The following is a 72,089-nucleotide window of genomic DNA, read 5'->3' on the forward strand; positions in this document are numbered from 1 at the left end:
TACGAAGTATCTGGTGACCGGGCACCACGGACTATTTTTGTACGTTCCCGGCCCAATCATAGGTAATATAAATAAAATGTACATTTTTTTAAAGTTTTTGTTTATTTTTGGTTTATCGGGTTTATTGATTACACCTTATTTACCTTTTTTCAAATGAAATGGCTTTAGCTGGTTGCCTTAATTGCTTATATAAGTTTTAATTCTTTTATTGCTAGCTATTTAAAGTTGCAGTAGTCGTTATGAGTTCAATTAGAGTCATAAAAGGGAAAGAAAGAATATGTACATAAGTTAGCATAGGTTACCTACATTTATACATACAAATATATTTTTTTTAATGGCCAGGTGAAATGTCAAAATTGGCCTGCCTAAAAGTTTGCACATTCAGAAAAAAAAAACTGAAATAAGTATTGAACACTTTTCGCTCACGATTTTTTCGGAACCATAAGGATTCTTCTACTAAGCTTGATATAGACTTTCGATCGTTTCGATCGTTTATCAAACGATTAAATTATAAGTTATACCTACTAGCAATTTTTTTTTTCATAATATTATGAATCATAATACGCGCATGTCGAAATATATATTAAATCGAATAAAATCATTTGCATAATTTATGACGTGTCTATTTTGTAAACATGGTGTGTAGTTAAACACTCTAGGAAAAAAAAATGTTTTAATATTATGCATCATAATAATATTATAGTTATTAATCGTCGTGTCAACGCATTCATTATATAAATGTGTGGTTTTCATATTTTTAATTTTTGATACACACACGACTGTTTGTATTGTCCGTCAATGAATGGTATGGGTGCGGGCATAAATTATTATTTATAATAATTAATAATGTATGACATTCGACAATTGGATTTATACCATAATAATATTATACTATTTACCTATGTGTATAATAATAGCTCTAAATCCCAAAACTTCCTATTTATTTATTATACACTAGGTATAGGTACATAATATTTTCGTGATGGCTATACACGCACGAAAACCATAAATATTCAGCTGCTACAAAATAATATTTAACATAAATTCATTAAATGTTGGTCTGAAAATTCCTCTCTTCGTTTCCAAATAGTTTACGAATCCGAATTACAGCCAGTGCGGTATTCGAATATTTTAATTAATTGTAACGCTTCTTTAGTCCTTTATAGTTTATTTTATCCATTCGCTTCAAGTCTAAGGACTTTATTTACACTCTACTCGCATTAAATCGACCCACCCCAAATGTATTATACTTGCATAGTTGCATCATACCGTCATCACTCGACATATTAAAATAAATACCCAATTCTATATATAATTTCCTCTATAGTCATCTGGCTATCGGTATTATGGGTATCCGAATCTGTTCTTCTGATTTTTAAACAACAATATTACCTTATACCAGGGATGAGAAACTCAAAGTTACTAGAGGGCCAATTTTTAGAAAATTAAAATCTAGAGGCCAGAGCATATAAAGCAAAAAAAAAGAGTCATTCAAAATATACATTTTAATTAGCATTTATTTTGTTTATAATGTAATTCGAAAATGTAGCTCGAGCCAGTTAAAAAAGGCTCGCGGGCCGCCAGTTGCCCACCCCTGCCTTTTATACCATTGATTATAATTTATATTCTTAATTATTGTTATTTTATACAAGGTTTGTATAAATATATTTGTATGGACAACAGCGGGGCGCGAGCCTTTTAATACTATAGAAAATCTAATAAAATAATCAACATCAAAAAAGCAAATGTTGTAAATGTATTCCTCGGTAAACCATTTTTAACCAGTATAATGTTCAATATTTTTACGTTATCTAGATGCAACTCATCCGTATCGAGAATCGAGATTCTCTTAATTTAAAATAAATGATGATGTGTATTGTGGATAGGTAGGTTTTAAAAATGTCAAATCCTCTGAGCTGTAAAATGTGAAATTCATCATGAAATCGTAAACCCATTTATTACATTTATAAGCATAATTAAATAGCGATGCGGGATGAGGGTAGGTATGTGCTTTAATGAATTCCATCGTGTGAACCATACGTGTTATTACAGTAATTCTGTCTCATTTTCACGTGTTTCACATCGATATCACTATGAGGTGAATGGTGATACAGTCATTTACATGCACAGTCTTCAGGCAATAATAATATGGGAACTAAGTGGTTGTCCTATAATTTTAACATGACGAACTTTATTTACATCGCCGTAGGTTAGGTACTTCTAACTACCAATAGTATCTACTCCCAGGTTTGAACAAAAGAAAGGGATCTAATATCATGTATGTTTCTCGGAGATTTGATTTTAGATATAAAGGTTGTAAACGCATAGGTTTATCATTTACTGATATAATATATTATATTAGATAGAACGTAGATACCTACTAATATTTTATACAAGTTGCAGGTGTATTAATTCATAGATAAAAGTATATTGTTCAGAGATAGAATACAAAAAGTGCGCTGACATCCTCTTAATAAATAATTTAAAACGTAGTATAGGTACTACCTATATACATATAAGTGTAGTATTGCTCGTTCAGAGCCTCCTCTGCAGCTAGTTAAACCGAAAAAAAAGGTATAATATTGTTTTATAACTATACTGAATATTACATAATCGAGTAGTACCTAAGTATAGTATAAATATAGTATATTATATTATAGTGACCATCAGACATCGTCGTAGTTTTAATAAATTTTGTTGGAACATGTATAGTTATATTATTAATTTCTAAATGTTATTCGTAAAAAGCAATATTCTGATATAACTATAAATATATTATAAGTATACGTTTTAAAAAAAAAAATCACATAATATCACTGAACACTGGACACAACAGCATATTGTAATATATATAAAAAAAACACAAATTTTGACTGCACCGAGCTACCGACGTAACAGCCAACAAGACAAGTTGGAAGACAACGTAGATGGGAAACATTATACCTACCGATATAAGTACAAATGTAGTTGTGTTGAACATTTCATCGAAGTTCTAATATAATTTCCAAAGAGCATAATGGTTATTAACATAATTACATGTTTACATTATATTATAATATTATAATACATAACAAATGGCACGCAGCGCATGTATAGGTATAATAAATATGCAATTATCGCGTGGCGTAAATTGGAAACCAGTTACAGGCTCGACATATAAATCGTCAATCGTCATACTACATACGTAGCTGGTAACTGTTATATACCATTTATAATACCTACCATACAAACCTATCTACTTACAAACGCGTAACCTACTCGTTATACATCGAATAGTACTTCTTTCAAGAATCAGACATTCATTTATTGCTGACTCCGTGTGTTTTTATGAATATTTTTTTTTTGTAACTTGATTTCTAACAAAGTTAATATTACCTAGGTATAACACAAAATGTTTCGAACCATTTTATGTTCACGGATATGGAATGGCTGACAGTAGTTGTTGATAAAAGAACCACTCTGTATATTAAATTATACCTACATTATTATAAATCGTGTCCCCACTGCGGTTCGGATCTTCTTCGTCGGCCGTACGAGTCCAAGGCCAAGGACGATACTATCCGGCGTTCAAATTACATATTGGTACCTACCGACGTGTGCGGTGTATAGGTAGCCACACATATACGTCACTTTATAGTGCGGCGTGCGTGAAGCAGGTCGCTCTCTCCTCTCTCGATCGTCCGATCGGAAACAGAAATAATCACATCAAACGTGCTCATCGCACGAGTTTAAGACGAATTATTATATATGTCAGCAGTGTGATATTCGCGTGATAACCGTTCACCGGGCCATACCACGAAAATCCGCTAAATCTTCCGGCGAGGACGCTGCAAGCACACGATTTATAGGTAGAACATATAGATACCATGGCGGAAATCAAGAAGGTTTTCGTCACAGGCGGCGCAGGATACATCGGCAGCCATTGCGTACTGTCGCTGCTGGAAGCCGGCTACGACGTGGTGGCCATCGACAACTTCGCAAACAGCGTCGGCAAGGAGCAGGCCGCCGCCAGCCTAGATCGAGTGCGGCGCATCACCGGCAAGGAGATCACTTTTTACAAGTGCGACCTGTTGGACATCAAGCAGCTGGACGGCATTTTCGACAAAGTACAATAATTCTACTACATTATACGTTATCATTATTATTTTGGGCGTTTAAAATATTATATAGGTAGGCAATACCTATAGGCGTGCCACTGACTTAATTTCATGTAGACGCCAACTTTGTTTAAATATCAATACAAAAATAGAAACTTAATGAGGACATCATAGGATTAACAAAATATAGTTAAGAAAAAAAATTAAACTGAAATTATGTGAGCTGTATTAAAATGTATAGAAATGTAGGTATGTTTGAAAACATTTAAAGCTTTAGATCAGTACTTACCCATAATTGCATTTGAACAACGATATTTTTGAACTGAGCGTGATTTACCATTTACACAAGAATGGTAAAGATTTTGTAAGAAAAGAGTGTTCACTATTGTATATATCTTGCTGTTTTTCTTGAAAATCAGGTAATTTGAAAAACGATTTAATTATAGTATCTTTTAGTTATTTAAAAAAAAAAGGTGGCATATATTATTCCTTATCACACAATAACTCATGACTTGAAATTCAAAAAAAAAAATGGTTTTAGTTTTGCTGGAACTATCGTTATTAAAATTTCATTAGAGCTTTTTTTTATTTCATTGGTATTCAAATCTCCAAAATTCTCAAATTAATATGTGAATTAGTATAGGTACCTATATCCTATGACCTATAGGATCATAGGGAATAATTTGTACCTATTTAAAACTAAAAACATTTTTAATTTAAATACCTAAGGTCTAAGGTTGGATAAAATATCACTTAGGATTAAACTTGCTTAGTGTGCAAATCTACAGATTTTAAAATTTTCTCAATACAAAAAAAAATTCTAAGGATCGAAGTTTTGCGAGGGCCTAAGGCAGTGCTTAATGCTTAATGTGCTTGTAGGTTAATCTGGAACTGTCAAAGTATATGAGGTACCTACTCTATGTCTATTAGCATTTAGTGCACAGAGTTCCAAGCCCTTCCGGATTTAATAACATTAAACGAAAACTGGCAAAATACCTACCTATATGATGTCATTGTTATTTCACATTTACACCATGGTTATAATGTGATTGTTATGAACTGATGTTATAGCATACGTTCGACTGTGTTATACACTTTGCTGCAGTGAAATCGGTCGGCGAATCGATGAAACAACCTCTCATGTATTACAAGAATAACATAATAGGCGCCATGAATCTTTTGGAAGTGATGGCCTCTCACGGATGTTACCAGTTAGTGTTCTCCAGCTCGTGTACCGTTTACGGGAACCCATCATCTTTGCCCATAACTGAAAGTCACCCAATCGGCAATGTCACCAATGTGTATGGCCGCACGAAATATTTTATCGAAGAGATACTCAGGGACGTCGTAAACTCCGAACAAGTAAATACATACAGACCAAATTATAACAATAGCTATTTTCTTATAAATTGTATTAACTACACCACTAGTCAGCGCTTTGTTCATTTTCCATTCTCGATGAAATGTAATTTTTTGTTTTGTAAAAAAAGAAGTGGAACATCGTGAGCCTGAGGTACTTCAATCCGGTAGGAGCTCATTCATCGGGATTGATCGGAGAAGACCCAACGACCAACTTTTCAAACTTAATGCCGTACATAGCGCAAGTGGCGTTGGGGAAAAAGCCTGAGTTGTCAATCTACGGTGGAGATTATGCAACCCCCGACGGCACCGGTATACATCATTTCAATAATTAACAGTGAACACAATTATTATTTTTTCAAAAATTTCTTTGTTCGCAGGCATAAGAGATTATGTTCATGTGATGGACTTGGCCGAAGGGCATGTGGCAGCTTTAAAAAAATTACAATCAAAGCATGCGCATTTACAGGTGACTATAACTATGGTATTTTTTATATAACATTCTCACTACCTAGTACCTATTTGATTTTATATTTGATATATACAAATCTCCATGGTACACCATAAGAAAGTGCCTTTATAAATGTCAATAAGTTAGATGTTTACGTAATATTATGAATTTTAAAATTATTTTATATTATCAAATTATTAGATAAAATAATTCATGTTTTATTTAAAAATTTGATATTTTAACACAAGGAAAAATAATTAGGTATAAGTTCATAATAATAGCATCATTATTGTAGATTAAAATAAAAATATATAATTTATTGAAATACATTTATCATAATTAAATGTTAATTTTAATAATGATCTTAGGTTTATAACTTAGGAAGTGGACAAGGAACTTCTGTATTGGATTTTGTAAAAACCTTTGAAAAAGTAACAGGTGTCAAAATACCATACAAAATTGAAGCACGCCGCTATGGTGACATAGAATCAATGTATGCCAATTGTGATTTTGCAAAAGTTGATCTCGGTTGGACAGCTAAATATACCTTAGAAGATATGTGTAAGTTAATATTGTAAATTATAAATAACATATTTACATAAATTATACATATTAAACATTTTAGGCAGAGACTTTTGGAAATGGCAAACCATGAATCCAAATGGTTACAAGTCAAATAATACAGCAAGTATGAATGGTACAACAGACGGACATTAAATTAATATTGAAATTACCTTTAGTCTTTAGAACGATGGTCAGTGTAATATGATTTTTTTTCTGTTCGTCCATACTAATAAACATTTGTCATTTTTAAATGCAGCTAAACAGCAGTAGAACAATTTAGAATATTTTTCTGGCAAAGATGAAATAGTTATCATAGTTTTAAGCCATTCAATAATCCTAGAAGACTATAAAATAATAATTTTAACAAAGAAAAACAAACTTAAAATAGCATTCTTACCTGTGATGTATTTTTAGAATATGTTGCTAAAGCTACAGGAAAAACTGAACAATTTAGTTTCCTGACATTTTTGAAACTTACGCTGTCATATCCTGATAATGTGCTTATGAGATTAATGAAAACTGAACATAATACATCTAATAAATCCTGAAATAAACATTTAAATAAGATATTTTGATTTAATTTAATATATACAAAATATATGTACTCCACAAAAATAATGATAAATAAAACATTTATAATAAATTAACAATACTAACATTTGCGAAGGTATTTGTTTTCTTTGTGAAACTGGTTAGATAAATCATGAAATTAGCTATAAACTCATGTTGGTATGGAATAAACATCTCGAGTTTAAAGACATCAATAACAGTATCATACAGAAATGAGTAATTCCTAAAAAAAAATGTAGAATCTTAAAGTAGGTCTATCTTGACTGCAATGAAACTACTTTACTTGAAAAATTGATTGCATGATTGAATACATTCATTCAGTGGATCAAAGGATATGTTACTAGAAATAAAATTCTGTGCACAGCAGAGAATTATAAACTTTGGTAGCATTGATTCTTGAACTGGATATGGTCTTAAGTTTTTCAGCATTTCAGTTGGCATGGTTAAGCAGCAGCCAAGGAATTTATAAAGTATTTCCTAGAATAAATCAAAATAAATATTTTGGATCTAATTTTGAGAATATACAGACAAACCTTATTTTCCAAATTGATTGTACACCATATATTTTGTAAAATATTGCAAATGAAGTGTACATTTTCCATATTTGTTTGGGGACTTTGTAATATTTGTTTAAATTCTGATAAAATATGACATAACAAGTCAACATCTAAAAAATATGTAAAATACTATAAACATGCATAAAAAGAGAAAACATTGATTATTTAATAATAAAATTGTAATAGAGCTATACCTAAATTGCTGTTAGAATATGTTTTATGTATGTTATTTAAAATTCCATTAACTACATTCGTCACAAATTGCTTTTGTAGATCATGGAAAATAATATTGGAAACTTTATACAATATTGTAATCAGTAATTTAATTTGATTAATCTAGAAAAAAAAATTTGATATGATTGATAAGAAAAAAAAACCAAAAAAAAATTCAAGAGCCTGAATTGTACATCAAAATTTGAGTGGTGATCATAGCATTTGTATAGAAGTCGAAATGCTGAAGTAGATTTGGTTGATTGCTTTGCAATTAATATAACTGACTCTTTCCAAAGTTTACTATTGGGCCCTTCAGTCACATATTTTTCTAAGAAACCCCAATCAAATGGATACATTGGTTTATCAGCGCCATTAATAACAGCTAAACAAGCCACTTTGGCATCTTCATCAACATCCAACATTTGTTTTCGTTTTGGCACAATAAATGACATTAATCCTCGGGCAATGCTATGGTCGGGAAGATGTTTTAAATGTTTTGGTTCATCTGAAAATAAACATTTAATAAGCAGCATACCAAATAACAATAGTCTATTAAAATACTAACGGTCTGATTGGACTCGTATTATGACATTTTTTTCCAACTCTCGTGCAAGCCAGACTGATAACATAATTTGGGCTTCATTGATAAATGTTTTGTTAATACTTTGAAGAAATTTCACCCAACACTCTCCTATAATAACAAAACATTTTATTCATGAAAAAAGAAAAAAAATTGATTGAATGACTGATGAAAAAGTAGTAAAACTGTCACCAGGTATAGGCCCATTAAATAAATCTAATCTTTCTGAATCCTCCAACTGTGTTCCAATTCTTGGATAGCTTTGAAATGTTTTAGGTAAAACATTGAGAGGCATGGTTTCTAAATCTGTGTTGGATAAAGCCCTATAACATTTAAATTAAGATTTTATAAAAGTTTAAGAGGACGTGGCACCTGCATGTGTTGTCTTTGTTTTACAAGTGCGTAACATAGCAAATTGTACACTCAACAGATCACTTTTAGCTCTGTTGGTTTAAAAATTAGAATGAATTGACTTCTTATAAAATTTAAAGTTAAAATTAATAGCAGGGCATCTTTTGGATTTTCATAATGTTTTAATTTAAAAAAGTTGAGTATTTTAAGATGTACAAACAACTTACAATTTTAAAACACTCATAACTTGCTTTGAAATTAAAATATAATAAAAAGCCTATAAGATGTCCTAGATAATAACCTTGCCTTCAAATGTTATAAGAGGTGAATTCACTCGAATTTTTAAACTAATAGAGCTAAACGTGATCTGCTGAGGTTACAATTTGCTATGTTACTCACTTGTAGAACGGAGACTTCACATGCGGGTGCCATGTCCTCTTGAGAGACTTAAACTTACTTGAGAGCGCATTTAACAGTATTATCATTGGAGTTTAATACCAAAGACCATAAATTTTGGTAAAATTCATTGCGTTTTTCATTTTCCGTTGTTTGGTTACATGACACCATTAATAAATTACAAAAGCTGTACAAAAAAAAAAAAAAATAAACATCATGTGTTTAAATAAAATTTTACTCAAATAAATAAAAATGCATACCTCGATATAACAGAAGGATGGTGAATGTCTAAAATAGTTTTATCAATCATTTTTAAAAGAGATTCTGGATTCATATACTCAGCAAGACACAAATCTACTAAAGATTCTAAAGTCAATTTCAGTGGCAAGTACATTGAGTTTTTTATGTAAAATCCAAGCATTTGTTTCAAAACAGATACCAAATCTGAATTAGGACTATAATGAATAAAATATAATTTTTACAGTAAATATCTTTGCTTATTTATAGTGTTTATTCTTTACTTTGATTTGACCATTTTTCTAATAGTATATGACTTAACAACATTCCACTGCCATCCTGGTTTATCTTTTGATAAACAATACAATAAAAATCTGTAACATCTAACTTCTGTTATCCATAAGTCATAATACATATCGATGCTTAGATTATTCAATGTTTCATCGTTGCTATTTTCAAAACGTTTTACAAAACTAATTACTAATGAAATGTTTTCCTACAAAAAACAAAAATAATAAAACTATAAGTGTAAGGTTAAAAAGACACTTTACACAATGTCAACAAAGAACACTTTTATAAAGAAAACATTTACATACAAATAAATAAATTTTTTAAATTTAAATTTAAATGAATATTTACTACAATAAAATAATTAATAGTTAAAAATGAAATAAAAATGTATATATGTAATAAAAAAAAACATTTTCAACCACTAAAATGAACAACTAATCAACATTGTTATACTTAATGCTTATTATATTCAAATTTTTTTTTAACCACTCATAAAATAACTAAAATTGTTAAAATGTTTAAAGTCAATTAAAATTAAGTTTTTAGGCAATGGTAATTTGAAAGTAGAAACTTAACACAAAAATTATAAACTTACCGGTATACAAGCTGCAGTAGGTATGACTTTCATTAAATCAAATCTACCATAATGACTTGTTTCTAGATCCACAGCATATGAAATTAATGGCATCAAATACTGTTTATTCAATAACTTTAATACAGTTTGTTGTTGAGAGCGATCACAGATTTTACTTAAGTAGAGACCTACCAAATAAAAATTAAACTGAGTATCGTTTAATAACTCACTGGTATGATTAATCTCAGACAACCATTTTGAGGTAAATTGTTTGTTATTAAATTCTGGACACAGTCTGAAAAATCGAAATAATTGATTGTTGCATTTTTTTATCCTTTATTTTCTAAAATACATTCAACAAATGTACACAAATTTGCAAGTAAAGTGTCTTACTTAATCAGTGAGTATGAAGTAATTAAAAATGAATCGCTTGATAAAAATGGAAATAATTTATGACTTTTAGCACATGCCCTGGATACAGCAACTACAAAAAAATGTAGTTAAATAAGTTGTACACATTTTTATAAAATGTAAAATAAAATCTTACTATCAGAATTAAAAGTTGAGAAAATTACTATAATTTGGTCATCATCGATTAATTTTGTACGATTCCATTGTAAGATACTTGCTACGACAGCCTGAGCAATTATTTTATGGCACCCATATTTTTTAACAACATTCAAGCCTTAAAAAAAACAAAATTTTAAGTAAAATAAAAATTAAAGAGGAAAGTAAAAAGAATGTATATTACAGAAATCAATAGTTTTGAGTAAAAATTTTGACGGGCATAAGCTTAGAATTCTGGAACAACATAGCAATAAAATATCAGATGTGCAAGGACATAATATCAAAAGACTATTCAAGCGTTGGAACGCGGAAGTTGGGTTGAATCCGTGTGAAATAAGTTGAATTGATGTTTGAATTACACACAAACATAAATTATATTTTGTTTCATGTAGTGTATCAGGGATTGTGTCACAAAATTCTCCTAAAAAATTGTTTAAAAACAGAATGTCATCTAGATTATCAACCTGTAATAAATAATAATCAAATTGTAATAAAAATATTATAGTACATAAAATAATAATTTCACAGTGTTGATATATATTTTACCTGTAGCCAAGAATAAATTTCAAATAATAAATCATAATCAGATGCACAGTTAAGTATTTGAACAAATAGTCTGACAAACGAAGTACGATGATTAGATGATGTCTGAGACAAAAAAATGAATTTAAATAATCGTTTTGTGACATTCAACCAGCCTGTAATAAACCTAAAACAATAATTAAAAATGTAGGTATAATATTAATTACAATCAAATAAGTACTTAGTTAAATTAAAATAATTTATTACTCATGATCATCAAAATTTGTACTGATTTCCATATGATATAAAATTACATGCCATTCTTCGATACTTTCATCCATTATTTTTATAAGAACATCGACCAGAGTGTTAATGTTATAACTATTAGTATTTTCTTTATTTTTCAACCCAAAAATTATAAGTTCAAATATTTCTTGTATAAATCCAGTTCTACATTTAATTTGAGGATTTAGGACGACTAACCAGTCAATTAACAACTGGTTTTGATAGTTATTAGACGTCATAAATGTACACAAAGCCCTTAATGCAGTAGTACTGATGATTGGATTTTGATGACAACAATACTCTTGAAGGAGTAACATTTCAGGAATCTACAATAAAGTTAAATAAGTGAAATCTTAGGTGAAAATCTCAAGTGTATAAAATACAATCAACACTCGGTAACAACCTAAATAACTTGAATATAAAAAAGTACATAACATTTAATTGGTTTGAATTTGAAAATTTTAGTAACTAAATTGTTTATCCCTTAAAATTTCCTAGTTGCCAAAAATCAACTGTATATCTGGGTATCACTCTTAAGTAACTAGTCATGAAAAGTTTTATCTGTAATCATGGCATTTATGCATACAATGAGACATGAATAAGACGTAAATAACAGTACTATGTACATGCATGTAAAATTAAGATTGGTATATTACAGAGAATAGAACAAGAAATAAAATAAAAAAGAATAATTACATTTGTCATGTCAGAACGGTTTCCTTTGATTTTAGTCTTAATCACATTAACTAGATTGTCCGTTGCCTAAAAATGAATTAAATTTGTGTTATATAGTTATTCAAGTCTAATAAACAATGATTATAGAGGTATATTTACAGCAGTTACTGAAATTGTACTTCCAGAGTCTATTTTTCGTTTGATCTCAGCCAGAGTATCCATTGTGAAATTGTTTTGTACGTTACAACGAAACACTGTATACACTACTTAAGTCTAAATATTGTAAAATAAATGTACATAACAACAAAATATCAATAAATTACAGTTTACAAGTGGCAACAGAATACCAATTCAAGATCAAGTTATAACTTTACAATCTCAAATACAATACCTAAGTAGTAAGTCTTAAATAGTAAATAAGTACCTCTTAATAGCTAATACTTAAATACTTAAATACTTAAACAACAATCAAGCACAGAATCATTTAATCTATTCTGTGATTCAATTATTCTGTGTTCAACAACGGTATCACAACTGCCAAAACTACAATCACAGATATTCTGTGATACATAGTGATTGATAACAATGTTATCACATCTGATACTTTCAACTTTGAAAATAAAGTAGTTACCCAATTTAATGTAATTTGTAAATAATTATTGAAAGACAATAATTTTTAGAATTCCTTCAATGTCGTTACTTGTTATATTATAGTTGTCGTTACTTGTTAGATACAATTCTCGTATGTTAATTTGTTATTACATTATTTTTTTTTTGAAAACTGAACATAATTATGTGTTTTAAGAATTTTTGAAGTACCTACTTAGGTACTTTGTAAGTCGGTTAGATGTTTAGAATGCGTAATATGCTACTTTTTAATATTTGTTCTAAGTGTGAGACATCAAAAAGCTTAGTATATTTAAATTTGGCTTCAAACAAAAACACATTTTCTGTGAAAGGCAATGCACACAAATCAGAAAAACCAATTTGCAACTACCACCATGATGCCATGGACGCTTTTACTAATAGTCTCATTCTAGAAAATATGATGAAATGGAAAACAGACAATTTTGTCACTACAAATAATAGGCTGCCAAAAGTCAAATCAGATTCTATGTTTGAACTCTGTGATGATCCAGACCATCTGACCACATATCTACAGCAATGCCTTGATGGGTACTCTCAAGTCAGTGAAAGTGCACTTAATCAATTCAGATTAACAATGGCAAGACATGGCAAAATTAATGGATTAGTCTTAATTGAAAGAATCAATGAAAAGTATGGTAATTGTATTAAGAAATCTGAATTACAAATGAATTTTGCAGAAGCTTATTGGGCAAATGGAAATTTGTATAGCATGTTTAAAATTTTTGAGACATTCTACTCTATAGAGTCGACAAAAGTGAATTACGTTTTAGACCCTATCATTCATACTATTGTCAAATCACATGGAGTTGCATCAGTAGTCATGGTTTCAAAATTTGTAAATTCGATAGTTGTCAAATATGGAGATTATCATCCAATGTGCATCCTGTGGAAGTATTTATTTTTAAGTGAATTATATAATGATAACCTAGAAGCTGAAAAATTAATAAGACAAAATACTAAATTAATAGAAAATATACAATACCTTACACCAGCCCTTACAAAAAAAATGTTAAAAGCCCATAAAATCAATTGTGTTCAAAGGATAATGATAATATTATTAAAACATAAACGAATGGAACCTTATCAATGGATCTTAAGGTCTCTGTTTGAGTATTATTGTGAGTACATTTTATTTGTAGTTATTAGCTATTTTTTAAAATTAATTACCTACATATTTTTATTAGAATTATGCCTACACATTATTGAATAAATGATTTTTGTCATCAACGGGGCTGGAAGTGGTTAAAATTATTTAAAAAAAAAAAACCTATGTAAATTACATCCAATTGTTAATAATACAAACCAGTGGGAAATTTCAAAATAATATTGATGAAATAATGACTGTGGCTAACATAGCCACAAAATGTTTTTTTTTTTTGACAAAATAAAATTTTAACTTTTTAAATTTTTAAATTTGACTGCAACAAAATAATATGATATTAATATGGAACAATTACTAACAAATAATTTAAATTTGACTTCAGGTCACCAAACCCAATGCACTCGCATCATGAGCCAAAATAACTGTAGCTCAACCATCTAATAATATATTTTCCGAGACAATTGTCCAGCACTCCAGCTTCCTATCCGAAATACAAACTCTATTAAACTCTCTTACTCTCCCTTCTCACCTTCCTTCTTAATTAACTCACAACAAACTCCCCGTGGGCATTAAGCCATTATAATGTTATTGCGAGGGGTTTAGTGGTGGACAGTTTTTAAGGAGTTTGAAATAGACAATTTTCAAAATGCCTGCATGCGGGTCTTGTAAAGTGATCATTTGTGTGTGTGTGTGTGTGTGTGTGTATGTATGTATGTACACGAAATAGCTTAAAGCTCGCTCACGCGCATGTATGAGTCACCTCCTTGGTGAACGGTAAACTATTTTGTAGGAATGTTCTTTTTGTGCACCCTACCAATCGACCTCTTAATGCGATAATATTTCAGAAATCTTATCTGAATTTTGCTATAAGATCGGTCAGTCCACATTTGAAAACTTCTGATTTAAACTACACAGCCTAGCGACTATATTAATTAATTGTCAATTTATAATTTAATTACTAAATTGGACTTTATCTATCTTAATTGTTGGCGTGTAATAGTTAGTCTTAATCTTGAAGTTAGTTGATAAAAAAAATTTGTTTGGATAACAAGTGACTAAAGGCGGGTCAGTTTCAAAACAGTGACTGACTTACTTCCAGCCATGTATCTACCAAAAACAGTTTAAACTTGAATATTAAATGTAACCTACTATAATGTACAGTACATTTTTTAAGGAATTTTCACTGGGTGACAAAAAATATATTCTCAAAATAAATATTAAATTATAGAATGATAGAACTATTATAACTATTATCATGGTCGCCCTTCATAATTATTAAAAATAAATATTAACGGTAGAAAGTAGAAGTGAATGGTAAAAGTTAGTAAAAATGAGTTATAATTTGTTCAAAATAGGAGGTGATTTCAAGAAAATGTTATAACATTTATATTCATTACTCAATTTTTTTTTCATAGGTACCTAGTATAAAATGCCTTCATTTACAAATTGGTGTCGCCCAACAGTAAACTAGGTGACAAAGTATTTTCACTAGGTTGCCTAGTTTACTAGCTTAAAAAATACACCTTTAATGTATAGTTCTAATATATTCATACCACTAGTAATAAAAATCAAATAAGTATCTAATTCTAAATAGTGTTGGTTATTGATAAAAATAGACTAAATTCATAAATAATAAATGTTATATTCTTTTTAAAATAAAGACTATTTATAGGCTCATTGATGAAATATATACTTTTCATTGCTTATTTCCGCTCCAACCTATTAAGTTTAATGTAGGTAATATGAATATATATTCAGGCCTTTTATGTGTTGGTTTGTTAAAATTACTTTAATTATACTGACTATAAATGATTACAGTGTAATGCCAATGAGTCATCAACTATAACTTAAAATAATTAGCTCATTATAACTATGTCAGGAGAATGTAATATCACGCAATGAATTAGCAATGTATGATTGACAATGATATTTGTTAGAAATACAAAATCACTATTTAATGTACAAATGAATGGAATATAAGTTGATTTTCTATTTTCATTTTGATAAACAAATAAAGTTCATGTAGACATAAAAATAAATAAGAGTAACATATTAAATGTACTTATATTTTTACTAGAGAAGTATGTTGTGTTTTTTAGTTTAAAGTTTGGTTACCATATTTATGGTAATCTTACATAAAGATTTTTGTTTGTATCATATAAAATAACAACAATTTAATTCAAAAATATTTTATTGTTAAAAACAAATAAATGTTTATAAAAAAAAAAAAAAAAAATGATTAATAATTATACATATTTGTACAAGTATATTATAATAGTATCAAAGTAGTATTTGAACAATTTTTATTTAAATAATATGATTATTCAGTCAGTATTGATTTTAAAAAAATATATAATTTTTTATTTATATTTTAGACACTTTGGGAAATGTTCGCCAATGCAAAGAAATTATGAAACACTCTATTGAACTCAATGTACCATTAACACAAGCACAGGAATCACGTTTAATTCACATGGTGCTCAACAATAAACATCAACAAAAAATCAACAAGGAAGTGACTGCGATTATATTTAAACTTATGTTTTAAATTAGTATGCTATTTGTTAATACAATTTTGTTGTTGTTTAAAACCAAATAATAATACCTATTATATTGTTTTATATTTGAAATAATGCTAGTTATATGTTACATACTATTAATAGTAAAAATAATATTTTAAATGGTAACACTAACTGTACTATTGTGATTATTGAATTCTTCAGGTTTTCTTTTTAATAACAGCGGGTGGTTAAATTACAGAAAAAATACATAAATACAAGTTAGAAAAAGTGATATTAATTAATAGTTATAATTATAATGTAATAAAAATAAATCCATCCCATTCAAATATTAAAAATTGACTTATGTATAAATTCTTAAACATTAATGACCCAAATGAATAATATTATTTGGCCTTTTTCATTGTAAAAATAAATTAATATCAGAAAAAAATACTTTGATTGTAAATAAATATAATAGACTAATATTTAATATTAACAAGACATTGAATAACTTAATATTGATAAGAACAACTTAACAATATTATTAACAAGGTATCACAAATACATAATTCGGATTTTACACATTAAATAAAATAATAGATCTATGAATTCAATTTGCATTATTTGATAAAATTAAATAGTACAATATGATTTTACTAGACAAATATAAACAATTATGATTAAACTCATGTCAAATCAGATTATTCCACGAATAACAAACTTCATAGAAAATGTTAGTAAAACAAAGAAAGTATTCATGTAGATGGTAAAATCAGTAAAACTTCGGCTGTAAATTAAACAAGTACTTATAAGTAAGTGAAAAAATATTAGTTTTATCAAGTTCATACCTGCTCTGGTGTTGTAGTTGATGGAACAAAATTATCATCGTCATCAGAATCATCGTCACCAGAAGATTCACTGCGATCTTTTAAGGCTATAAATTAGAATCAATATCATTGAGATAAAAAGATTTTCAATAGTTTAGATTATAATACAAACATACAGTTTCTGAGATAGTTGAGGTTAGTACTGTTTTGTTGTGCTTTATCTCGAGATAGTTTATCAAAACAATTTAGGCAGACACGCAATTGTTTAGTCGATTGATTTGGTAACAAAAATCGTTTACTAGAACATGGACCGCACACTACAGTACCACAGCTACGACAATGATGCTGAAACCGACAGAGAAATTAGAATTTAAAAAAGTTTATAATACAAAAAAATTATTATATAGTTACTCTTCGATTGAGGACTGTGAATTGAGTCTTTTTACAATGCATGCAAACATTGGCTTCAGAATCTGGAACCCAAACCGCAGCATGGACTTCAACAGCTTTTTTACCACTCTTTCTTAACAAATCTTCAATACATTTATTAATGTGTGCCATCCATTCTTGTTTTTCTGTTGAAGTGGCTGCATATACAGCAAATGACTTGGACGCAGTTCGAATGAACCAACCATTTCTTAGTTCTTAACATTAAGATAGATATATGATACATAAAATGGTGATCGCTAGTTAGGTAGCACTTAGTAATTGTAATCATAACTTACGCCCTTCATCTTGTAAAGATTCCAATTTTACTTCTTCTAATGGTATAACATGCTGTTTGTTATACTAAAACAAATTTATACACTTTAGTAAGTAATTACAATGATGTAAACAATATTTACTTTTTTTTTGTTTATAAGTATATTTCCATATACTAGAATGTCGTTGAACAAAAAGAATTGTCTAGGTTTTGGTTTTTTTCGGCAAATTTTTGTCAGAACACCTTCACCAACTAATACACGCCCAGGAACAGCTAGAGGCTGCAATAATAAATGAAGGCATGTATCAACAAAATATAATACCATGTCCAAGAATGTGTACAATTATTCACAGAATGTCATTTTTTCATCAAACACTCAGTAGGAAGTACGAATTTCACTTACTTGTCCTGAGCTACCAAAACAACTTTCGACCATAGTAATGCGACGGGCATTTGCCTCACTATTTACTAAAAAATGAAAATATTTATTTACACACAAATTTAAGGATTTCATAATAAGAGAAGAAATAGAATATTACTCACCTAATCGGTCCACCATTGTTTGAACACTGTAGCAATCCCCTGTGTGATGGGCCAAAATAGCCAATACGATAACAGATAATTAGTAATAAAAAACAATTAAACACTATTCAAGGTCTACAATGGCAACTATAAAAGGAAGTAATTTCAACAAAAAAATGTATTACTTCCCAACAGTCCTAACCAGTTAACGATTTTGAAAACAATAAGGTCCGTGTCATAACTCACAATCAACATCACAATATTTATCAAATTCTTATCATTTTGACGTCATTGCCGTTCCATTATTTTGTATTCACACATAATATAACATTATTATTATCGTATACTTTTGCTATTTACACAATCACCATGTTACAACTTTCAAGTTACAATCACTGTTGACACTATTTGAAATATATTTATTACATTATTATATTTTAATAAATTTGAAGAAAAACATTTTTAACTTTTATATTTAGGTAGGTATACTTGTTATTAGGTATCGTTATTGCACATCACTATATTGTACTTTTTATTAAACTAAAAATAATAACGCAAAATATTAAAGTAAATATTGACAAGTTGTTACACGTCTAGAGAGTATATTTGATTGTTTACCCACTTCTAATGTAGGACTTACACTAATAATGATTATGATTTATGTACCTATCAACAATCAACTACACGCGTGACAAGCCTTATTACATCGGACAAAAAAAAATATAATGTTAACAATCGGGAGGTGATCATAGGTCTTGTATAAAGAATAGGTTCACAATAATATTGTTTAATGACAAGATGAAAATACACATTCGTTCATGTAGTGATTTAGGGGATTTCGTGAAATTCTAACAAGTGAGCAATCACAGAACAGATTGAATTTAATATATTTTGTAGCACAATATGCAATAATCTTATATCCTTATCATTGGCCTAGGTAGTCGTCGTACTCGTCCGTCGTTACTCGTGACGTACATCTGTTCTAAACTTGTTAACGGCTAAACAGGTGCAACGGCATTTTCACTTTTCACTTTTCACTTTTCAGTCCGTAAGTGAGTTGTATAACGTGTTCGTAGTACAGACTGCATAGGTGATTGGTTATCAAATATTTGTATTTTATACCGCCTAGGTATCGGCCAGGACCACAATTCAAAATACCTGCTAAAAAATAGGGCCCTGATTTTAATGCTAAATAAAATTCTTTATTACTCGTTAAGAAACACTAAACATCCAAAAAACGATTACACAATATACGACGGTAAAAGAAATAATTATAGAAATAAAAATTACCAACTAACTATATTACCATCAATACTTTATACCTATTATTAGTTTTGGAACAAATACCAACAGGAAGTTTCAAAATTTCAACTAAGATTTTCAAAAGAAATCTTCAGGTAATCAGTGCTCAAAATTCAAAATAGCTTTAAAAAAACAAATTGATTTACTTTTTATAAAATATGCAACTTTTATCATTTATGCAAATATGAAGAAGTAGGTTAGGTAGACTATACTCATTACGAAACTTCGGCATTTTCAATAAAAATTATTCTAGGCGAATTGTAGAAGTATACGTATTTGCATAAAATCTGGGCCCTACAGTAATAAGTATATAATAACTAATAAACTAAATGTGAGTTAATTCAATCTTAAATCTTGATTAGGCATTGCCTATCCTAAAAGTAGAGGCTTGAACATTTAAATATTTAATACAACATCTGCACAAAACACCTTCTCATAAGTTATTCTTACAGCAACCGAACAACTTGGGAATCTTAAGGTTAGGTTAGGTTTATAAAAAAAATATTATTCAAAGGGACTTGAAACTTTCACCATTACGTATTTTATTATTTACTATACATAGTTACATATTGTTCAATGTATTTAAATTAATTGTACCTAAGTTATTTATTCCACATAATAGATTAAATATATTATGTGTTAACACCATGGACTTATATTTATACCGTTCTGCGATACCGACTTTGGTATTGACATACCACATACGATAATAACAGTAATGGTGTAGATGTTTAATATTTAATGAAATAATATTTCTATAACTATCAATATGTTACAATCTGTGATATGTTGTTGCCAAAATTAGTTCAACCTACCATGTTATTAATAACTATAGTAATAAGTAATAAGTGATAGAAGAAAGATGAGCAATACATAAATATGTACCTATATAATAAAATATTTTTAGAAATACAGGCTGACCGTCCCCACTTAGAACCATTTTTCGTACATGATGAATTAATGAACCCACCCATTAGGATTAGAGTGACCTAATCAATGACAAGGTACCTACACTCGACACTTAACGTTAACAGTTTTTTTTTTTTTTGTTATCATGAAGTGTGAGAATACATCGGAAATATTACTATTAGGGAAATTTGCTATAATTTTGTCCTGTATTTTGGTAAGTTATATATACAAATGACAACATTCACACATAACAAACAAAAAAAAAACATATAACGACAACAAATAAAAACGTATTCTAAAAAAAATCATTTAAAATGTTTAAATTCGACGTTTCTAAATAAAACCTTTTTTTTAAAAAAAAATAAAATTGAGCATCTTGTAGGTGGGTGTTTTGTATAATTGGTACCTACTTCAAGAGCAATAACTGAAATATCACTACAATGGTTTACAAATTATATGATTATACCTGTCATTTTTTTTCACTTAATTCCTTAACAATGCAACAGGTAGGACAGGTAGGTAGTCAAAGTGGTGTTAATTTGGAATGTCATAATACTATAATACAATCGATCAAATAATTATCTCATACTTATTTTCATGATCCAGTTACTTATGATTGATGAATGATGGGTTATATCTGATCATTATATATTGAACAGACATAGACATATAGGTACCCACTACCCATATATATCAGCCAGAAGGAGTGGCCAAACTACAGCTCGCGTTGTAGACTCTAGTGGCTCGCACCTTAACATTTTGTCTTCTATAGTATAAATCTATAATAGGTATAATTCCTTTTCCTGCTCATCATATTATTTGTCATTATATTGTGCGGCTTTCGACTCTCTTATCGCTTGCCACCCCTCCTATAATATACATAATTTATACTGTATAAGATATTATAATTTGATTGGAATATTAAAATTAAAAATCTATTTTTATAATATTTATTATTATGTATATTATAATAATTTATTTTTCAAAATTAAACTTTAACGTAGGTATCTAAAGAAAATAATATCGATAACTTTAGCGCAAATACCCAAGTGGTAAAAGTTTTTTTTTTCCAAGAATTTGCTTATTTTTTATTTAAACCATAATATATATAGAGTTTATATTTATAAATAATTTAGTTACTGTATAAAAGAGGGGTTGTAATTTGAAAAAAAAATAGAAGTTTGTACCTGCATGACTTCAGAGAATACTCCTTAAGTAGTAAAAAAATCTCAAAAATTTGAAAATACAGTATTAAGTATATTATTTAAAAATTCCGAGAATCAGATTTTGAATAACCATTATTGAAGAAGTTGGTGAGCATGGGTGGTGAATCACACTGTATCTATATCGTTATTTGTTCATCATATGTATTATAATTTTTATTCAAGGATTTTCAATTAATTTTTTATCTCTCTATATAAAGGTACCAATTTACCTAACGGCAGAGATACAATAAGTCTGTATATTAATATCTTGATAGGTAAGAAAATCAAAAAAATCGTCGAATACTTAATTTTGTTCTTCGGTATAGAACGTAATTTATTATAGGTAAACTCCTATTATAATCATATATTAATATATCATCACTTTTACAATCGATTATGGACCTGAAGCACTACGTTTGATCATTGGATAACTGATGCTCAAACAAAAGACTAAATAGACAGCTAAAATGTTAAAATATTGTAGCACTGACATTACTCAATTCCTGTACATAATAAATATAATATTCAGTATTTTTATAGGTAAGTAGTAAGTAATGCATATTATTGAAATGAAATATATTTTTGTTACAGTGCTACTGAGCTATAGTTATTTTTTTTTAAAACAATACAACAATAAAACACAACAACTGCAGCAGCAGCTTAAAATTTTATTTTTTAGTTACTTACAAATTACAAAATGTCGTGTGACTATATGGCATATAATATGCATTAGTTATCATTATATGTACCTATATTTTAAACCTTATAGATATATTTCATCTAGTGCATTAGGTAATTGTAAGTCCATCGAATATTCTTTTGGGCATGTCGGACTGTCGGAGCCAGACTTTTCGGTCTTTTTTTATTTAGGCAAGGTCGATTCCGATTCGTTCGTTTAAAATGCGCACACTTTATACTCGAACCACGTTGTAAAATTTACTGCAGGATTTAAATATCAGAATTGTTCATGATTTGACATTATATTCGAAGGTATCACATCTTGTAACTTGTTCAACCATTTTTTACGTTTAGATACGTAAATATTACTTATATATTATTTTAAATTTTAATCAGCCATTCACACAATTTTCAGATTAAATTTCTGAATTGCAATTTGTTTATAAATTTACAAACGTTCAGTATTTTATATAATGTAGCTATATTAAACTATATAATATTATGTAAAACACATTTATAATATTCATTTTTTTTCAGCTGTTTAGTATGAATGTTATTGTGTTACTCAAGGCAGTGACTCGATCTACACTCGCACGTGCAGGCGTGCGGACGACATCGACGACCTACCCATATGGCCATATAATATATAAATATAATTTATACACAATAATACAATATTATAATAATATAATGTATAAAGAACCGGGACCTCATGCATTGAAATACCAAGTGGATCACATTAGGTCGTGTGACAAATGGACAATAATTATTAATTATGTCGTATTATTGAAAATGGTTATATTTAATTTCATAAAGTTATGTGTCGTAATAATATATTAATATTTAACAATACCCGCAAGGCACCTAAAAACCTAATAGGTTTACTAGGTAAGTAGGTACGTAGGTATCATTGAAATTGTCGACTGTTCTGTTTTCAAAGTAAAGTTGTGTAATGTGTATGTTATTATAACTTAAATATATCAAGGACGGATTAAGCGTCAGATTCAGGTTGGGACACTTGAATAACATAGAAAAATTGTATCAAAGTGCTGAACTGAAACAATATTCCTAACTACATACTATTGTCTATTATGTACATAATTTGTATGTTTAACGATATTTTTGTTTCATGCTGAATTCAAAAGTTTGATTGGTGGTACAAATGAGATCGTCTCAGTTAAAAAATGAAAAATTGTGTTGAAATATTTAAGAACCAGACTTTGACAAAACTAAACTTTAGTTAATTTACACACCTGTACAATAACTTACATTTAAAATTTACTAACAACAAAAATACTATAGTAAGTGGATTTTTCAAAATTCTAAAAAGTAGTCGTATTATCTCTTTATATGTAAAAATATGTACCTACCTACTATTGCAGTTATATTCAATTGATAATTAACCCCAACCCACTAATCTTAGCACTTAATACAGAAACAATACCAGGGAATCCTCAAAGAAGACTTATGAGAAGATGGTGCCGTGACTTAAACTCTTAATCGCAAAAAAAAGCCGCTGGGTTGCTTCTTTTATCACGCGATTCATGTCATACTTAATTCTAGCTCATATTTTTATTGTAAAAAATTAATTTACAGATTGTATTTATACTAATTAAAAAATAAAAATAATAAAATAATAAAAAATTGATAATTAAGCAGGAGCCAAAAATAGTTCTCTGGTAGAAAATAACATAAGTCCGAATGGTTTTTATTACCTATAATTATCTAGAAGACGCTACGATAACACTGACAACAGGATGATTCCCATATAGTCTTTCAAAAATATTATTATTTTTTATTTCGTTTAATGATATTGGAAAATTTGTAATAAGATAGGTATGAACATTTCATTTTTATTTCAAAATAAATATTATTATGGAATTGTAAAATTATTTATTTTTTAAAAGTAAGCATTTTCGGTTCTATGTAAATGTTGTACCAATTCATTGCTTATTAATATTTTGTTATTTTTGTATTTTTTAAAAGTATTTTCATGCAATTTTCCATTTTACATATTATGATAAGACACCAAAAAAATTAGGTACCTGCAGATTAAATCGAGTTGTGTTTACCAACTATACTTATAAGTTGTATGAGCAAAAATGATCTGCAAGAGTGAATTTACGATCCACAATTATTTATTAAGTACCTCCTGCTATTGCCGCGACCGAGCTGAGTTAACAACAACGAAGGTAATCCCGGTTACACTCATTCCAACATTTAATATATTCTTTATAATAAAATACTGGGAGTCACTCTAGTAGGGATCGAGGGGAAAGGTATACCTACTACTAACAAGAGTAGGTAATCACTAATCACCTACACAGACATAGTGTTGACTTCACTATCTAGTTTATCTATAGACTATTGCTGATATTGTTTGCAAGCTAAAAGCGTCTATACCTACAAGTTTTTATTAAAAGTAGGAAGGTTTGAAAAAAAAACAATTTCTACATTCAAAATATAATTAAATGATAAAAAAATTGTGTAACAACAAGCACGCATAGATGAAGTGTAACTCCTCTCGGAGTTTTTAGTGATCTGGGATTTTCTAAAAATGAAGAATCTCGCACATATAAACGTCAGTAAGGAGTACCTATCAAGTGATAGTTTTACTACCCTATACATTTTTTTGTACAAAATTTATTATTTTCAATATTTACTATTCAAGAAAATGATTCTTTTTTATAGTTTAAAGTTGTGACTTACAGGATGAAATAAAAATATCAGTGTCAAAATAATGTTTGTTTATTATAACGTATAATTAGTACTTTATTCTAATAATATATAATATATAATAAGTATACGACCAACTTCAGTTAAAATTATACTTATATTATAAATATAATTTAAACTAAATATATATGTGTTATAAATGAAATATATATTAAAATAGGGCTTGAAACCAGTAATTTTCCGGAATTTTGGGGAACCTATAATAGTTTATACCGTTATTTTAAACTTATTTGTATTCCTGATTATCGGTTATGGGTTACCTTGACAATCTTCAGTTAACATAAAAGTTTTATTTTACGATAAAACGTTATAATAATCTTCCTCCTTTACAGCTGAGTGCTATGCCATCATTGAAGCTTTAAAATTAATTCAAAATTTCCCCCTCTCCAATAATTACTTAATTGTCTCAGATTCTATGTCGTACCTACAAGCCTTAAATTTAAACCCATTTAACTCTCATTTGTCTCCAATTATCCTTCGCATTAAGTCCCTTATTTTTACCTTAAATAAAAAAAACTATAACATTAACTTTCTTTGGTTTCCTAGTCATACAGGTATACATGGCAATGCAGTTGCAGACCACCTTGCTAAATCTTCATCCAATTTCATCTTTCCTTCTTTTTCTCAACTCCCACATTCGGACTTCAAACCTCTGATAAAACAATACTCCACCAACACTTGGCTCTCTCTCTCTGGAATAACCTACCTGCAGAATTCGCCTCAAGATACCTAATATTACACCTAATATCCCAAAAAAACCTGGTTTAATAACTTACACTTACATAGGCCATATTATATTGTACAATTTAATAGGTTACGTATAGGGCATCACCTTCTACCCAGACATTCCTTCAAACTTGGCTTTAACGATTCACCATTCTGCACACTTCACCTAAATGAATATTGAATATATCTGTGATTTATCCCATAATCTATTTGACTGCCCTGCCCTTCAAACCAAACTCATTATTTTAGTTAACTTACTTACAACTCTCAATATCCCCTTTATCTACTGACTACTCCATACTCAATACAAGATCCACTACTGCCAAATACTAGTATTTATAATCAATGGTAATATAATATTTTTTTACAGGCTAAGAAGCGATTCCCGGTATTTATAAATACCGGGATACCCATAAACTATAATATTACGTTTAATTTATTTTAGCTGTATAGGTACATGATTATACGCTCTTAGCTACTAATAGCTTAATAATTAATAACTTCTTAAAACTATTCTTAAATCATGCTATAATTATATCTTCTTTGTTTTTTCCCCAGTCTAATTTCTCGTAATAATAATTCAAATAATTGGTAATCTACATTTCTATTTTCTACCTGTAACATCGTTGGTTGGTAATGACGGTACTCGATACTCCCGGTCTCCCTCTTCGTTTATTGTATTGGGAAATCTAAAAATAGCTAGATTCCTACAACAACACAAATGTAAATATAATGTCCTTACTCATTTAGTCATTTGTCATAAATCATAATCATGAAGATAGTATAATAAGAATTTAGAATAATAAGTATAAACCATAAACATGAAAATAAATAACACTCCTCACATAATAATCAAATGATGAATTCAGTAACGGTTTCAAGCAGGGCCGGCTCAATGTGGTAGCAAAATAGGCAGCCGCCTAGGGCGGCACTAGTGCGGGGGCGTCAAATTTCGAATGAACCAAAGTGATTTAATATTATTATAATATAATATTGTATACTGAATTGTATGTTCATTGTTCAAAATATACAAAAATAAATATGTAATAACTAATAAGTAATAACTAATAATAATATACTGTTGATACTTCGTTTACCAAGAACGTAGCCAAATGCAGCTGTAGCACTTCGCATTATTTTAACTATGCCTATGTCGGTCGCGTCTGTTGAACGGAGCTTTCCCAAATTAAAAACTATTTGAGGTCTTCTATGAATTAAGAAAGGTTAAGTGATCTTGCTACAATTCCTATTGAAAAAAAGTAATGGAAAACCTGGAGTTAAAAAATGTACCAACTGATTTTGACCAAGAAAAGGATCGCAAAATTAATTGCATTTAATATATTTTTAATTGTGTAGTTATACATTTTTTAATGTTTAATTAAATACATATTGTTGATCTACGATAACGATACCGAATGAGTAACGATGGTCAAAGATATTAATTGTTCTATTTCACACCCAACAATTATTTTAATTGCATCATTATTATTTTATATTTTGTAAAGAAAACTGAGGTCAGTTAAAACATTTTTTTTTAAAAATAAAACAAGGGTTTATAGTTAAAAATAAATGTCCATATTTTATTCAACCCCCTCCTCTCCAAAAAATTAACTATCGCATAGGGCCGCGTAAATTAGATTTGCCTAGAGCGGCAAAAATCCTACGGCCGGCCCTGGTTTCAAGCCCTGTAATAAATAAAATATAATATACAAAATATATATTGCATGTTATAAAAAATAGTACTATACATTTTCCCATTTTGTTTATTTTATTTGTTATATTTATTTTACTTATTATTTACTAGAGGCACCATTTTGAGCAAAATAAAATTATGTTTCATATTTGGTTGGTACCACTTAAAATTTTTCGTTGTGACTATAATTATGTATTTTCATTTTTCGTTACAAATTTTTCGGTGTTGTAAGTGTAACGGTAACCATAGACTTTTTACAGTTATGCCATAATATGTCCATATATTAGTATATTAAAGTCTATGGATGTAACCTCCATGTTGTAAAGAAGCTTCACTTCAATATAAAAAAAAAAAAATAGTAATGTTCGGAAAAAGTCATTGTGAAATATTATGACTCCGTATTTTCAATAAATTTTAATTACTAAAAGAACAATTGATCACGAGGAAATTTCTATTCAATTTTGAAGCTATTTACTTACTAAGAAAACAACATAGTTTCAACATAAATAGAAAAAAATCACATTCAAGTGTACTTGAACACCTGAACACTACACCTAAAAAAAAGAAAATTATCACATGTCTTGTAAGTATATTACTCTTTCTTTATAAATATAATAATAGGTACTTTATAGTTTATATTTTAATATCACTAAATTAGCTATATAGATTTTCATATAGTACAGGTAGGTACTATTTTAATTACAATCAATAAAATAGTTATAAATAAAGCCAATGCTCATTTTTTTTAATTCTAAAAACTTCGGAACCAGCGAGCGGCCTGCGAGTGCTAAAATTGTATTAGGTACAGAGAGTACCATCTTCTGCGGTTCCCCCAAAACAACTATTCCTAGTCTCCTCTGTGTTCCTTATTTAATTTTAATACTTAAGAATGAAATATAAGAAACACAATGTATAAGAGAAAATTATATGTTATGGTAAGGTAGGTACAACAAAATAATTATATTTAATAACCCTTAAAAAGCATATTTTATAAGATATATCTCATATATAAGATACGTGCCATTAATTATTATGCCATTTTATTATTATTATAGGTACCTATAATAATAATAATTAATAGACATAGTATAAAGCTATTTATTTTATGAAAATAATTTTTAAGTTTCTAGCAGTAAGTTGTAAATTATACCTAATACAATTTATACAATTCTCAGAAAAAAAATTGTAGTGGCTATACAGAGTACCACTTGTAAGATGTGATTTATAAATGTGGTTTTTGGTTTTTGATTATTTTTACATGACTAAAATATTAGTATAACATTTTAATATTTTACTGAGATAACAGTTCGATTAAATAAATAGTTATAGCCTTATAGGTAACCAAAATTTGTATTTTTTTTCAAATATTATCAGTAAAAAAAATATTAAAAAATGATGGCTTTAAGAAGTGTAAGTATATTTGAATTAATATACTAAATTTGAAAGCTTCTGCAATTAATTAGGTACCTATATTCAATAAATATACTTATATTATGTTCAAATGGCTCTCTGCGGGTCGGTAGAGGTATTTATTCATTCGGTTTGCATTTAAATCATTTAATATTATTGTATCGGAAATATTATTCGTCAACAGAAGCCCTGATTTGATGCTTTTTTTAAATTTTTGTTTAACATACCTAATTAATTAAAAGCTTGATACTTAAGTTTTAATAATTAGTATCGCCGCTATCATTTAGTATACATTAATTGTTTTTTTGTGTCTGGTCTAACTGTATAATATAACGTTTTAGCGTTTTAAATGTAGGTTACAAAAATTAATTCCCGTCACACAAAGCAAAATGCGAGTTTTGCGGCACTGGGGTATATCTTTTCCTCAGGAAACGGCCAGGTCCTTCGTCCGTAATTATATCACTGGGCCGGAACAATTTCGCCAGGAAGATGGCAGCATTACTGCCGCGATTTATGATGATTGCGTGAGTCCATCTGATAGGGTGCCTTAAATTAATTGGTGTTATCCCTACCTCAAACACGCCTTTATGTGCGACTATAATATGATGTTGTTGCATAGACGCCCCGGACGTTTTGAATATTGTTTTCGCTTCTTCCGGGACCCGTGTCACGAAATCAATTGTTATCAATGAGTTATATTCGTGGAGTGGACAAAGTAAAATGCATACTTAAAATAAATTATTGTGGTTCTGTTGTTATGTTAACAGTATTATTTTTTAGGAAAAAATGAAAATAAGTTTTAACAATTATTTTTTTTTTAACTTAGGTAATACTCGTCGCATTGTGTGGTAGATGTATCCGTGTAGGTTAGGTTAAGCTATACTTACATCGTATGTTATTATGTCAATATTGACGAAAAATTCAAATTATACATAGTTATAACATACAAGTTTTTTTTGTCTTATTAGTTATTAGCTTGCAATTTAAAACTAACTTATACATTATAACTCATATTTTGCACCTCAAAATAATGTTAAAATTTATAACCAAATAACCAAAATACATGTGTTTGATCGAAACGTAATATTTAATAGTAAGAGAGGTTAATATTCTCTCATTAATAAAAAAGTATGAAGTACTGTAAATGGAGGAGGGGACACTCTTCGCATATGCCCCCCTGATATACTCCCCTGGTACCTACCTACCAATGATTGTTTTTATGTTAGTACCTTTTTTAGAAAGAAGAATCTTAAAAAAAGCCGATTGCTTAATATTTTTTCATAAAATTAAGTTTAATAACCGAATGGGAACATGAATTTTTATTAGGTCCTTGAATATCAAAAAATGCTCATTCGTCATAGATACTGTCTTATTGTATGTTTATGATATCTAATTCAATAATTTCTTCAATTGCTATTCCTGATCTCCTCATTATTTGTAATTCTTGTTCTATTATTATGTTTTTTTCAATAATTGAAAATGAAAAAATTTAGGTCCTATACATATTTTTTTTATCAAACTAATATTAGGTATTTATTATACATTATAAAATCATATCAATGAAATTTCGTATAGTTATGTAAACAAATCATAAAATATCTACTTTGCCGGTGACGGGTGCAGAATATTATTTTGTTCACAGTGGCTTCATAACAATATAAATTATACACCATTTTATGTATTTTATTAAAAGTATATGATTTTGGACTGGATTCATTTTTTTTCTAATTGACTTTGCGTTACAGTTGCTATGGCAACTAAATATTTCGCTGTACCTAATACTTAAGTTTCCCCTAGCAACCAATGATTAATATATTTTAGCGTTACCATACCAACCTCGTTGATAGGCACTATAATCTTTTTTAATAATTTGAAAAACAGACACGGTGATTCCACCAAGCATGCTCATTCTTTATTTTTATTAAATGATGACGAAGGTAGCATGAAAATGTTAAGTCTCTAGCCATCATAATTTTTGGTGGCTGTATATGTTGATTAGTCAATCAGGACATCTTAGTTTTGTCGTATAGATGAGTAATTAATCATAATTACTTTATGACATCATCTAGAAACACCAAACTTAACCTGCGCTTATTTCAGGTATTAATGAACATGTATTTAAATTTTCATGAAAATCAGTTCCGTAGTTTCCGAGGAGATAGCAATAATACATTTGTATTGCACCAGGATATAGGATAGGGTTACGCTTCGCGTAAATTATAAGAAATATGTGGGGAGGTTGTAATGTATTGGAAATGGCTTAAAAATCATAAACAAAAACAATATAATTTCCAACAAAATACTGCCAGCAAACAAAAATAAATAGGTATACGAAAACGTAAGAAGAATGCTTGAAAGTGCATACTGTGTTGTTTCCCTAGCAATGGATTTTTTATCTTGAAAACGTATAGGTAGTCGTGATTGGTATCATAAAATAAATAATAATACGGTAGTCACAAATTCGCGGTATCCGAAAAACATATAGGCACCGAATGTTTTTATAAGACATTAAACTTATGTAATTTGAATGCATTTAAAAATTAATTTTAATTTTTTATTTAGTGTATACTGTATTACTGTATACAGTAACCAATGAAGAAGCTATTGGTTTTATAATTATGTTTTTATTTTAAGTTTTAAACATTATAAATTCTTCAAAAGTTATAGAATACACTATAATATAGCTATTGAAAATTGTTTATAGAGTACGTGACCAGTTAAAAGTTTTTAAAATATTTTGTATTTCATAAGAATAAAAATAACAGTAGAATTATTAGTATGCCATCGAGCGTTATATTATCATCACAATACTTTCGATTTTCGTTTTCACAATGTATAATGTATTATTGAAATTTAAGTTTATTTAATTGGTTAAATTTATTAAACACCGTTTGCTATATATTTTATAATAGTAATTGTATTCAAAGAATATATTAATATATGTAACACTGTATTGGGAAGTAATGGTTGATTCAGGTATGATTGATAAATAAAAATATACCCATCTTTTAGTAGGTATGTACTATATAATATAATATATACATGATTGCTATCCTAGATGGTACTTAATTATTTATTATTTTTACTCTGTTCTTGTAAATAGTATGCATACTTTTGTTAATAGTTATGTATTTGAACATGGTTCGATATTTTCAATATCTACCTACTTTTATATTGTCGTTAGACACATAAGTTTATGTTTTCGAAGTTTTTTTTAATCGAAAAAATGATTAAACATTTTAACTTTAACATAATATTTATAAGTCATATTGTATGCATTTATTTCTAAATAGTGCTTAAAATATAATATCTTTATTTTAAATTCTACAGTCCACATTCAATAGAAACGGTTGTACAATCGTTTATTTCAATGTGCACCTTTCTACTTAATTTAAATTTAAAAGTAATTTATTAAATTACGCCTATTATATAGGCAGTAGGTATAATTATTATTTGGTTAATTGTTATGGCCTTTTTTTTTCAAAGGCATTTCTGAGACAAAAAAATACATTTGTATATATGTATATTGTATTATGTAAATGTTATAAAAATAAACTGTTAGTGTTATAAACTTATAAGTATTTAAAGGCATACGGTATCATATAATAATAATAATCTATAATAAATGGAAGTAGTTTCGTAGTAGGCACGTTTTGTACGATTAGCCAGTTGTTGGTTTTAATTTCATATATAGTTGTATAACATTCATATTATTACAAACTTACAACTATAAACAATTAATACCATTATAATATTAATTTTAGATTTTGAGCTGAGCGACGAATGTATTTTAATACTATTCTTAGAATTAGAATATATAATATACATTACATGAGCTTAGTTAAGAATTTTAAAAGTTTCATGATGTCAAAACGTGGATAATATGCAATTAAATTGTACAATTTATTATTTTATAAAAATTGAGAACAAAATAAATAATCTAATAGAAAAAGTTAAGAATCTTATAACGGTTCTAAGTTTTTTGCTAATACATTTATTTATTTGTCAATACTTAATACTCCATCTAGTACCTACAGTGTCCTCCTGCACTTAAAGTGACCTGAAGCTATTTTTTTATAACAACAAATCAAAGAAAATTTAAGTGTTTCAATTAATGTCTTAAAAATGGCTCAACATAAAAAATTAATTTTAAATCAATTTCTTTCGAATTGTGATAATTATGTTGTATGTATAAATGTTAATATATGAATTGTTTGTTGTATGAAAGACGATTTTATAAAAATGATATTAAAAATAACCAATGATTTTAGTAGCCAGACCGGACTAATCGTATATAATATGACTTTTTAATAATATAAATTGATTTTTCTTATATAATATGACTTTTTAATAATATAAATTGATTTTTCTTTACACGTTAATAAATTGAATATTGCATTTTCTGAATTCTATTTAACGTTTGTATCGTTTATATAATGTTATGGTATTTATCTTGGTTGTATGTATGCGTTCAAGAGTAACGGGGAGTGGGCTAGAGGGATATATTTTCCTTTCGTTTAATGGTCTTTCATCTGTTAATGTCCTAAACCCTATTGAAGAAGTTGAAGTAAGAACCTCTGACAGTCTGACCAATGGTCTGCAGGTTTCTCTAAATTCTCTACGTTGTAAAATATTTAAAAAAACCCATCATAGCTTGGAATCTTGATAAATTCTGATAGGTTTACAATGATATTTATTTTTTCGGTTTATCGCTACCTATTTAAATTTATCGACGTAGACCGTTTATTAAATGTAAAAAGTCCATTAAAATAATAAAAATAATATTATTCTAGTTTATTTACGAAGAAACAAACAAACACAAAAAGAAGCGGGTTAGTGGATGTCGCTCTACTGTACATTAGTCGTCTAGAAGGTCGTTGTAATGGATGGTATTAAATTTGAATTCAATGATATAATATCACAGGAAAATACGAAAAACGATTTTGAGCGGGGACTGTATATGTCAGTCTAGAATAAAATATTAATTTTATATTATTAATAATATGGACATATGGTAGTCTATAAGTTGAATTAATATTATTCATAATATTATTCTTAAATTATCAGTGATGAGGGGAAAATATTATATATACTTATGTAAAATTGGGCTGTTTTGGAACCGAATTACAAAAAAATGATTAAAGTCGTTATATTATTTTGTGTTAATATGTAATTCCGTCTAAATTTGAGCGAAAATTATTTTATGGACATTAATTAAAATGAACGAATAAAAATCAAAAATTAAATATCCCTATCAATAGACGAGCTTGATTCAAAATATTTTGAAAATTGTATGATGTATATAATATGATAATATAAATATTCAATGAACTTTTCATGTATCTTCTGTAAATTTTTTTTAGAGTTACACCAGAAACTAATATCGATTTTGACAAAAACCAATTTTTTGTGAAAATTGTCGTTTTTCCTTATTTTTTTTGTTTTCCTGGCGCTTTTGAAACATTTTTAATTTAAATTTTTTTAAATTTTAAATTTTTACTTCTGAATTCACCAATCATGGATTCAATTTCCCACAGGAAAAGATACTGAAGTGGAAAATTAAAACATTAAAACGCACACAAAAAAAATACAAATCATTATAAAATCAATACATTCATCTCTCCGTCAAGAATCTAAAATAATCAGTTATCTTGCATTTATTATTGTCTCTTTATCTTACACTTCAATACAAGAATTTACGATAATGTATTATTATATTATTATTTTTAATTTGAACACTATTCTATAAACGATTTTGAACGGAGTTTGTGTACTCAAACCCGATCAAAATTTTTAAAAAAAACGAACGATTGTTAATACATTTTCTTCGGCGTTGTTTGGAAGCAACATAATTATTGTGTAATCTGTGTTCATTTATTATCTATAGAATTACTACTTGAAAATGTTTGACATTTTTCACTACTCCAAACATTTTTTCTGAATAAAAAATAACACAATGTTGTGAAATTAATAGCTTTATCGTTCCTCTCGAAATATAAAAATGTACTCATCCTAATTTATTAATCATACTTATATAATATTTTCTAGAAAATCAATATGGTTCTCCAGCTAACAATCTTACCATACTCAGTGGCTTAAGTAAGCACATTTTTTTAAAATAATTTTGTTTAATATTTGTTATGTAAGATAATATTTTGAAATAGAAGTATAATGTGTGCCTACTATACTTTATTTTACGTATTAGAAAAAGTTTAAAAGTGTAATTCAAGTTTCAAATCTTTATAAAAACATTTTAGAAAATAAAAAATGTTATACCAATGAACACATTTTTTATAGTTATTTACGATGTTCTTAAAACCCAAAATGAGCGTTACGATTTTGGGAAGCCTAAAAGTTTTCTATTCCTATTTCCAATCAATCGAGTGTAGTACAACATGAGAAAAATATAATATCACATATATATTAAAAATAAGAGGACACGTAGGTACCGCTCTGCGGTACAGTAGTTGTTGATCATGTGATTGTAATGGATATGTAATATCAGTAGCGTAGCCAGGGGGGAGGCTGAGGGGGCTGCAGCCCCCCCCCCGAAATGTTAATACAATTTAAAAATTATTTTAATGGTCTATGGTATTCGATCAAAAACTAGACCACCGCTGTGTAAAAAATTGATCAGCCCCCCCCCCCCCCCCGAAAAAAAACCCTGGCTACGCCACTGTGTAATATTTAATCCAATGTTTAATCATCGCAGACGAAAAACATTTCTGAGATGTTGCAGTGTTATTCTAGCATACTTGTATAAATAATCAGTGGTCGAAGTGGGGGGAGGGGGTGTATTACGGTGGATAGATTCCCTCTACTTTTTGTAATTCACCTTTTCCATCCTTCCACCTATTATGAGCCACTTCGAGCACTATACATTTAATAATTAAAAATCAAAAAATATCTCATGGCTATATATAAATATTGTAACTTTCCGGTGAACTTCTTGTTTTAGTAAAGGTAGAAAAACTTGTTGGGAATCTTCTATTATAATTTCTCCCTTAGTTATGAAAAGGAAAGCATTTATAAATTTCGAACTGAAAAATAATTTGCAAATTTTCTAGATTTTGATCAATTTTGTTAGTATTTAATCTTTAAATACATATAAAATATATACGTGTTTGTATCTTTAATATTTTGTAGCTGTCATTAAAGCATTTTATGAGGAATCTTGGGTTATTGACAGAAAATTCATTTTTTTTTACAAAATTCGAAAATTTTTTAATTTGTGTAGGTACGTTTATTAGCTTTCGAGTCACATCAAAAAAATCGATTATTTCAAAAATTGATATTCCGTAAAAATTACAATTTTTTTTCACATATTTTTTTTGGTTTTTTTTTTTCAAAAACTACTGTGAATTTTAAATCTTCAAAGTACCAACTGGATTTATTTTTCTATCAGAAAAGATTCTGAATGCTGATGTCGAAAATCGAAGCATTTTTACTACCATAAATATAAATGACAGACTGAACGAAAAACACGCATCATCATTGTAAATATAATACATTCATCGCTACCCGTAGTACCTAATATTATGACAATAAATTTGAATGCTATTATTATTAACCTAAATATTATTTACCTTAAAAATAACCATAAGTCATAACATTATTAATAGAATATTTATTACATAGAGTAACATTATATTTCAACGTAAGTCAGGATAAATTAGTTACTGATCATAATCATACAACATTTTTGAAATAAGGCATGTCTGAAATTAAAAATTCGTTGTATTGGTGTATGGTTTATAATTTAAGGTGATTAACTAGTCTTCTAAGACTATGATGCATATTAATAAAAAAGTGCTAATACACGCCATAACACACCTAACCTCTAGTAACCAGCTGATATGGTTTCATTATCAGATTTTTTTTTTTGTCAATTGTTATAAAATGACTTTATTCAAAAATGAAAATATTATAAGGATTTTACAAAATCAAATCAAAATTCCATGTAAATATGATTTTTAAAATTGAAATTGAAAATCTTTTTAAATTGATTTTGGCCTTAGAAAATCCAAGGGATTTGAAATCATGCTCAGCTCTGGTAGTCTGGTGACATAATATAATTTATATATAATACCTATGTACAATATACACGATATAAATGAGATGTATATTATAGTTAACAGCTAACTTTCTTTATTTGCGTGGCTTTAATGTAGTTTTCATATTTTATATTATGAATATTTTTGATTAAATTAGTTATTTTTTTGATTTATTTCGATACACTATGATAATCCTAAACTATAATACTCTTAAACATTAATACCTATACTATATTATGTCAGCTTGGAGAAAAAGAGCAACATAAAACACTGGTACATGTCTATATATTTATAATGAAGTCTCTTGTGAATCTATAGTTAGTTTCTTTTTTTTTTTGATTATACAACAAATAGATTTAGGATAAATACATTTTCTGTATGTCTTAGATGCTATGACTGCTAAACGTTCTAAACATTGAAATATGTTAATCCTAACACCGAGGAGGATAGTACATGAAGGACTTGTTTGTAAATTATTTGAGATACCGTGAGATAACGATTTAGGGTCAAACGTTGTCGTGCGTGAGGGTTGACATGACCGCAAAGTAACACCATCGTACCCTGCAGCTACCTACTACTGTGTTGAAACAAAGCACTCTCTCCCTAACTCCCCTCTACACTCTACCACCAACTCAGGGAAAAGCACTTAAATTATATTTAATTACACGTTGTCATCTAATAAACAATTTATGAATATTCATTAAAATGGTAAAATAAAGACTATTATATATTGTACATTATAAAAATTGTATGAAAATATATCTATGATTCCCCATCGTATGAATTTTTATTGACTTTTTGTATTTTAATTTTAATTTTAAATGTTGGTACCTATATTCAAGTAAGAACTTGAATGTTTTTTGATCATTAATTGAGGTCCACTTGTCTCTGCAAGCATGCTGAAAATTCGGATTGAGTTTCTAAAAGCTTTTATTTTTTTAACAAACACTAGCTAGCTGAGTAAATAAAAATAAATGGGAACTCAAGAGAAAATTAGTAGATTTTTTTTCTAAATTACTTTTAATTAAAACTTAACGAAATTCTTGAATTAAATTAAATTAAGAAAAGAAAACGAAATAAAAATGGTGCAATTATTATGCTGAGTTGCATAAAAATTGATTAATTTAAGGATTCACTAAAATTTAATGAGCCAATCATGGGACGCTAAATCATGTTTAAGGGATCATTAGCTCACTCTATTGTTTATAACCTAACTCAGCATTACAGACTACTGTATCTATTTTATTATATTTCAACAATAAGTAAAAGTACATATAAGTATTAATATTTTGTTCTTATACATATACGTGAACTGTAATTCTAAATATTTCATTTACCATGTTTAATGTTTCTGCTAGAAAATAAAGGTTTGCCGTCTACCCATGTAATATTTCTGTATACATTTAGGCATTTCGAATTTTTTTTTTAACACCACCTAATTAGGAAAAAAAACATTTTTGTTATAAGTCAATAAAATGTTAGAAATTATTATTTTAATTTATTTTTTAAAATTGTCCTTATCATAATACAACATATTGTATATATTTTCATAATTATTATTACCTATAATAAAAATAATTGTTGTTATCTTAGTTTTATCAATGATTTATAATATTAGTGTTATAGGCACCTTTTAAAAATATTAAATCAAAATTATTATCTTGTAATACCTTCACTTTCCAATATAATTCAAACAATTTCAAACATGCAATTTTTAAAATTAATGTTATATGTTTTTTATGGTAAGTATATATTTTATAAGGACACATAATATGTAGCTAAAGCGTAATTTTGTCTTTGACTATAATACAGCAGAAATGTATGAATGTCTACGTTCTGAACCATATCACAAAAGGTGAGCTTTAGAATAAAATATAAGTGTTTACAAATTAACACGCTTTACCCTTTATTTCCTTTTGTTAAGAGTATATGTGGCATGGATATAATGAACACAAATGTCTGTATCTTTTTACCCTGTATTATTCCTGTTTCGGTGGTTTTTATTATTCAGCCAAGAGCCAAGTGTAAGAACTGACTTTTATTTTTTCGGACTTGTACGGGACATTAACCAACCCCCTTTCAGATAACACGCGGCGGCGCCCATTCACAATCAGCACAAAATTACCCGGACGTTCATAAATTACGAGCGCATTTCAACCCCCTCCCACCCACCTCCAACGCGTGTTCTCAACCGGTCGTTTGCTCACCCCATTCACCAGTTGCCCTGTTTAATTTGTTATTATGTTAATTACACGCAGTGGCTATAACTGCCGTCTACCACTAGACCACCACCGCGTTATGATATTTACGTCGCCGGTATGCGTAAATTAGCGTTTGTTAATAAATGTGTACGCCAATGGAAAGTATGTAACGTAAACCATACATTTTGTGAGCCTTAAGATAAAGGTATTTAGTTTAAAACACAAATAGTATATTAATTCAAGAATAATGAAATAATTAAGAGAGAACAGAATAAATCCCATTGCACGTTATAATAGTCGCGCAACGGCTTCGTTTTAATTTAAGAGAAATTCTGAATACATCGTGTACGTATTAAAGATTTATCAAAGGAGTCATTTCGCACAATGATTGTGGAAAGAATCGTTTTCAGAATAAAATTTATAAATTGTTGAAAATGTATAGCATTTGGTAATATAAATTTTTTTCGTTCATTCGTATTATTATAAATCGTTCTATATCGTTTTAAAAAAGTTATAACTTATAGCCGCAAACGTGAAATACAACTTAGTTTAAGATACAAAGTATTGAAACATTTACAACATTAGAACTAAAAATATTTATCATTTGTCATTTGCTCTCATTAAAGTAGTCGATGTAGGCGTTGTGGCAACGAATACTGATCACCTTGTGTCAAATTGATGTGATAACTACACTGGAAAATAACTAATAAGCTCGATAGTTAAAAATTAAAATGGAGTCAATTGAACAAATTGTTGTATCTCTTTCACTAGCTGACTATTAATTTGAGAATGTGTAATTATTATTACATTTTGTAGATATTTCTTTCTAGGCCAAATATTATGCTCAACGTTTTTAAAACAAGAATGAAAGCAACGTAAAAACAACGTAAAAACAATGTAATTTTAAAATTTTTTTATTTTCTCGATAGCAATATATGTTTTTAAATTAGTTGATTAGTTACTGCTTATTAATTAATAAACTATGTTTGTCTTGTTTTGCTTTATTTGTGTATGGCGAATTTAGTTGATATAATACGGTCAACTTTCTTAGTGCTCAAGTACCTTGAAGAGTAAACTCTGTATGTTGTAGACTTGTAGGGATTTGATAGTTTTTCCATCAGTCCAATTAGATCGTGCATGATTAGTTAAATGAAATTATTTACTCTTATAATTTGTAGGATAAATACACACATTTTAATTTGTCTTTTTTCCTTATTACTTATTGGCTAGTCTGGTTTTTTATATTAATGTTCTGTTACCTATTTGAATATTTATCTGTAATATTTATGTACTTGGAATATTTGAAAGCTTACTATACATTTTTATACCTCAGTGTCTGCAGTAATAGATATAGATTAAAATGATTAAATACAATTTTTTCAGTTATGTTGAATTTATTGACATGATACGGATAAGAAACAGTCCCAGACTATTATATTAGGTACAAGTTTTAAAAGTATTCAGTCGTCTTGAGTCAACTCTTCCATCGCTGTGTCACGAGTGTATTTTCGTTTTTATATCATATGGGATTACTGTTTATTTTATTTGTTAGAAAAATGTCAAAAGTTAAAAGTTGTTATTCCGCACGGGTACGTGATTTAGTTATGGCATTTCAGAAAGATATATTTACAAGTGATAATACAGTGTTATTTTTTATATATGCAATGTAAAAGTGTTTTTATTTGTAATTGTATGTACTATTTGAACATAATTTTTCACTGTCAAGTGTAACAGCCATATAATCTGATGAAATCACAATGAAATTATTAAAATATAAAAATAGCGTCAAGAAATGAACTTTTTAAATATTATTTAGATAGCGCTTATTAAGTATTATTAGGGTTTATTTTAGATTCTATGTAGACCGATAAATGTATTAACTATAGATATTTTACCTTACTAAATATAAAAATACAATGTTCTAATATATTCAAAAATTACCTATCCCTTTAAGATAAGCTTGGGGGGTGGGGTAGGAAGTTACAATATACTTTTGATGACATATGCTCTTTTAGATTCTGAGTGGAGCGATGAATGTATGGATTTTACAATGATGTGTGTTTTTATATTTATTATTTTTTTTTTTGTGTTTGTCATCATAGTTTCTAGCAGTAAAAGTGCTTCGATTTTCTTCAACGGCAAATTTTCTGGTAGGGAAGTGAATCTAGTTGGTGCATTCGGGAAGTCAAAATTTAAAATTCCCTATGGTTTTCAAAAGCAACAGAAAAAAACGAACCAAAAATTAAAGAAAAACAAGAATTTTTAAGCAAAACTAGTTTTCGGAAAAATCGATTTTGATTTTTAGTGTAATTCTAACAAAAATGACAGTAGATACATGTAATTTTCACTGAATATTAGTGTAAGGATTTTCTATACACTAGGGATGGGAAACTCAAAGTTACCAGAGGGCCAAGTTTTAGAAAATTAAAATCTAGAGGGCCAGAGCATAGAATGAAAAAAAATAGAGTCATTCAAAATATACATTTTAATTTGTGCTAAATAAATTATTGAGTATAGACGATAAACTTTAAAATTGTATGATGTAATTTGAAAATGTAGCTATGGCCAGATAAAAGGGTCTCGCGTTCCACCAGTTGCTCACCCCTGCTATAAACCATTACATTTTCAAAATAGTTTGACTTGTGTTGAACTATTTATAGGCATATGAAATTTTCGATTATTACTTGTTTTTTTCAAACTAATGTCGATAAAAAAATGTTCGCTAAAATTCTTCAAAAAAAACTTGTAAAATTTACATTTAATGTAATACAATAAGGTTCCTCGTAATAAGTTGTTGTTAATGGAAATTAAAAAAAAAGTTGAGCGTAAATCCACAATAATTACTTATGAGCGTTTAAACTTAGAATTTTGACAAAATTCGTAAAAATGACGAAAATTAGCAAATTATATTTTAATAGAAATTCATAAAAATTTGTCTATTTAAATCTAAGATTTAAAAATTTTACACAAGATTCCGTACAAGTTTTTTTACCTTTATCAAAAACAAAAATGTCTACCGGAAAGTCAAATTGAATATTTATGAGCTTTTGAAGTTGAAATTGTTCAACATTGGATATTTACTCGATTTCTCTTGTAGCGATTTTCTTATTTTGTTTTAATTCAAAAACGAATTACTGTAGACACTTGAAATTTTCAAAATATTTGGACACGTTATAAGCCATTGACGAACATTTCAAAATTTTCATTTTTTTTCGATAGTCAATAAAATTTTATTGGTTAGGTCAAAAAGCATGAAAATGTAATACACGAATTTTGATAACTTATTACAATAGCAGTTGAAAAATATTAAAAATACTTTGGCCCGATTTTTTTTTATAATACCTATTTAAAGTTCAAATTTTGACAATATTTATCAAATTGAAAATTGAAAATGATTTTGTAGTTAAAATTGTATTACATTTTCAATTTTTATAACTAAAGATTGAAAATTTAAAATAAAGTTTCACTTACGGAACTACCATAACTTTCCATAACTAAGAAATCTAAAAAATATATAAATACAGTTATTTTTCACAGACATTTTAAGTTCATTAATTGGACAAATTTTATTGTAATTTGGTTCCAAAACAGCCCAATTTTACGCAGGTATATTTAATATTTTTCCAACATCAATGATAATTTAAGAATAATATTAATTCAACTTACCTGCTACGATATTAATAGTAAGTAATAACAATATAAAATAATATCCTAAACTGACATACCGTCTTCGCTAAGAATCGTTTTTCGTATTTTCCTATGATTTGATATAAGTGAATTCAAATTTAATACCATCCATTACAGTAACCTCTTAGATACCTAATGTACAGCAGAGTGACATCCACTTACCCGCTTTTTTTATTGTATCTGCATTCATAGCCTTTTGGAGCAGTACAAATGCTTAGATTTTCCACCCAAAGGATGGTCTTTGGTATAAAAATAGAACTAGGTTTTTAATAATTTGGAAAAAAAATTTAAAAAAAACCTTAAGGTAAAATAGGAATTTTTACGCAAATGATTAACGTACGTCACACCAGTCCACCCCAAATCGAAATTTGGTATTTTCTGGTATGTGTAACCTACTTACGACATTTGTATACATTTGTATGACTATCCCCGCCATTAGTGTGTCACTTGAAATCGAGTTATAACAAAAATTGGAGGGGTGAGCTTGCAAGATTTCACCCCAGCCCAAATTTGACCGCAACTCAAATTTGAAATTGACATATACCATTCAATTATACGCCATTTGAATGAATTTGTAAGACATAATTCAACGCTTGATTTGTAAAACTACCCTCTGGTGGTTCACAGTTTTTGAAAAATTCAATTTTCTTATTTTTGATGTAATTCAAAAATTAATAACAAATAAATATTAACCGTATTATAAACTTGAAATTTCCAGCAATTGTTGATATTTTAACTGTCTATGTATATGGTAACATTTTCAAAATATTTTAATTCTATTTTAGTTATTTGTAGATTTTTTTGATTTTTTTACTATAAATATCGATAAAAAACATTTTCACTAATATACTTGGTTACCTGTTATAATAAATTAATAAATGCATTGTTATCGAAAAAAATGTATTCAACCTACCGTATAAATAAGAGTAAAATAAATTACTTTAATAGCAATATAAATATGTCATAAAATAATATACTTTGTAATATATTATAGGCTGACAGACCGTCTTTTCTTAGAATCGTTTTTCGTTTGCAATGATTTATCATTGAATTTAAATTTAATACATACATTGCAGTAAGTTACACAATATTGAAGTACACTGTACACTCGACACCTACAGGCTACAGAACATCAGAGCTGTTACCAACTTTCCCTCTTTTTTAGCACTTTGTTTGTTATAGTTTCATTGATTTTTTAAAAATATGTAGTAAAACTGCAGCACTCCAACTCTATAGACATCATTAGTTATTGTAGAGATTAATTTACTGAAGTGTTAGTAGAGCGTTTTAACAAGTAACAAAAATGCGATAAGTGAGGTTTATTTTTCAATACCTACATGTTTAACACTGTCCGGGGTTCAACATTTTTACTATAGGTATATTTCTATACCATGGCTTAATACACATTGAAATTCATAAATTAGTTTATTATAGTGGTGGCAATCAAACATGTCTTCTTTGTATAAGCAAATATTAGGAAGGATTGACTAAAGCTCGTCATACGATTTCAAAGTTTAATAATTTGTACAATCCAACAATTTAAAAACATAATATTTTATCTTTACGGTAGGTATCTATTATAATTTATAATCATATTAAAAATTATAAATATAGTAAATAAAATGTTTAACTTTAAAAAAAAAAAACTTTATTTAAATAACCTATAAACGCCTGCCCTTCCATTTATCTTGCTTCCGACCAAAAATAATAATAAAATGACAAAATACAGAACATTGAAAATGTAGCAACAATTTTTTTTGTTTAAACTTAGGATTGCTGTAGTTCAGTCAATTTTTGAGATAGGAAAAAAGTTTGTGTATCAAAGTTGCTTAAAAAAAATAGTTCAATCGAAACATGGTGTTGAAAATAGGTGTTTCCATTAAAAAAAATGAAAGTTTGATTGCGCATGCGCACAATAAAAGAATTAAAAATTCGAAAATGATCACAAAATGTGTATTTTAGTATTCTATAGCTCCTCGAAAAACCCCAATTCAACCCAAGGTCACCGAATGGAAATATTTTGTGTTACCATTTGATTGAAACACACTGTATATTTAATCTGCAGTTTTGACGGCTTTAACTTTTTATTTTTCGAACACACACCAGTTGCTTAATTAATTAATGTTTTACTATTATCATAGATTTACTATATCTGATATATATATATAATTATATCAAACATATAATATACATATATTATTTCTTAGGATTTAATGATACAAAATACACTTTTGTATTGATGATAATTTATTGCTTGTTAATTTAAAAATTGATTTTTGTATAATATCTATGATACAAGCCTATAATAATACAAATCAAAACAAACATTGAATGGTTACACTTCAATGTGCTGGATGCACCAGTAAGTATAATACCATCAATCCATTTTCTATAATTGTAAATAAATAAAAGTCTAGTTTGAACACGACTATCCCCGCATTCTGGTCTTGAGTTCACCATTCCAGGATAGTAGTTATAACCGTGACTAGTAATACCAAATAGAAATCCTTGGCACATTAGAGCACCTCCACTATCTCCAATGCAGGCCATACGGTTATTGGGTACTGGACACAAAAAATCAGTCCATGTGTTTTTTATAATATTCTTTAAATAGTTGCTGGAAAAACGAAATAGTCGATCGAATTACTATGATTCAATTCTATTTTAAATATTAAATATTATCAATAAAAAAGAAAAAAATAATAGAAAAATAATATGTAATACTTGTCTGGTGGTATTTCACAAGCATCAAGCCCGTATTTTACCAAAACAGCTGCGAAATTCGCTCTATGTTTTGGGTAACCAACTTCATTTTTGCCCCAACCAAATGTATAACATTTCAATGTGGTTTTATTTGCAAAGTGTTCAGGAGTTCCGGAAATAATTGCGTAATTAATAATATTGTTGAACGGTTTGCTCATCTATTGATAAAAAATAAACAATTAATACCTACCTAATATAACCTAATTGTATATGATTTTACTATCGTAGACAATGCATCTATTTTATGTAGATTATTAAAGTAAATTATTTAAAATTATATTTTCAGTGTAAGATTTGAAATTATTTATTTTATGGACGTTTATTTAATACTGATTTTTATCAATAAATTGTTTAATTTGGTTATTTTTAAATAAATATTAGGCATTTGATATTTAGCAGTAATTCTTGAAGAATTAAAAATGTTAAGATATATTTAATGTATTATGATGTATCTGCTACTAAACATTGCTTGAATTATCTATCCATCTCTGAGCGACAAATTATTTAGAAAACAATTATTCAGAAAGTTATAGAACCTATAAGTTCTATAATGAATAATCTCTAGTAAAAGTGAACCTGTTGATTCTTACAAACATGAACATTTTCTATAACCTAGTTTAGATAAAAATATGAAAATATGCAATAAAATAAAATAAGTTAGTGCTCAATGAATACAACCGAGAGTTAATCTTTTTATATACCTAAAGCTACAGGTACGTTGTGCATGAAATCTTCGAAGCTTGAAATGATTTTTTTTGAGTTTCTTAAGACAGCTAGAATAGTATCGTATCTATATACATTTTTCATGAGCATTTTTTAAAAAAATTAAACTTCTCGTTAAATGTTTTGTTTTTATTTTTAACTTGTGAGGTTAATTTTAGTTTGTTTTGTTTTTCAGTATATTTTTGTAAAGCAAGCTTATTAAATAAATTCAATTCAATCAATTGTTAGTGATTAATTTACATAATTCTACTTACCATAGTATTCTAATAATAATTTTTTTTTTTGTCAAATTCAATAATTTTAAACAAATATATGAATATAAGGGAATAAATTGGTGAATAAATTTGACTTTTCACAAACCTTTAACAAACACAAATCAGCAACCAGACTTGTATCGTTGTATAATGGATGCTTAAAAATTGCAATAACTTCTCTTTTTTCACTTGTCTCATTTCGTGGATCGGTTTGGTACACCTTATAAAAAATACTCATTTCGTATTTCATATTAATTATATTTATTTTAATATAATGCATGAGTATATACAATACTAATTTTGAATTAACACTAGTCTTAAGCCAAGTATATTTGTAGTAAATAGTATACGTTTAGCATTGATAATAAACATATACTATAATATCTGTCAAATTATAATTACCTCTATAGCATTTGCTCCGTACGTACAATGAGCAGCCGTTAACACAAATTTTGGTGATACCAATGTACCAGTACAGAAGTATACAATATGCTCATCGATAATTTCTATTTTTAATCCAACTATATAGGGATAGTAGGTTTCATTGAATTGTTCACCGTTCGCAATCCTAACAACTCTCCTATTGTTTTTGATCGGTAGTGATCGATTCGTTATGAATCCGTTAATAATTGTGATGAATGAAACAACTGTAATGATTGAAATGTTCATAAAATAGGTTTTTAGAAGATGTATAGTAGGATTCATATAATATATTTTATTCCTAACAACCAAATAGTTTGATCTCATGATAAACAATTACGTAAGAAAAATAATAAACTACGAGTACATGACGACATTGTTTATGAAAAATAGAATAGTAAGTGATACAAGACAATTCCATGGAATTTTATTTTTAAACAACATATTAAAGGTTAAAAGCTTAAATATATTATGAATAATTATAATATTAGCATTAAATGTTTTCTTAAATAAATAAATAATAATTCGTTTAAATTATTAGTATTCGTACCTATTTTTTAATGCAAAATGGAATTGCTGAATCATATTTTAATCGCTGTAGTAAATACTTAGTTCATCTACAATATAATAACATGTGAGATACTTCCCATTTTGATGAGTCGTGACTGCAATCACTGAAACTGACATAATTTTAATAAATATTTTATATTTTAATAATTAATTTAATAAAATGGTACCTAGCATTATGATTTTTTTTATAGTAAATTGTCTGTTATTTTAATAAGTTTCATCTTATCATATTTATATTTTAAATGACAAAATTTACGAGATCACATCTTTATCATACATAAATCGACTATATTAAATAAATTCATTTACGGCTCCTCAATTATAAAAATATAATTTTTCTTTCCATTCAATATAATATAATATATATTTAGGAATGTCAATACTCTCAACAGGCAACAATTATATCATTTATATGCAAATTAATTTGGAGTCTCAGAAATATAGATGAAGTGATTCATTGGTACTCAGACTTTAACGGTTTAAAGTTAATCACTTATTCATACCATTAAGTTAGATAGGTGATATCCTTATGAATAAGTCTTGAAGTTGATCTACATTGTATGATATTTTTAATTGTTTCCGCACTCAGTATTATAGACAGTATAATATCACTAAATGCGAGATTACGGCAGTAAATTACGTATTGTCCAATTGGGATATTTATTTAATTGTTAGCGTTTAAATGCATATGTGAATTTTAATCACAGTATTATTTGCCACTTATTTATTTATACCTTTACCTCACTAAAATGGAAGAACATCCAATAGTGTTACTCGCCTTGGAGACAAGCATATTTAAGCTGAACACCTACGGCTAGGAAAAAACGGAAATTTTATTTGAATTTTTTATTCAGTGCGACACCAAAACATTATAAATATTTATAATAGTTATACATATTTTAAAATATAAACTTAAAATTTAAATGAAATTCAATGGCCACCGTTGACGGTTCATAAGGATTATCTAAACAAAGATTATTTTCAAAATTTTCAAAATTTAACCCTATTTTTTTAATTATGGAAAATAATGACATTTCAGACGATCCAAACAAAAAAAAAATATTTACTAATAATGTTATTTTAGTGTATGACCAAAATTATAATAATATAAATTTCAACATAATGAAACAGGTGAAAACTAGGATATAACTATTTTCTGTATTAATAATCCTATAAATAATATTCAAGTATTATAGTATTCAAGTATTCACTCTTATCACTATAATGGGAGTCTAATTAAAATATTAAAATAAAATGCATTATTGAATAGTGTAATAATTAATTATTGGATATTTAATTGATAAAGTCTTATACTGAATGATAAAATAAGATATTTAAAATATGTGTATGGGATGATGAAATAAAAATAAAAAATACTATTTAGACAATAACGTTAGGTTATTATTTCTCTGTGATTTTCAGGTTTTAATTTCTTGTAAACAACATTAGTTACAAAATATGAAATATTAATACAAAATACATTTTTATTTATTGTGCTTCCATTAAAAATTATCCGAAAATAATATAAAAATAGATATTTTTTTATAAATAATAATACATTTTCATTAGTTAAACTGTTGGGTTATTTTTTGTATCCATTATAATATTAATTTTGTTTTAACTTAGGTATTTTAAGGTGTATTAATTATTAAACATACGTAGTATAGGTATAAAGTTATAAACTATGAAATATGAGTATATGAATTGTTGGTTAAGGGTTTCTTGTGCTTTAACTAATAGTATATATTTATTATAATGAAATTAATGATAATATACCTTGACTATATTTTAATATTTATGATACTTGCTCTCTTTATAGCATTTTAACATTAATATATATATATTTATAAATTTAAAAAAATATTATATACTAATCTTATTTTTGTTTGATTTTGTTTAAACTAACCTTTAATGACTTCGAGGTCGACGTTATTTCTTAAAATATATCTTCTGAATTCATCAGTCTCGGGAGTTAAAGGAAATATTCTGTTGTTTGAAAATATGATATAGTCTAAGTAGAATTTTATTTTTAATTCAGTTATCAACTAATTCAAATGGATTGCTATTCTTTCATTTTGTACTGTTCTCGTGGTATTGAAGATTTTTATGATATTGTGAGCAATAAATCTTGATAATATTTATGAAAACAAATCAAATTACTCTGTCACTACTATCCACTCCTAGTGCCAAATAAAGTAAATGTACTTTTGTCTTCGTTATTTTATGATATTATTTTTTATATTACCCATTCTTTGCATAGTTTCACCTTCTTACGTGTCCAATAATATAGAGTCTAGACTGAATTAAATTTAAACCCATGCAGGATAAAGCAAAAACATTATATAATAATTTCACGACAGACTAGACTCCGACTAAAATCACCTAATCCAAAGTCACTCTATACTAACAATTTCAGAAAATTCTCCAAGATCACATAAGTGATACTGATACGTGACCTATTAAATTTAAAAAAAAAATCTAGCAACTCGGTTTGCTGTATAGTGTAGGTGTCGAGTTAACCTCATCATCTAGTAGGTCACTGTTGGAATGGAGGTGTTAAATTTGAATTCAATGGTATACAAAAAACGTTTCTGAGCGGAGACGGTATCTATTGTCAACCTATATTTCTAAAGATATTTTATATATTTTTTTTATCAGTAATACGGTAGGTTGCATTAATATTTTAAAAATATCACTGTGTGTAGAATAATATACGAAACGCAAAAGTTTTTAGCCCTCTGAAAAATATATTTTTATTTTTTATTAAAATTATGAATACTTATATGTATTTTCTATATTTTTTAATGATGGTTAGAACTGCACTTATTTAAGTTTGTATTACATTTTCAAGCTTTAACTATAAAAACTAAATTTTTTTTTATGCCTAATATATAAATATTTTGGATATTTTTAAAATTACTTTCGCTCAGATTTTTATGAATCTTATATTAGATAGTAGTCAAGCTTTTTAACCGAGCTCAAACATTTTTATGAATATACGCGTGTAGGGGAAGACCTGACAAATTAAATAACATTGTTCTAGTCAATATTTTTATTTTATTTTTAATTGACTCGTGGGCTACACTTACAATTTAATATTTTTTATTTTTTTTACATTGAAAATAAAAATTTTAAATCCGATTGAAATTTTTTTGAACATTTTAAAACGGCCAATTGGTTAGTTTGGTTTTTAGAAAACTTTTGACTGTAAAAACATTTATCTACGCCAAGTTTTTTGTTTTCTATAATTTTTAAGCTGCGAATTTTTCGAAGTAGTATTTTTTAATTTGAAAAATAATACATTTTTAATAAAATATAAAATTAAAAGTTTATACCCGATTTTTAATTTAATCTAGTTTATTCTTATCGGAAATCATGAGATTTCAAATAATTCAATAAATTTCACCAAATCAGTATTTATTATATTCAAAAATCTTTTTTATTATTTACATACAAATCATGTTTCTTATCTCTGATATAATAATAGCGACCCTATTTGATTATAGGCTATAATTAACTTAGAGATTTTGATTTTTAGATTGAAACGTCACGATATTCTTATTTCTATGCTTCTTGGACTACTCAATAACAGAAATGAGAGTTATTGAGTGCAGTACAATATGTGTGTTGAACTTATAATGCATATTATCTATATTATTTGTCGTATACTTATAATTAGAGCTGGGTTTTTAATGCTCTAAAAAAACCCGAAAAAAGCTTTCATGCCCTAAAATAAATAACGGAATAAAGCACTAGAAAAATGTTCTAATATTTTTTTATTTTTATTAACTTTGATATAAATGTGGTATAAATGGTAATATACATTTTAAGGGATTGAAAAAAAAAGAGACAAAACTGATCGCTTTGAACTTTTTAATCTAGAAAACAATTATTTTCACTCATTATTAATTTACTTATAGGTTTATATATAATATATTTATTTACCTGTACATATTTATTGTTTGTTAAATTTATATCAAAACCACGGAAAAGTGTGTGAGGATCTTAAAATTTCAAATTTTAAATGATTTTGATTCAACAACTAAGAAAATGCCATAAAAATATTAAAATTTAAAAAAAATATGCAAAATAAAAACTTAAGATTCTAGTTTAAAAATGTATGAAGCTTGTATGTTACAAAGAGAGCATCCCGACCTATTTTCAGAAAACAATGCAAATTGTATCGAAATCCTTTCACCCTTATTTCTAATACTCAATAATCATTGCACACGTCCTATCGCAGGAAGGATTATTTACAATAGGAAATAATAAGTATATTACAGTAATACGCCTATCATCGAGTTCATCTTCATACTTGTACCTTTTTACCAACGAACACAATGAGATAGTAGTGGTGAATATCCCATGGGTAAAATAGTATACATAATCCATATACTTATTATAATAAAATGTGTATTGGTATATATTGTATCTACTTATAAGTACACTTATACTTATATTATGTACCTAAATATACACAATAAGTATAAAAGTGGACTACACTTCCATTATGATTATTAAAATATTAGTAATACGGACTGATAAATATTATACGAACATTAAGAATACTATATCACCCGCATCTCCTTGCATCCGCCGCAACGACCGGTTCATTGTGATTGATTATAAAAAACACATTACTTCTATGGCGGTAATCTACATCTCTCAATGTACATATTATAATATTTATGGTTCTAATTTCATACCCTATTTTATACACTACTCATACTTACCTTCTTATTTTCTCTTATTTTTTGTTAACTCAAGTACTACACTAAAATTAATATCTTTTGACTATTATAATAATGTACTAACATAATATTTTAAATTATTTATAACTCAAAGAACATTTTTTAGTAATATATTTAAATTATCTTAAAAATCATATTAAGCTAAAAAATAAAACTTAATAAGAGAACATTGTACAAAAATTACTAACACCAAAATGAAATAACAAAGTAAATAAGTAGGTACAATAATTAATCATCCGACGAGGTTAGTTTTTTTTTCACATTATTTATTCTCTTTTTTCTTTACGTCAACTCTCTACAGCAATAATAACATACCATTCAGCTTGAATACACCCAAAATAAAGAGTAAAATAAAACGTAGAGCATGAAACTTGGTGAAAAATTAAGCATGTTCAATTTTTTTTTCATTATGGCTAAAATTTTAAAATAGAAAAAACTTTTAACAAGAAGTAATATTTCAAGTCAATATTATTTAGCTTGTTGTTTTAGATCACCTGATCCCCGCGATCTCCTTTCCATTTCAGGTGTTAGTTAAAGTATTTCAAAGTTCTCTTAATCTAATGCGTCTCAAAGGTACCTACTTACGAATTTGTTTTTATTTGAATACATGTACCACATAGATCACAGTTGTCAAAATAAATAATACTCAAATATATTCCTAATATGTCTTATTATAGGTCTCATTATTATTATACAAACAGTATACTCCCATACATGAACCATTGAACTTCACTTTTGAAGTGATTTCAATGTTTTTTTTTATCAAAATAGGAATTTTTCGTTTGTCTTTTTTGTAAAAACAAAATATATTCTGTTTCAATTTCTTACCTTTTTATAGTTTAATAATATTTATGAAAAACTTCGATATTTGTTCATATTTAAAATGTTTTCAAAATGTTATAAGGAATTTTCTTAATCTTTACTTTCGTTTGATAACAATAAAATTGAAAATTTGTTTCATAATTAAAATTGTTCTTATTAGGGTATTTGTAAGTACATCAGATGATATATAATATTAGGTATATATTTTAATTGCATTAAACTTATTATAATAAAATATATATTTCCAAGTTTAGAAATACATAACATTATATATCTCGATACTATTATTGGGTAGGTTAGGTTTTACTTAAGTGAAGTAAGTATCAGCTTTTAATAGGTATTTGGAAAAAAATACACTAGTGAAGAAAATTGTATTATGTGAAAATCTATATGTTTCCGTATGAATTTCTAAAGTTAATCCCCTGAAACCTCCCTAAAATACTGTAATCAATTATGAAAACATTATAGACGTTTCTAAATCAAAAAACTTTTGTACTATATATATATTTTTCAACATGTTGAATATGTATGTGATAAAATGGATGTAACGTAAATTTTGAATTGCTTTGCATACACAATATGATCACGATTTAAGGTATCTCTAAATATTTCGGCTGGATGAATTTTTATTGAAATTAATTTTGGGGGGAACCTAGGAAAACCAAGGAAAACCTTTTGTGAAATGTTCAAATTGTTAACATTTACGCGCAGTACAGAATGTATTTTATTTAATGTTTACAATTATTTTAAGCGCATGATTTGGATTAACGGAATTTTTTCAAGTAGATTTGACAACCATTATTAAATTTTGAAAAAAAATGTTTAATTTTCTTGTATAGTTCATTAACTTTAGATTATTTTATTATTATTATTATTAATGTAATTTTATTTTTTTCATTAATAATTATAATTTTTATACGAAAATCTTCACTTTCTTTAGGACAACTGTATTTTTAATTTTTATAATTTATTTCTGGACATCAAAGTATGAATAAAAGTGTAAAATATTTAAGTACTTTATGTACATTTTTGTTTGTGTTTATTATTTGCCGCACTAATACCTAAGTAATAACAATATTAAATACTATAATAATAATAATAATAATAATAGAAGAAGTAGGATTTATAATACGAATAAACTTAAATGTGTACTAAAACCTGCGGATTTTGTTTCATACTTCATTAATTCTAATAATATTATGATAATCAGATAATGTTATTAATTATTTTAATGTTATAATAAAAACTATATTGATTTTATATCTTTATTATAAGTGTGTTACTGTAAGTGTTTTATAAATACTTCTATAATATTAGTTAAGTATTAGTTATTCATATACTATACACTATTAAATAATCTCCTAATTAATAACACTCATTTTTAAAATTATAATCAGATATCTTTAAATAAAATAAAATGTATTTCAAAACATCTTTTAAATTAAATCGACATTTTAAACAAAATAAAAAAATAATCTTAATAAAATTAAATATACTTATACATTAACTGTCTGACCCCGTGCACTTCGTTGGCCGTTAAAAATACTATCTCTATATTAGAGACTTGATGGCGATAATGCGATTATTATCAGGCCCCGCTAGGTGAATACTATATTACTATTTAAATGATTATATGAATAATATGTTTTATTTTGATTGTGTACCTACACTCCAAGGAGCGGCTGTAAGTTCAACTCAGCCTCCTTGGTAGACAATATGCGAATATTCGATTTGATACAGGCTTAAACCTGTTCTGCCAGGATTAACAATTGGTAACCAAAAAACAAAAAAACAATACTAATTTCCACTAAAAAATTAAGAAAATGAGTTATTAATAATAATAAACGTGTACATTGTACACGTTATTACACATATCTTATGGCACGGCAGCCCGCGGGTCTCCAGTAACCTGCAAAATGATCTTTGTATCAAATTTGAAACGGTACCTATGCGAGTCAGACCGTCTGTTAGAAAATAAACTCAATTTTGTTATTAGAAAGTTTTATTGTCTGTAATTTCAAAAATTAAGTATAAAATGCGAACGTCTATGTTGCTCCGGAAGTATTTGGAGTTGATCCAGTAGTATCGTCGGCTGTGGTCTGGGGATGTTGCCGAGTCCACCACTACCGTGTTCACTAGGCCCTGGGAGTAGTTTCCTCACTACCAAGTAACCCAGGATCCATTTCTATCGATCCCACGTAGCTGTCTGATCCGTGAGTTTTACTGGCTGGAGCTGTAGGAGATGACTTTCCCGTGATGTATAGGCGTCGTGCAAGTTTCACCACATAACTTGCCAACAAGTTAGGTGGTGCGCCTCAGAATGTAGCCGGGCAACTCACATAAGTGACGTGACAATTCAACTAAATGCCGTGTAAGTTCCGGGATATGGGTTGCCCACCGGGTGTCAAGATCAGTAAGTGATGGACAACTCAACTAAGTGCCAAACACATGGTTTGAATAAATGGATAGGACACGTGGGTAGTTCGACTGTTCGTGTACATTTTATTTATTTGATTAACATGAAGAAGATCTAAAATATGTAGGTAGGTACATATTGCCCGTCAATCAAGTAATTTATTTATTTAGGGTTTCAGTATTTTTTTAAAATTAGTTTAAAAGCCTCGATAACGTGACCATTGGCTTGTTTTTACATATAATGATAACTTAAATTAGATTGTACAGTTCAGTATCTTCAAAAATAAAATTATATTTTGGATGGATTTTTCGTCAGAGCCCAGTGCGTCGTGAAGATGTTGAATTTTTGTCGTGCCTCTTTTGTGTCTCTGCATTCGGTGATAATATGTTTGATTTTAGTTGTAATTCCGTTTATATATTTATAGTTTAATAGTTTGTAAAAGAATATTTTTAGTACCTTTTGTATCATGGCTGATTAAAATTTTCTATAATTTTCTTAAATTTTTTTTTAATTTCTCAAAACTAATTGAGCTAATTTTATTATTAATTTCTTGCGTTATAAACATTTATAAAATAATATATTAGTTTTAAAATTTAATTCGTTATATTATATTTAAGATTTTAATTTACTTTAAAATTTTAAAAGTTATATTGACTTTTTATTTTAATATTTTAAATTTGAATTATTTTTTAAATAAGCTTGACATTTGTAGGTATACAATAGTTTATTTATTTTAATAATTTATTGGAATAAAAGTTTTCATTTGAGTTTGTAAACAATTATTGTATATTCTAAATTTTAATTTAATAAAACACGGCAAAGAGACGACATGTCTGCAGGGATATCTTTAATATTAACCAAAATTATTATCTAGAAATGTATTATAAATGATTTGAAATATTTTTCACCTTAGTATGATAAAATATCTCATGTAAAAGGGATATTCTACATTCTTTACTCGCAAATTATGTGATAAAACACAACAATTATACATTGTTTGCCAATTTGTTTGTGCTATAATTTTATAAGAATAATATGATGCATATTATGGGCCTTTATTATTATTAATATTATTTTTTTTTTAAATTAATAATACCCTCAGCAACATGGGCCTTTGGGCTTTCAGTGAATATTATTATTATGTGTTTGTGTGTTTAATGATATCCTAGGTAGCAGTGTCTATTGTGGGTGATTCACAAATATTGATTTACATATTTTAATATTATAACATTATACACTATTGTAAAATGCACTTATTACACGATATAAACGATTTAATTATTAGTTGAGAGAAGTAGGTACTAAATAAGCAGTGATAGCTCGAGGCCTTGAGTTTATAACTATATACCTATACGAATGTAATTCTACCTATGATTCCTGGAGCTTTGAATTTTATCTAACCTGAGAGTACGGCAATATTGTGGATACTGTATTACTATATTATGCTGTTACAAACTCTACAGGAGGTGCACATTGAGGCGTTATTCTTGTGTGGAAAATTTTAATAAGTATTGTGATAGTATAACTTTAAACTCTCCGGAAAACTCAGGACTGATGTTTGATTTCATAAAGTTTCGTGGATTTTAGTACATTTTATTAAATACAATTTTTATATTTTTTTGGAAATATTTAAACTTTAGTTTTGGAAAATAATAATTATCATTTTATTTTAGGTTTCTTACTTTTTTAATGACAATTTATACTTTTTATTTTATACTTTTTAGCAGAATACTTAATTGATTGTCTTTTTTTATAAACATTTAAAGTTTAAATGCTTTAGGATAGGTGTGGAGTGGCATGGGATACTGCGCAAAATCGTGATGCAATACTCCACTCATTTAAACTTTGAAATTTAAATGCTTGTAAATAAAAGATTATTTATTAAATATTCATTATTTGTACAACGAAGTTTTCATAAAAAATATTCTCATTCCAAATATATATATATTTATGAACTATAGTTGTCATTAAAAAAAAGGTAAGATTAGGGAACTAACCTAAAAAATCAACAAAAGAAAAGTTCCATTTTTCTTTTTACATGTTTTTGGCATCAACAATGTTATTATTGGCCGTTAAAATTCTACAGTTTTTACATTTATATTTATGCATGAGTTATATTAAATTAGCTCATTCACTTCTGTAAAATTATAAACATTAGGTAATAAGTTTATTGACTGCTTTTATTTTGGGTTCCACGATTTATTCTAAAGTTTCTGTTTATCAATTGATAATTGTGTCACACCACAAAATATTTTTGGCATTCTAGAAGTATATATTTGACCGTGTCGAGTGTTCCGCAAGCTGGAGGGTGGTGACGAAGATGGAGATATAAGTTTGTTTGCCGTAGTTAATATGGTTAATAATTATAACCTCGTAATTTCTGAGTATTTTGCATGTTTTGATCCACGGTATGATAGATTATATGATCCCTGTTACAAATATAATTAATATTTTAAGTTAACTATAAATTATTAACTCAAGGAATTTGTATTTATTTATATTTATAATTATCCTATGTACACAAACATATAGTTATTACATAAATCAATAATTATATAATTAATTTGAATTACATCTATTATAGATACGTATTATGTAAAAATACAATTTTAACTTACATATTATTTTTTTATTATTAATTATTAGTTCAGGATATCGGATAAAATAATTGTTTTAATCATTCATAACATAATATATTCAATCAAAAGTTTATTCCGGTATTGTACTCAACATGTTTCAATTAAAAGCTCTTTGATGTTACTGCGTAATTTTGTAGTCCAATATAGATTCTATAGTTCAGTATCGCTAATTATTATTTTATCACAAAATTAAATTATATTCGTGTGCTTATAACTAAATCAGTTTATGTACTTACCTACTATGAACATTTTTGCTTAGTAATTCAAAGATCGTTACCAAATGTTAAAAAAAATGTATTTCGATAATATTATTACTTTAAGAACTTTAGTAAAATATAAATATATAAATCAATTGTCAAAGAAAAATATTTGTCACTTTTGTCAGTTTTGAAATTGTACAACCTATTGTATTTAAAAAAATACAAAACAACAGTTTTAAGTATTATAAGTTGTAAGTACAATAGTAACCATTTTAATTATTTTATATGTATGCATGAAATGCAATGCAATGTATTCTTTTATCATTGTTTTTAAATTGAACGTTGCTCAGTAGTTTCTACTCAATTTTTTATCCTACTCGGGCTACTTGCACCAACTATTTTTGAAGTGATAAAATAATAACTTTGGAAAACCATCACGACCACATAAATTATTCTATTAATACCATAATATTTGGTTTTTAAATGTGCAATAATTAATCATTGAGAGTTTAAAAATAAGTTGGTGATAAATACTTTGTTTTAGAAAAATAAGCACATGCAATTCATCAAAATATCATAATATATTATTAAACTGTTACCTATTGATTTTTGCATTCTTTTATGTAACCATATTTCATTTATTTAGATTGCAACTATTACAGATATTGTGAAAAATTGAGATTTCTAATTCTAAATATTCACTAGAGATAATAGTTTTGGATAAATTTTCATTAAATATCAGATTCAACATTTAAAAATTTTCAAATATTGTATACTAAATAAAAACTAACCATAACACAGAAATTTGATAATGACCAACAATTAATTTTAATTTTACTCCTAAAACGTAATTAGTAATTACCAATTATTAATCTTTGGTAATAAGTTATAAATATTAAGTTAAATTTAAAATATTAATATTCAATATTATATATATTTAATATTATATTAATAACTTACAATGATATATATTATAACTGTTAAATTGTAATAATACATATTTCAGATAAATAAAAAAAAATTATATAATCAAATTACTCTTATAATTAGTAATATTAAATTATTAACACAATTAAACCCTATCTTTGTGTATAAAATACAAATTTGACACGAACCTACGATGGCGTTTATCGATTCCACGACTATAATTCATATCTACCATACACTCCAATAGCTACTGGAGTATCAATTTATTACTTATCCTTTCCTTAAATTTAATATTTGAAATTATAAAGTTTCCAAAAAGTTGGTAGTGTGTTCGTTATACGTATTATAATGTTGGGAATCTATATAGGTAGTGTAAATCATAATTTTGAATTATATAAATATTTTAAATATATAGCTAATAAATATAATATTAGATTGTTATTACTAATTTTGTTTTAAATTATAAAAATTATATAGTATTAAAACGTATAACATTTAAAGAATTATAGTTGGAGCCTGGTGTGGTGCGGTGGTTAATATTAAAAAAAAAAATGTTTTTGAATGTTTTAGTCGAATCGATAAATCTTTGTTTATGTATAGAGACGATATGTATAGACGTAGGTTGTAGATATTATGAACCTGCAATATTAGATATAACTAAAAAACAAGTTTTATGACTGGAATAGTGACAGAGAAGATTATGGTAGAGCACAGAATTAAAATAAATGACAGAAATGAGGACAGGAAATTTACGACAGAAGGCCATATTACAATTGCAAAATGAATAGTATCGCTAGAATTAGGCAATTAGACAATAATTGTGGATACTACAACTTACAGATGTTATGATACGAGATATTATATAGGCGATAACAGAATAATATACAAGCGAAATAATAAATGTAGAAAAATATATCGCTATCGGATACCTTAACTCGAGAAGTTAATGTTTTAATAAATAATTTAAAAGTAAATGATGTGAAACAGCCGCTCGTAAAATATAACATAAAACATGATATTACACTATACATTTCTTATAAAACTATCAAAACAAGACAAAATTCACACACAAAAATAAAATAGATCACTGTGATGCGATAATAGTTTGTAGTAAATAGTTAGCACCTAATTATTATTACTCTTCTAATATTCCAATAATAAATGTTTTTACTCATCCTTGAGTCAACATATCGATATCATTATTTGAAAATAACGATTAATGATGTGAATTATAACTTAAATAGAAAAATTACTTTTAAATATCGTTATGATTAGCTTCAGTAAAGTGATTAGCAAGTTAAGTGTACAGCTGTACCTCATTTACTATATTACAGTCAAATTTTAGTGCTGAAAAAAATAAAATTAGAATTACTAAAAAATGTTTGGTGTATTTTAAAATGCTCTAAAAAAATAAAATAATGTTTTCACGGAAAATATTAATGGAGAAAACACTAAATGTAGGTATACACTTTCGTACATATTAATCTTTCCACTAATTTGAATTTAGTTGACTTTTTTATTATATTTTCCTGCATATATACCTAGTCCTTAATAATTTATAATTTTTCTAATTTCTGTCATGAAAGACTATTTTTATGAAACAATTTCACTTCACATATTTTATGCCTTCCGTCTACCTATATAATATGTATTTGTATATATTATGCATGATATGTATTGCAAAAAATAGAAACGTTTTGCTCTTAGCACGTTCTGCATAGTATTATAATTTGGTCGGGTCACCTCACTAAATATCTACCTAAATCGCCTTTCATTTTTTACAATTTCTATCATAACATCTTCTCGAATGTTTTGCACACATGGATAATTTTGTCTGAACTACCGATGTTTATCAACCAAATGTTCCAAATAAATGTTGATTGTACATTTTATTTTACGTGATACGCATTACGTATGACATCTTAACATTTTGCAATATCAACAATTTTGCATTTTCATATTACCCATTTTATTAATATATAAAATTATAAATTGTCAATGATGTCTAGATGTCTTTTATTAAATAATATCAAGAAAATCATTTATGATGTACATTATCACATTAAAGTGTTTGAAAGAAATATCAAGTTTTATTTTCATTGATCCAGATAAACTTTTCTGTTATGTCCTTAGGTGTGGTATAAACCGTCATTTAAATGAAAGCCTAATGAATGAAATTAATTAAAGAAACAAATCATCTGGATAGTGCTTGGTATAATGCCAAAACCATGAAATTTCTATTGTACTCATAGTACCTACATCTATGTGCAATGTAATTATTCATTATATCATAGTTTATTCTTTTTACCTACATCATAAATAATAAATATCTTATCGTCGATTTTTGAAAAACTGAATTGATTGAAAATCATAGTTCACTTATTTCAATGTATATATTAATATAATATATTATATAAAAAAAAATATTTAAACAATGTTGACACTGTATAAACAAATATTTAATTTACTTTTTAAATTTAACAAATCTTTGACAAAAATAAATAAACCACAATAATTATTAAGAATATTTTTTGAAGCTCTTGTTGATTATTAGTTTATTATTTTTTAATGTATATCATAAATAATTAATATTTGGTCATCTATTTTTGAAATATTAAATGTATAATAAATAATTTAAATACTCATTTCAACGTTCAAAAAAAAACATTCAACTAAGGCTGAAAATGTGTGAACGCTAATTTAATTTACATTTTAGGTTTAATAAGTCTTTAAAAAAAATAAATAAACTACAACAATAATATTATTAAGAACATTTTGGAAGCTCCTTGGCTTATTAATAATCAGTTTCAATATGACACAAAAATACCATACCACAAAATATAATATATAATATAAGAAAACGTGAGTCATGTAAACAAAAACCATGCGTAAACTGAAGCTACTCCAAATTATCTTTATATCTGACCCAGAAACGTAAATAACTTATTTTATTTTTACAATATTTTTAGGATTTTTTTAATCATAGAAGACATTTTTTTTATACATGCTAGCGTTAATAACAGCAATATGTATCATTTATATGGAATGTATTAATAAGTATTAATGTACATTTAGTATTTGTAAAATTTATATTATATTATGCATGTCAATGAACCAACTAAATATTTATGTTTAAACCACTTATTTTTAAAATAATTATCATCGGTTCTCCATTGGATAAACGAACGTTTTCAAAAAAAAAAATGTGCATATTTCTTTAATGCTGTATTCGTTTAACAAGCGTGTATTAAGTATCACTAGATTATGCGCTTCGTATGTAGGGTGCGCTGCGGAAAACTAGGGAAAACCGTGAAAAGTTTTCTGTATCCAGTGTGCCTTTAATATCGTTGCGGGACAGTCGTCGGTAATAATTATCTCTTTCATCTAACCGTTTGTTTACGCTAGTGAAAATTGTTTTATATAAAATAAAATATTCACGTGATGATGAGATTTTCACAAAGTGGTCGCTGAATAAGAAACTAAAAATAGGTAAGTACTTTAAACGTTAATACATTTTAATTTTTAATTTTAAGCAAAAAATCAAAATAATTTAAAAGCTTTGATAATTATTTCATTTAAAACAGGTATTTTGTCTTGTTTTCACGTTCGTTGTGATATTATGTTTTACAACCAGAATTTTTAATACTGATTACCATCTTTTTTAATATTAAATGGATGTTTAGTGTTCTTAAAAATAATTATTTGGCACTTGGTGTTTTACCAAGGAGCTAGTATAAAAACAACTCTATAACTATACGAACTTCTATACTAACTATAATTATTGATACTTATATATTTCTGTCCCTGGAATGATATATTTGTTGGCTTTTGATATAAGTGTTGTAAATATTATTGAAATTATAAATTTCACTGAGGTTTTATTTTTCTCAATATATTTTTGGAAATATTAAAAAAAAACTATATTGTTTGTATTATCTTGCATGTCATAAAATAACGAAACAGAATTTTTTAGAGATTTGTTTTTATTGAATGCGTCTTGATAAATTAATTTTAAATTTTATTTAGAAAAGAATATATACAGATACAGTATAAAATGTATAAATGCTTTAATAATTAATTCAATATTGTTAAGAATTAAATTTGATTTTTTTCTTATGGTTCTGAGAATTTTTTTTTATAAACCTTCTAAATTTTCATTCTTGCAACTATACGAATTTATAATACATACAAGATATTCAAGGAGAAATAGGAAATAGTTACGTACCTACTCGTATTGAAGTTTGAGTCTTATACGGCTCGGTACGTATCGCTTGTATATTCTACGTGTAACTTCTTGAAGGCTCAAAATTTACTGATACGTATCGATACACTCCAATTTATTCCTTGAAAATCTTGATACTTTCAATACCTATGTTATCATTATGATATTATATCACGTATTGGTGACTTTGGATTATTATTACACCAATTCGTCATTCTCTAAACAAGTAAAAATGTTTATTTTTGGCGTCTGTTCAGGAATTTTTTTTTCGCAATAGTATATACTTTATGGCAAAAACAATAATTGCAAAGAGCAACACCGCGAATTGAAATGGAACAAAGGTCGTGGATTTGAATTAAATCCCCCAGGGTCCAGAGTATTGTCGGTGTACACGTCTATTATTGTTTAGCCTCAACAACGTGCCGGCCTTTAAAGGTTGACCCCTACTACAGTCATTGCCAAAGCTATTAAAAAAAAAATAAAAATAAGCGGAAATTTTACAATTTCACTGTAAACGTGTGTGTATGTGTGAACGACACATAATAGGTAATTTATTTTTAGGCAAGAGTTAGTAAAAAAAAACAATACCGAAACCTCTTACCATCGGCGCAATTGGGTAAAAAGGAACTGAAAAAAAGCTTTTTATTTTTATACCCCTTATTGAAATACTAAAGTAATAGCAGCTATAGGTTATTCATCAATTCCAGCGAAAGGTATTGATCATTTTCAATACCAATACGCTATCGGTACCGGTGATAGAAAACATCTCTTTGTCATTTCTAATTGTTAAAAAATAATGACGTCATGATCTGAGATATTTTAACTATGTAATTTCATAAAATCAAACCTTGGTTATTTAATTCTCCGAAAGAAATATATAGGTACCAATACTATATTTTAATGCTGCATTGAATTCTCAGGATTTTGCATTGTGTGCACACTCCACTGGCAGGTGCATTAAAATACTATGTTCATAAAAGCAATTACATGTCAAATGCCAAAATAAATAACATTAAAATATATGAAATATACCACGGTCATTAAGGGTATAGTTGTATAGCTGTTTATATGTTTATTTAAATTAATTGTTTTTATTAAAATTGATAGTTTTGTAAATATTTTATGCGGATGATTATATTATATTATGTACTTGCGTTCATTCGGTTTTAGAACTTAAACATTTCCTTATAAACTGAATTATTGGTTGACAATATAAAACAATATTACCTATCTATTAGACATTTTTGATCAAGTACATCATTAGGCACTTAAAGTGATATTAAATTGCACACAATATTTGATTCTTTTTGAATTATTATGATTAAGCTATTGTGGGATGAGTTCTATGTAGCAATGTAACAATTTCTAGATTTTTTTTTTTTAAAAAGTAGTGTTACACTATAATTATTTAATGAAACTATATTGCATTCAAAGTTTTTTAAATATTTATCAGTTTATTTAAATTGATGTTATACAACCGTTAGATTTTTAAAAAAATGTATTCTGTTTTATTTTTTTTTTTTTAAATGCTGATGAATATTTTTGATGAAAAATTAAAAATAAATAGAATTATGATTTCTTTTTTAAGAATTGTTTATTATTTTGTTACTTATATATGTATTTATTATTTTAATTTTTAACCACCAATAATTAGAGCTTACAATTAATGGATATGAATTATGCACTATTGTTGAAAATAATACATTTTATAGACAGCATAATATTCTGACTGTGATAAAAAGCAAATGTAACATTTTTTTAAATGTTATTGTTCTATATTCATTATTCACAGATAGAAAAGGCCTATGGTTATAGGCTGGCAGGAAGAGTTAGAGATATTGATTTCTCTACAGAGTCGATTGTTTTTTAAGATTATGTTCCAATAAACTTATAAACTTAAATACTCTTAAATCTCTATCAATTATTGTAAAAAGGAGGCCTTAATATGTATATAATACAAATGGTTGAGGGTGAAATAATCTTAAATTGCCATGTACCTAACCTGAAAATTTTTTTTTTTTATTGATTTCTGGATGATCGTGTCGTTCAACCTGTGTATTATTTTATCATGTTCTTAAATCTTGTTGTCGAGGGGAAATTAAAAGGTTGTACATTGTACACTTTACATAGTTTTTGTAAACATATTGAATGATGCAGAATGATCTACTTGGTATAAAATATTCATGAGTTAGAATCAAATATTAAAATGGAATGTAGCAAATATCTTATTTTCAAAACTTTTTCCCAAGGAATACAGTTAATTTTTTTTTTAATTAGAAATATTGCACAAGGTAATTTTCAGGTAATTTTCTTGATATTTTTGCTTATTTTTTTTAATCTAATTAATACTTAGTAATGAACTTATCATTTATTAGCTATAGCCTATAAGTTATTTTACTGAAGAGACAGATACAGTGTTTGAATCCCTACTATCTTTTAAATTTTAATTGATTTTAATCATTTCATACTTGCTTATTTTTTGTATTAATCTAATTACTATAGTGATTAATGAGTTATACTACGAGTTACAATTTAAGACAGATTGCTGTTTTTTCAATTACAAATTATATCAGTCAGAATATTATACAAAATTGTGATTTTTTTTTTGTGTTTTTAGTAGAGCTTTTATAGAGCTCAATATAATAGTTACTAAATATTAGTTATACACTTATACAAATATAGAAATGTAAATAATTTCAATAGTTAAGAGTTCAAAATAAAAATAAAATATCACCTTGTTCAAAAATATGCTGAAATCGTTAAATATTTGTTTAACACACCACTTAGAAAAATCATATAATATTATTATTTATTACGATAAACAATATTTGTACATTGTTTTTGAGACATTTTTATTTAAATTGGTCATGTTTGTATTATTTTAGTAGATTTTTCGATTTTTCGATTTTTCGATTTCTAAGTTGATAAACTAATTAATTATTTCGGATTAAATTTTAAAACCGTCTCATCTATTTTACCTAAGAAAAATAAAGTTATTCATCTAATTTTATATTTAATTTTTCACTACCCCTAATATTTATAACGTAGTATAAGTATTAGTTAAAAATAAATATTATATATTGACTATTTAGTAAACAGATAAAGTATTATTGGCCTGTTTTCATTAACTTTTTGACTTTCACCTATTAAATGTATTACTGATTTTTATATTAGTTAGGTTGAAACTATAACACTATATCATACGTATCAAAACTGCTTATCAGTAACATTATTAATATTAAATGTATTTTATTAATACGATTGACTAAATCAGTGCAACTTAATTATATATTTTTTGACATTTTGATCTGATAAATAAGTAGGTGTAAATGTCTCATAGAAGAAAAAAAAAATAAAAAAAATAATATTTAAGATCCTGAGTGTTTGTTTTAGAGATGGACATTGTATTGGGTTATTTAAAAAAATATGCTTTATATGATTTCATCTTTATCCGTATATTGTGACAAGATATTTGTTTTACCGTTTGCATGCAAGCAGACCACATGGCATAAGTAATACTTTAATACCAACCTAACAGACAATAGAAACAATAGCTCATTAAATTCAAGAATAAAATAAAATAAATGCGTTCGAAATTGGTTTCTATATTATTATTCCTGTAAATATTGTGCCTCAGTCGATTTTGAATAAACTATATATTGAACCGAAATAACATGTTTCTAGACGTGTGCTCGACATAGGACTTATATTTCGTTTTATATATATTATATTATTGTGTTTTTGAAGGAGATATTTTTTTCGCACGGCCCGCCGTAACTTTTGCGGTTTATTTAACCTCGAAATGGGCAAATGAATTATGCGAAATATTTAAATGGAGAGATCTGCATAATAACTTATTGCGGAAACAATGACGGCGGTAGACCTTTACTGGCAGGATGTCCGAGCTAGCGATCTGGCGCTGTACAGTATTCTTCGACATCATTGTTGCGTCGCGCCACGCTGTTTCGCCGGTCGCCGCCGAGCGCATGTTACTTGATAATAATAATAATATACATTTCGGTATTATAATAATATTATGCGTCTCTCGTTTGAGATTCTAAAAGGATCGATACTACTATTGCTCTGAATTTCGTGGTAAAATATGTATTTTTTTAAAACATGAACTTTCGGAGCAGTAGTAGTATCTATTGCGTCGATAGTACCATTATATAGTTGTATAATATAACAAATTCTGGGAATAGATTTTTTTTTAAAGTAGTCATAGAGAAAGGTGCACAATTGCAACGCAATTTACGATCGATTAACAATAATTATGTATTGGTTGTTATTTTGATTTGGAATATGTTTTTATGGTGGACGACGATGGGTAAAAGTATCTATATAGACACTATTTAATAATATAATAATTATAATTATATTGGAAATCGATGACAAAGTTAATTACTGTCGTTTATGTGAATGTAAAATATTACAATTCTTGGAATGGTATTTAATTTAAGTTTTAACTAATTTTAATGTGAAACCTGAAATGCAAAATAACATAATTCTATTTACTTCAATCTCCTAACAATTCTTCGAAGTCTTTTAGTTATTACCGAGTTTGCCATAATAACCTCTTCACATTTATTAACGCTTTAGTAAAAATTAAATTATCGTTAACTTGTTTTTTTAAAACGATGATCTATAGTTAAGTATATACATTATTAGATAATATAAATATTAAAATAATTACTTTCAGTGTTTAGCTGATAAAAGAAAATGAATGCCTAATGTCCATATACGCATTTTATTTTTGAGATGTATACATACCTATCTATACACAAATATTAGATATTCTGTACAAACATAATATTTTATCATAGCTTAAAATATTTACCATACATATTTTTAATACTTAACGTACACTATATATGACAGTAAATTCGGGTATGCCGTCCTTTTAATACAACCATTGAGTATATACTGTAAATATACAATGATAATATATACTCAATTTACAATGATGTAACATTGATTGTAGATAGTGTATACCCAGTGTTTTATTTAAAATTAAATGTGCCGAACTTGCAAAAAAATTGGTATATTATGTTATTATAAATGAATAGTTATGTAGTTTTCATATAATTTTACGACAGTTGATAATTGTTGATTAAACTGAATAGCAATTATATGAAATTTAAACTTGAAAACAGTAAATTAAATATTATTCTTTGACTATGATTAGTTTATTTTTTTTGAAAATAATGATCTAAGACGGTCGTAATAATAATATTTTGTGTATTAGTTTAAGGACCTCAAGTTCCTCTGTACACTCGTTATGGTATAAGTCCTATCTTGATGAACAGATTTTGAGGAAATGACTTAGAGTACTTACACGGTTACATACTAGTTTAGGCCTCTTGTCGGGTCTTCCGGATCGAGTAGCTGTCTCCTGACGCTATTAATTCCATTGAATGTTGGAGAATAAAGCAACGAAACTTCACGAACACCATCATCGCGAGCGGTCGTGTTGTCAAAAACGATCAAACCCGTATTCTTGGATCGGAAACGTATAGATGGGCGCCCATCCTCCACCTCTTCCTCTGAATAACCAGCCAAAAATAACACTTCTTTCCGGGATCGAAGGAAAACGAATAGATTTAACAAAACTTGTACAGAAGGTACGAAATTGATTCTCTGAGATTGTTGACCCTAGTCGGATTTCGTATCCAGGGATTGTACACGTGATCTCGGGGATACGATAAATACTTACTTGCTGGTACAACACCACGTCCGTCTGCAAAATTTGTTGGACAGAGTTGTTAGGGAAACTTTTGCTCGTTTGGTATTTACTATTTTGCATTGCAATTTTGTTTGAATATATTACAGTTACATGGCCAATATTTAATAAACAATTAGTGAGGGGCTCGTGTTTTTGTTTATGCCATCTATACAATATATTATATTTTTTAGTGCTTCAATATATACTTAGATCTTTATACTGTAACTGGATTGTATGTGTGAAATGTTGTTGTAATCAAGCTGCAAAACGTTAATTATCCCGTTAGCAAAAAATCCCTTTTCTGTACCCTTAAACGTCAATGATAATTTATCAATCAAACGACGAATACGCAGATGGCGTTGGAAATAATAATATTAAAAAATTTAAAACAGAACATTATTACACAACACATACAGTTGAACCGGAATGCCGATCAAATAAAAATCACGTAATTGTATTTACAAGCATTAATGCGTGTATTATGATTGGCTTATTAACCTGTGAACTAAGTATAAAAAACTTGTTTCCGCGTTTTCATACGGTGTTTAATAGGTACGCTAATATACAAATCAGTGATTGACAAAGTGCTATCCATTCGTTGTGTATTTGTATTAATAGTAGGTACACTATTTAATCGGTCAAGTGTTAATTCCATTATAATTTATTCAAGTATAGGTAAATATAAATTGTATAATATATAGAAAATCGACTATCAAACACCTACAGGGGCGTGAACAATGAATTTCGAGAAGGTTTATTTGATTTCTCAGATATTCCTATTATATAGTAGTGGAATTCGGTAACTAATTCTTGACGTCGAGTAAAAGGAAAGTATTATAACTATTGTCAATATTTTCAGTTACCGATAGACATAAGTGTTTTTGTAATCGTTTGATCTTTCGAATGAGTTTTATTTCTCAAGTCTACTACAATATACTGTCATTAAAATTATTTATTTATTCATTTTTTTTTTGAATTTATTCTGTGACAAGGGTCATTATCTTACTATTTTTAATTACTTTTTTACATAAATATAATATGCGTTTGATATTCATTTTCTACAATTTATTATTGTGTTTCGTTTTATATTTTTTCCAGCAACGTTAAATAAAAAATTGTTTGTTTCATTAATTGTTTTTCTATACCTATATTATTCTAAAGTAGTTACAATAAATCTTATTATAAAAATGTATAAATACTAAATATAAGTTTTAGGAATTAACTTTCACTTATTTATATACCTAATGTAAATTAATTTTTTATACAAGTTAGTTATAAGTATAAAGTAAATTTTACATTCTGCCTACATTTTTACTAGTGATAATATAATGCTATTTGTTTGGAAAACTCTGTAAAGGATGAATTAATAATTATAAGTATTAATTTTAAAGGTATAGTACTTACAACAAATTATTTTGTGTACAAAAAAAAAATCTACAACCTAAATTAAAGACTATAAAAATTTACGCTGAGATTTTGTTTTTACACAAAATTTTTTATACTATATTTTTTAACATTAATACTTAGTTAGGTATCTAGACCGAGAGTAAAGCAAATATCTTCTTTTACTTGGTGTGGTTCGCAAAGCACAAAGTCCAGTGAAAAAACCGATTCCGAGCAATGCTCAATTATGTATACTCGTAAAATATATAGTGTTATTTTATTATTTATTGCAGGATAATATGAAAATGTTAAGTCACTTAACATCCACGTTGATTAAAGATTGTGATCTAAATTTATTGATTACCTATCGTAATGAATAAAATAATATTAAATATCTTGATATAATAGGATATATTTATATTAAAATTTATAATACCTATTAAAATTGCGAATTTTGTTATGCCAACACGACCTAAAGATGAACTAGTAGTTTTAAAATATTATTGCTAACTCAAATAGATCGAATTCGTTTCATATTAATTCAATTTAATTCAACTTAAGCTATAAATAATTGGTTTAATAATTTTTAAAGTCTTGGGAATAAATTATCATCTATTGATGTAAAACATAGTTATTTGATTTTTGAATACTGTATAGATAAAATATTTAATCTATATAATATAATATGGGAGAAACAGGAAAAATTATTCCAGAATATGGTGGTCCATTATTTCTCGCTTCGGCCAGAATTCAAAAGACCTTACATTTAAACTTTAATACTTTACTTTTGATTTTGTTTATATTTAGATAAAATGCAATTTTTTTTCTATCTCCGTGGAATCGTTGTAGAACGTTTTCTTTTTCTTTGGACTAAATAGTTGCCAGTTGCCACCAATCTTTCAGAAGTTGATTTTGTAATATGCCAGAAGCTTCTTGTGTTTTAAATTTTAATACTGTAATTTAGTTTTATGAAATGTCTCCACAGTCATATTTGAATGCTTGTGTTTCAATTCTACTTACAAGGTCGATGGAAAATTTCAAACTGTAAACTTATATCCACGATCTTTTAAAGTGTTGTGTGTCC

General features: G+C 27.3%; 5 protein-coding genes across 7 annotated transcripts in view; 3 read left to right on the forward strand and 2 right to left on the reverse strand.

The window, feature by feature from the left end:
- Nucleotides 1-3,610: 3,610 nt before the first annotated feature.
- LOC111029229 (UDP-glucose 4-epimerase-like) lies at nt 3,611-7,038 on the forward strand. Its single transcript, XM_022308182.1, has 6 exons — nt 3,611-4,106; nt 5,169-5,459; nt 5,588-5,768; nt 5,837-5,925; nt 6,276-6,468; nt 6,533-7,038. Exons 1-6 carry the CDS (start codon nt 3,867-3,869, stop codon nt 6,622-6,624), a joined length of 1,086 nt encoding a protein of 361 aa, XP_022163874.1. The 5' UTR covers nt 3,611-3,866; the 3' UTR covers nt 6,625-7,038.
- LOC111029227 lies at nt 6,294-12,828 on the reverse strand. Of its 3 annotated transcripts, XM_022308179.1 has the most exons (21): nt 12,449-12,828; nt 12,311-12,376; nt 11,597-11,940; nt 11,354-11,516; nt 10,992-11,271; nt 10,788-10,925; nt 10,634-10,724; nt 10,262-10,535; nt 9,660-9,871; nt 9,399-9,593; nt 9,200-9,325; nt 8,584-8,714; nt 8,377-8,502; nt 8,006-8,316; nt 7,793-7,934; nt 7,575-7,708; nt 7,325-7,518; nt 7,129-7,264; nt 6,869-7,015; nt 6,642-6,815; nt 6,294-6,454 (listed from the first exon to the last, which is right to left on the reverse strand). In XM_022308179.1, the coding sequence occupies exons 1-20, from the start codon at nt 12,509-12,511 to the stop codon at nt 6,663-6,665; spliced, it is 3,426 nt and encodes a 1,141-aa protein (XP_022163871.1). In that variant the 5' UTR covers nt 12,512-12,828; the 3' UTR covers nt 6,294-6,454; nt 6,642-6,662. The 3 variants fall into 3 exon arrangements, with proteins under 3 accessions (XP_022163871.1, XP_022163869.1, XP_022163872.1); XM_022308177.1 differs by lacking the exon at nt 6,294-6,454 and having other exon boundaries at nt 6,587-6,815; XM_022308180.1 differs by lacking the exons at nt 6,294-6,454; nt 11,597-11,940 and having other exon boundaries at nt 6,587-6,815; nt 12,449-12,466.
- Nucleotides 12,829-13,136: 308 nt separating this feature from the next.
- LOC111029228 lies at nt 13,137-17,028 on the forward strand. The gene is made up of 2 exons (XM_022308181.1): nt 13,137-14,055; nt 16,415-17,028. Exons 1-2 carry the CDS (start codon nt 13,137-13,139, stop codon nt 16,585-16,587), a joined length of 1,092 nt encoding a protein of 363 aa, XP_022163873.1. The 3' UTR covers nt 16,588-17,028.
- Nucleotides 17,029-17,122: 94 nt separating this feature from the next.
- LOC111029232 (pleckstrin homology domain-containing family F member 2) lies at nt 17,123-19,011 on the reverse strand. Its single transcript, XM_022308185.1, has 8 exons — nt 18,614-19,011; nt 18,474-18,538; nt 18,213-18,350; nt 18,093-18,156; nt 17,779-18,011; nt 17,544-17,712; nt 17,389-17,474; nt 17,123-17,327 (listed from the first exon to the last, which is right to left on the reverse strand). The coding sequence occupies exons 1-8, from the start codon at nt 18,627-18,629 to the stop codon at nt 17,313-17,315; spliced, it is 786 nt and encodes a 261-aa protein (XP_022163877.1). The 5' UTR covers nt 18,630-19,011; the 3' UTR covers nt 17,123-17,312.
- A 43,897-nt stretch (nt 19,012-62,908) lies between these two features.
- The window catches only part of LOC111029231 (protein amalgam-like), a 341,924-nt gene continuing 332,743 nt past the window's right edge, over nt 62,909-72,089 (forward strand). The window contains exon 1 of the mRNA XM_022308184.1: nt 62,909-63,167. The gene's annotated coding sequence lies outside the window, so the exon portion shown is untranslated. The remainder of the gene's footprint in view (nt 63,168-72,089) is intronic.

This window comes from Myzus persicae, unplaced genomic scaffold (genome assembly GCF_001856785.1).
Source record: "Myzus persicae strain clone G006 unplaced genomic scaffold, MPER_G0061.0, whole genome shotgun sequence".
Classification (NCBI taxonomy): Eukaryota; Metazoa; Arthropoda; class Insecta; order Hemiptera; family Aphididae; genus Myzus; species Myzus persicae.

Bases quoted from the DNA above. Each gene is read 5' to 3' on its own strand.
- LOC111029229 (XM_022308182.1), top strand. From the start codon at position 3,867: ATGGCGGAAATCAAGAAGGTTTTCGTCACAGGCGGCGCAGGATACATC. The intron at 5,926-6,275 runs GTGACTATAACT...TAATGATCTTAG, and splicing joins CAAAGCATGCGCATTTACAG to GTTTATAACTTAGGAAGTGG. The intron at 6,469-6,532 runs GTAAGTTAATAT...TAAACATTTTAG, and splicing joins ATATACCTTAGAAGATATGT to GCAGAGACTTTTGGAAATGG.
- LOC111029227 (XM_022308179.1), bottom strand. From the start codon at position 12,511: ATGGATACTCTGGCTGAGATCAAACGAAAAATAGACTCTGGAAGTACA. The intron at 11,517-11,596 runs GTAATAAATTAT...TTATTGTTTTAG, and splicing joins ACAAATTTTGATGATCATGA to GTTTATTACAGGCTGGTTGA. The intron at 10,926-10,991 runs GTAATATACATT...GTTTTTTTTAAG, and splicing joins ACTCAAAACTATTGATTTCT to GCTTGAATGTTGTTAAAAAA.
- LOC111029228 (XM_022308181.1), top strand. From the start codon at position 13,137: ATGTTTAGAATGCGTAATATGCTACTTTTTAATATTTGTTCTAAGTGT. The intron at 14,056-16,414 runs GTGAGTACATTT...TTTATATTTTAG, and splicing joins GTCTCTGTTTGAGTATTATT to ACACTTTGGGAAATGTTCGC.
- LOC111029232 (XM_022308185.1), bottom strand. The intron at 18,157-18,212 runs GTAAATATTGTT...AATTTGTTTTAG, and splicing joins TACTTATAAACAAAAAAAAA to TATAACAAACAGCATGTTAT. The intron at 17,475-17,543 runs GTATGTTTGTAT...TCTAATTTATAG, and splicing joins CCTCAACTATCTCAGAAACT to CCTTAAAAGATCGCAGTGAA.